General features: G+C 37.5%; 2 protein-coding genes across 3 annotated transcripts; one reads left to right on the top strand and one right to left on the bottom strand.

Moving 5' to 3' along the window:
• Positions 1 to 38106: 38106 nt before the first annotated feature.
• LOC127081625 (uncharacterized) lies at positions 38107 to 43690 on the bottom strand. Of its 2 annotated transcripts, XM_051021867.1 has the most exons (6): positions 43219 to 43690; positions 42788 to 43088; positions 39889 to 40047; positions 39464 to 39759; positions 38885 to 39014; positions 38107 to 38345 (listed from the first exon to the last, which is right to left on the bottom strand). In XM_051021867.1, the coding sequence occupies exons 1-6, from the start codon at positions 43414 to 43416 to the stop codon at positions 38341 to 38343; spliced, it is 1089 nt and encodes a 362-aa protein (XP_050877824.1). In that variant the 5' UTR covers positions 43417 to 43690; the 3' UTR covers positions 38107 to 38340. The 2 variants fall into 2 exon arrangements, with proteins under 2 accessions (XP_050877824.1, XP_050877823.1); XM_051021866.1 differs by lacking the exon at positions 38107 to 38345 and having other exon boundaries at positions 38492 to 39014.
• A 10467-nt stretch (positions 43691 to 54157) lies between these two features.
• On the top strand, positions 54158 to 57478 carry LOC127081621 (metal-nicotianamine transporter YSL3). The gene is made up of 7 exons (XM_051021862.1): positions 54158 to 54863; positions 54982 to 55154; positions 55344 to 55441; positions 55523 to 55657; positions 55766 to 55955; positions 56051 to 56168; positions 56248 to 57478. Exons 1-7 carry the CDS (start codon positions 54464 to 54466, stop codon positions 57177 to 57179), a joined length of 2046 nt encoding a protein of 681 aa, XP_050877819.1. The 5' UTR covers positions 54158 to 54463; the 3' UTR covers positions 57180 to 57478.
• The last annotated feature ends 14611 nt before the right edge of the window (positions 57479 to 72089 follow it).

The raw sequence follows: 72089 nt of genomic DNA, 5'->3' as shown, positions 1-72089 counted from the left end.
TATACATAGACATATTTTTGGAATTTTGCTTAGTAAACAAAGAAAAATAAAGTATGATACAATCAAATGTGATTGGTGATCTCTCCCAATGCAAACCCAATGAATAAGGGGTAAGGAGGACGCCAAGGTGTGATCCCAAATTCAATGCATATGATGAGATAACATAAGGGATCTTAGGGTCAAAATTGGAGTCTTACAATCCTGATAGGATATCATTCGACTGGAGGATACAAGTTGTTCGACCCAGTGAACAAGTAAGTGGTGATCAGCAGGAACGTGATCATAGATGAGCTTAAGGAATGGGATTGGACTGAGAATGTTAAGAAGGATTCAGTGAGAAACGTATATGATGAACCAACTAGTGAAGTCGAAGTAGAAGTTCGACAAGAAGTCAGAGGTGAAGTATACCCAAGCAGACCTCGAAGAACAAGACACATGCCTGCAAGGTTGCAAGAATGTGTGATTACATCAGATGATATGGTCAATGAAGAAGGTGAGCTGGCACACTATGCTTTCTCCGCAGATGTCGAACCAGTCAATGCAGCTGAGGCATTGAAAGATTCTAAGTGGATGAAAGTAATGGACGAAAAGTTGATGTCAATCGAAGTCAACAACACTTGGTCACTTGTCGTATTGCCCCAAGACAAGAAGGAAATCAATGTGAAGTGGGTATTGTTGATTCTAAGTGTTGGCAGCAATTTTGGTAAAACAAAGAGTGTTCACAAGATGTCAGTGTCGTAACATTACCTTCGACATCTTATATCTGATACCAGAATTTCAATTGGTATCAGAGCACGCATCCTGCTCTGGTTCTGGGTGAGATCTAGGGGGAACACTTTCTGGTACAATGGAGAGAGATGGAGGATCTGTTCATAGGCCACCAAATTTGGATGGTTCTAACTATGACTATTGGAAACCTCGAATGGTATCGTTTTTGAAATCCCTTGATAACAAGGCTTGGAAAGCTGTGTTAACAGGTTGGGTATATCCTATCATTACTAAAGAAGGAGAAGCCACCACTAAGAAGCCTGAAGAACAATGGTCCAAGGAGGAGGATGATCTTGCTCTTGGAAACTCTAAAGCTTTGAATGCAATATTCAATGGTGTAGATAAGTATATCTTCAGATTGGTAAACAACTGTGAAGTGGCAAAAGATGCTTGGGACATTCTCAAAACCACTCATGAAGGCACCTCTAGAGTGAAGATGTCTAGACCGCAGCTGCTCACTACCAAGTTTGAAAATTTAAGGATGAAAGAAGATGAAATTATTCATGAATTTCATATGAATATCCTTGAAATTGCTAATGCCTCAGGAGCCCCGGATGAGAAGATGTCAGATGAAAAATTAGTGAGGAAAATACTCAGGTCACTCCCTAAGAGATTTGCCATGAAAGTGACAGCCATAGAAGAGTCTCAAGACATTTCCAATATGAGAGTTGATGAGCTAATTGGATCCCTTCAAACATTTGAGATGGGAATGTGTGATGGATCTGAAAAGAAAGCCAAAAGCATAGCATTCAAGTCAAGCACTGAGGAGGAAGAGGAGGAAGGTGGTCCAGATATTGATGAAGATCTGGCAGATGATGTAGCAATGCTGGGAAGACAGTTCAACAAGCTAGTGAAAAAGATGGATGAAAGATCTAAGGCTAATGTCAAGAACATCGCATCTGACATCAGTATTGGAAGAAGAACAAGGTCAGATGAAAAACCCAAAGAAGAAAAAGGAGTTCAGTGCCATGAATGTGATGGGTATGGACACATTAGAACTGAATGTGGGACCTACCTCAAGAAACATAAGAGGAGTCTTGCTGCCACTTGGTCAGATGGAAGTGAAACAGAAGAATCTGCAAATCTTATAACTGCCTTGACTGGAAGATGGGATTCTGATGAAGACTCAAGTGATGGTGAAGTAACCTTTGAAGAGTTGGCTACTACCTACAGAAAGTTGTGTCTCAAAAGTGTAGAGTGGTGTAAACAGGTTGAAAGCCAGAAGAAGGAAATAACTCGACTTGAGAATGAGAAGGTAGAACACTTGGAAACCATCTCCAAATTAAAAACAGAAGCAGTGGTTCTGAAGGCCAAGATAGATGAAAGTCAACAAGTTGAAAGCCAAAAGATAGTACAGCTGGAGAATGAGAAGACAGACCATGCGGAAATCATCTCCAAGTTAAAAACTGAAGCTTTGTTCTTGAATTCTAAACTAGAAGAGATGACCAAGTATGTAAGAATGTTAAACAATGGATCTGACTCCCTAGACAAGATTCTCCAAACTGGAAAAATAACAGGAGACAAATCTGGCGTTGGGTATAATGAATCTAAGCCTGAGTGCAGTTACACTGGTTGCAAACCTCAAGCCAAACCTAAATGCAGCCATAGTAAAAGCAAACTTGTGATGTCACATCATATGTCACAACACCAGAGGAGAAAACAACAGAAGGGGAAACACCAAAGATGGAGATGCCATTACTGTGGGAAATATGGTCATCTGAAGCCTTTCTGCTATAAGCTGTATGGTTATCCTAGCAATGTTCATCATCAGAATCACTATCAACCCAGACCCAAATAGCACAGTCCTATCATCAAGAAGCAATGGGTTCCTAAGACTAATGTTACAAGTGTAATAGCTCATATTCCCCTCAGAATCTCAGCCAAAGAAGAATGGTATTTTGATAGTGGATGTTCCAGACACATGACTGGAAACAAAGACCTGATAACTGGACTTCATCCTCATGCCATAAGCTATGTAACCTTTGGTGATGGAGCAAAGGGTGAAATCAAGGGGATAGGCAAGCTTGACTGTTCTGGAGTGCCTAAACTTGACAAGGTCCTACTGGTTAAGGGCTTGACTGCAAATCTAATAAGCATCAGTCAACTATGTGACCAAGGTCTAAATGTTAACTTCGCTAAAACTGAATGTCTGATTACCAACAATGAAAGTGAAGTAATCATGGAAGGAGTCAGAACCAAAGACAATTGTTACATGTGGAACTCTCAAATTAGTTACTCCTCAAAATGTACCCCAGTCAAGGAGAAAGGGATGAAGATGATTATATCTGCTAGAGAAACTCCCAAATTGAAAGTCAGTGGGAAATGTCAGACAAGGATGTCACACCAGAAACTCAGACTTAACATCACTTCCAAAGGGTTGAAACTCCTCCATATGAAGTTGATGGGACCCATGCAAGTGGAAAGCCTTGGTGGAAAGAAGTTTGCAGTGGTGGATGATTTCTCCAGATACATCTGGACCAAAAACAAATATGATGTGGTTGAAATCTTCAAAGATTGTTGTCTGAAACCTCAAGGAGAAAAGCTCATGGTGGCTCAAACAAATGTGGATAATATTGGGTTTGGTAGGAGGTCAGATCAGATGGTAGAACATGTGGCTCGTCAAATGCAGTCTGAAGTTGGGAAGAGCTTTGTTGGACTTGGGCTACAAGTCAAGCAGATAGAAGAGTCTATTTTTCTATCTCAAAAGCACATTCGTATTCATAGCACTGAAGCATGTCAAAAGCACTGAAGCACATTCATATTTGTCATCACTTTATTAGAGAACTTGTGGAAGAGAAAATCATAGCACTGAAGCATGTTACTATTGAAATGCAATTAGCTGACATATTTAGAAAAGCTTTGAATACTAATCAGTTTGAATGTTTAAGAGGGAAATTGGAGATTTGTATTCATGAGAATTTATAGCAATTAAAGTGGAAATTTGTTATACAGAGGAGAGTTGCTGTAGAAAGGGAGCTAGGGAAGGAGATTGTAGAAGTGAAGGAGGTTATGGAATTAATCAAGTTTGCTGGTTTGATGAAAACAGTTAGTGCATTACCCCAATGTTTTGAAGGTTTAGTGGAGGGGTTTGTGGTGAATATCCCAGAGGATATTTCTGACAAGAATAACAAAGAATTCTGCAAGGTCTTTGTAAGAAGAAGGTGTGTGAGGTTCTCCTCAACTATAATGAATAAGGTCCTAGGGAGAGGAACAGAAGGAGCTGTTGAGTTAGAAGCCACAGACAATGAAGTCTGTAGGACAATCACTGCTGGTCAAGTCAAAGAATGGCCAAGAAAGAAGCATGACATTGCTGAGAGAGTAATTGATTTGGAGGAAGAAAGTTCAGAAGAGGAAGATGACACCTTGGTTCATCACTTGAAACCAAGTGTTACAAAGAAAATGAAAACCAGGAAAGGCAAGACTGTGGCTGAGATGTTGACAGCTAGAACTAGTAGGAAGGCTGCTGCTGTAGGTCCTTCTAAATCATGGAGTAAAGTAGAGGTTCAGAAGAGGAAAATAAGAGAAAGCTATGATTCTGAAGATGATGTCGAAGACGATGTCCCAGACATCTCACCTGCTAAAAGGCAAACTGTTAGAAAGTCTCCAGCTAAGGTTGCAGTTGTGCATCTGGACAACATTTTCTTCCATATGGAAGATGGTGAAGCCAAGGAGTCAGATGCCCATACCTCAAGTGAGAGCTCTAGTTCTCAAGATCAATCTAGTGGCAGTTCTGAATCTGAAAGTGAAGAAGATGCTACCTCCTCAGACTAAGTTGTGGTGACGGACCCCCTGTTATGATGACATGCATGCTGTTCTGGATGCTATTATGACTGTTTTGGAAGCTTGGATGTTTTGTTTCTGTTGAAATGTTTGTATTTTGTGGCAGTCCTTACTGATGCCTTGATGTAAGATTTGGGCTCTTAATGAGCTCCATGGATTTCTCATTATCTCAGATGTCTCAGCTGTGTATGATGATGGTTTGTATCTCCTAATAATTATGTTTTAACATTTTTAATGTTATAACATCTGCTGTGACATTCTCTGCTAGGCTAATTGACATTTATTTTGTCTAATTGGTCACCTTTGGTCAATTTTGACTAAAAAGGGGGAGAAGTGTTTATATGAAGAGCTGCAGTTAAATATGTGGTTGTGGAGATCTGCAGTGCTGATGTAGCTAGCTAGGCTAAACAGATGACAGTTGGTGTTCTATTCTGAGATGTTGGAGGAGATGTCTGATGTAAGACAGAATGGTGTTCTGTTCTGAGATGTTGGAGGAGATGTCAGAAGGAGGTTCTGAATGTTAACATGTTGAAGGAGATGTCAGAAGGAAATTCTGAATGTTAACATGTTGAAGCAGATGTCAGTATGACATTCTGGCTGGTACAGGTGCTGGAGTTACAGTAGCTATTATGTTTGTTGTATGCACAGATTTTGGGGGAGAAGGAGTACCATTGTGCATTTGTGTGTCTTACTAGTTGCATCCATAACTAGTAATTCTGTTGGTGTTGCACAGATTTAAGGGGAGGAGAAGTACCCTTGTGCATGTGTGTATTACTAGTAGCCATAGCTAGTAATTGTTTTGCTTCTGCTACTGATTAAACTACTGTTAAGTTGTTTAACTGCTGATAGTTTTCCTTGTGAACAAAAAGGACAGATATATGTTTTAGCCAAAATTTGCCAAAGGGGGAGTTGGTTGATTCTAAGTGTTGGCAGCAATTTTGGTAAAACAAAGAGTGTTCACAAGATGTCATTGTGATGTCTTAACATAAGATATCCTATGTACCTGCTGGAGTTAAAGAACATATGCAAGCAGGATTGTTTCAGAATGCCACATACAATGACAAGGCTTCTGATATTGGTTGTACCTGCTGGAGCTTATATGGAAGACATGTTCATGCAGGATTGTTTCAGATGACATACACAATGTCATGGTATCTGATATGGTTGTACCTGCTATAAAAGGAAATTGGATTATGCAGGATTTTTCCAGGATGTCAGACCCGATGTCATGACATCCTGTACACAGAACATTCAGTATGAATGTCTGGTGTTTTGTGATTGCACAATTAATGGCAATCATTGGATGATTGAAGATATGGCTAGCTGGCGCATTCAATCATGGATTACAACCAGAGTTACTTATTTTCCAAGGATATCTCTACAGCTGTTATAAAAAGATTAGATTGGAAAATAGATTTAGGGTTTTCAAGATGTCCAAGCCCAGTAGAATGCTTCTATAAAAAGGGACTTAGAAAACCTGTTTGTACACACAACCAAGACTGAGCGAAATATAGAGAGAGAGCTAGGGTTTGTGTTTGTTTAGTCGTAAGACTTGTAGGTCATTCAAGTCATCCATTGATGATTGAATTGGACTGATTTGTGGTTGTAATTTGTCACTCTAAAACTGTTAAGCAAGAGTGTGTGTCCACTTGATCAAAGTTGTGAAGCAAGATCAAGTGTGTGTCTTCTTGATCAAAGCTGCAAAGCAAGATCAAGAGTGTGTCTTCTTGATTGAAACTGTGAAGTAAAATCAAGAGTTTGTAATTGAAAAGTATTTTCTTTTCACAAGGGATTGTTGTTTAAAATCACGGGTGTGTGATTGTAAGGGAAGTGAGTGGGTTCTCATATCTAAGAGTGCTTAGGTAGAAGTTGCACGGGTAGAGATTAGGTGAGAAAGATTGTAACTTGTTGAAGTGTACGGATAGTCTTTGAACTAATTCTATTTTAGTGAATTTCCTTCCTGGCTTGGTATCCCCCAGACGTAGGTGAGTTGCACCGAACTGGGTTAACAATTGCTTGTGTTATTCGCTCTACCATTCTGTTTATTTTATCCATTGTGTGTTAGCAGATATCAGTGTCATAACATTACCTTCGACATCTTATATCTGATACCAGAATTTCAGGTATACAAGGTGAAGTTGAATCCCAAAGGAGAAGTGACTCGACACAAGGTGAGACTTATGGCAAAAGGATTTCTTCAAAAAGAAGGAATCGACTTCGATAAAGTTTTTGCACCTGTTGCTAGGATCAAAACAATCAGGTTGGTTGTTGGTCTAGCACACATGAACAACTGGAAGATGTGTTAGATGGATGTGAAATGTGCATTCCTGAATGGTCCCTTAGAAGAAGAAGTCTATGTTGCACAACCAGTTGGGTTTGTGAAGCAAGACGAAGAAAGAAAGGTGTACAGGCTGCATAAAGCCCTGTACGGACTTAAACAAGCTCCAACAGCTTGGAACAAGAAGATAGATAGATTTCTAAGGGATAAGGAATTTGTGAAGTGCACAATTGGATATGGAGTATATGTAAGAAGAAGTAAGAGTGAATTGCTTATACTATGCCTCTATGTCGATTACTTGTTGATAACAGGTAGCTACAAGAAGGAGATCGAAGACTTCAAAGGTGATCTCAACAAGGAATTCAAAATGTCAGATCTGAGGGACATTTCATATTTCCTTGACATCGAATTTTACAAGAGTGGTAGAGGTCTAATGATGCATCAAAGAAGGTATGCAGGTGACATACTCAAGAGATTTGAGATGCAAGATTGCAACCTAAATTTGACTCCAGCCGATCCCATATTACAACTGTCGAAAGATACAGATGAAGATGATGTCGACCGAACCCAATATAGAAGACTTATTTGGTCACTTTGATATCTTTGTCACATAAGTCCTGACTTAGCATACAGTGTAGGTATGGTGAGTGTCGCTCCCCGGATTTCCCGAATCCAAGTACAAACGCGAAAAAGAGTGGCGCGGAAGAAGAGTAGAGTCGCCAGCTATGTACTTTTATCCCAAGAGAAGGGAAACGTAGTACTGCATAACCAAGAGGGAATGGATAAAACAAAGTCTCGAACCAAAGAAAACTGAGTAAGGGGGCCAGTTACGTGAAGGGAAGGTTATCGCACCCCTTCACGTCTGTGGTACTCCACAGGATCCACGCTTGCCATTTATGTCTAAAGTGTGTGTATAAAAAGTCCTATATGCGATGCGAAAGAGAGAAAATAAAAGTAGGGAAAAGAAAGAGTTATTGCTCGCACAGGCCCTACCCTGCTGCATACGTATCTCAAGAAGGATTGAGAATCAGAGCACCGTAGCTCGGCTAACCTATTTTTGTTTGTTTTATGTTTTTTAGATGAACGACGTTACTATGCAATCTACCAGATGCTCGACCTTTGGAGACTTACTCACCTGTAGTAGAAGGAGTTAACGTGTTCTTAAGAAAATAAAATCAAAGAGTTTGTTTGTGTTTTAGGAATGCTCATGCAAAAAGGAAGTCCTAGACGAAGGAACCGTGCTACCTTAATTGACATGCAAACGAGAGACTATACGAAGCCTAGCAATCCTATGGGGAGACGATCATACCACACAAAACATATAGCATAAAATAAACACACCAACAAGGGGGGCTCAAACATACATGGGTAGGGCTTTAGTCAAGAGGGGTCATATCAACCTCGACAAGCAAGCCATGGAAAGGTAATCAAATGGGCTCTTAACCACTGACATTGAACGTCAGGGTGAGCATATCAAAAGGGTAATGAGGATAAGACCTCATAGCTCTTAGCCCTGGACAGGATGAGCTCATGACAAAGCGTGGGGGTTCAGAAAGACGAAACCCTCTCCACTGACTGACCGGACAAAGGATCTTGGGCTTTTGTTCTGGAGCATCGACACGTAGTGCGAGCATAAAGAACGACACACTGAATAACTGGGGATTGACTACTAATCCCTTTTATCCGTCAATTTCCTCTTCATGGAGGTCTTTAGCACTGGTGCCCCCTCTTGGAGGTCTTTGGGCACAAAAGTAAACACACAAAAACATTGCCTCCTATCGAGGTCTTCCAGCTAAGAAAGCGGTAAAATGCGGGAAAGATGTAAAAGGGATCGAGAGATCTACCACACGGATAAAGATCCAAGGTAACAACAACTAAAGAAACAAGAAACCCAGAGATCTCTCAAGCTAGCACCATCAAAGAAAGCAAGTCAGCAAATCAATCAGAATAAATCCCCAACTGGTATCCCATAAATAAAGTGGAATACCAAGCAAGCTATTTCTTCAAGAGTCACGTGAGCCCTCACAAAAACTCAACAAACAAGTTAGAATAACAAGATGGGGTGCAATCAAGAGTTGCACCGAACAAAAGAATCATAGCAACAACAGTGTCAGGTAAACAGTGCACGGATGCAATAGTAAACATGTCATAACAAACACAAAACAGATTAGAGAGCAAACAGAAAAACCAACTACTGTCATGATCGCTACTGCTTCGCTTAGCGAAGTGGCAGCGAATGCTCGCCACAGATTCGCCTAGCGAGGTGCTAGCGAACGCCTACGGGTTTTGGGTTCTTCCTTGATAATAGTCCAATTTCAGAAAACCCTAAATCCTATGGTACCCATTTCAAAAACTAAGTGATTAAACATTCAAGGCATTGTTCTACACATTCATGCACATCTAAACCCATATGCAAAACCTAATGATACCCACTCTCCCAAATTCAACCATAATGATTCATTCTACAGAACTTACAACATTGAAAGCATAAAAGAATGGGGGACAGAAAAAACCTGATTGAAGAGGTTGATTGATTTTGAAATGTAACGGTTAGGGTTTGCAACGCAGCCGTTAGGGTTTGTGTGAGATGGAAGTGAAAAGTGTGTGAGTCAGAGTCAGAGTCAGAGTCCGTGAGGTTCAGCCTAAAATAATTTAAAATGTTTTTTTTGGGCCCAAATGAGTGGCCCTCTGAAAATTAAATGGGTTTCTGCCACGCTCGCTACTGCCTTCGCCTAGAGAGCAGCTAGCGAATCATCTCGCTACTGTCTTCGCCTGGCGAGCAGCTAGCGAACATGACGGTATATTGTTTTTTTCAAAATAGCATGCAAAGCACAAATTCAGCAAGGTTCCATCAAACACTCCCAGACTTGGGTAAAAACATAGCTAGCACTTACTCGCTAGGCGAGCATCCAGCGAGCAGGTTAGCGAGCAATTCCAGTAGCAACATCATCAAGGTTCGCTGGAGCGAAGAAGGAAGCGTGGGCTTCGCCTAGCGAAGGATTGCTCGCCTAGCGAGCATGACAGCTCAGGAAGTTTCTTCTGGGCGCAGGTGACTCTGGTGGCTAATCTTGGGGCTCGCTAGGCGAACCATTTTGCTCGCCTAGCGAGCATGACAGCTCAGGAACATCTTTCCAAATTTGATAACTGGTGCACTGGACCTTTGTTCCTTCAAGATTAATGTTTTGAATGATGAATAGACCCCATTTGAACATGTTGGAAGTATCTCAAGTCCTTCCCTAGCCATTTGACCCTCAGTTGACCAATAGTTGACTTTTGACTTGACAGTTGAATTTTGAACTGTACTGAGCCCATTAAGCTTGATCCTTTAAAGAAAACCTCTGAAAATGAAACCCTAGCTCCCAAGAGCTCTACACAACATCCATAAGACCTTGAAACAAAGAATGCATCTCAATCCTTGAGGAACCCTACTTTGACTTTGATACCCAGATGAATACAAACTTCCTTGAGCGTTGAGAAAAACCCTAGATGATGCACAATTCCCTTGTGTTGACTGATCATTCAGATAGAACCCATAAAGTGACTTGGATGATATCCAAGATTCTTGGAAGACAAACTCTTGGAGCTAATTCTGATTGACATGTTGAAATGCAATATGAAATGTTAAATGACCTAAAAATGAATGCATGAATGAGGAGGGCAAATTTGAGGTGCTACAGCTGCCCCTATTCAATCAACTGTGAACCTGAACGGATGAAAGCAGCGGCTATCAGACTTTCAAGGTAAATAGGGATTGAATACCAAAAGAACCGGAGAATTTGCACTCTGTAGGTGACGAATCAAAGAAAGCGGGGCCATTTACCGATGGCGGCTTCAAAACAAAATTTGATATTTACCGATATCAAAGAAAGCGGGGTCATTTACCGATGGCGGCTTCAAAACAAAATTGATATTTACCGATATCAAAGAAAGCAAGGCCATTTACCGATGGCGGCTTCAAAACAAAATTGATATTTACCGATATCAAAGAAAGCGAGGCCATTTACCAATGGCGGCGTCAAAATAGATTTGATATTTACCGATATCAAGGAAAGCACTACACGACCAGACATTTGCCGATGACTGGGAAGGAACTCGATGTTTACCGACATCGAACAATGATGTTTATAAGTGAAACAAGACCATACATTTACCGATGAATGGGAAGGAACTCGATGTTTACCGACATCGAACAATGATGTTTACGGAAAGAATACATTTATGAAACAAAACCATTTACCGATGGCGAAAATGAAATACTCGTTATTTACGGATAGTGAAAACACACAGTTATTTAAACGACGAAACCATTTACCGATGGTTAACAAGCGGTTGATGTTTACCGACATCGAACAATGATGTTTACCGACACCAAGAAAGGAAAGGACACACACGGGTGTTGACAAAACGATTTTTTGTAGACACCTATGAGAGACATGCCATTTATTGATGGCCAACGATTGGAATTCGACGTTTACCGACATCGAAAGATGATGTTCGCCGACATCAAAGAAAAGCACAGACACTTACGGGGATCAACACGACACTTACCGGTATCGCAAGGATGATATTTACATATGTCAAAATAAGGCAGACACTTATTGGTGACTAAATCGGGAGAGAATCAAGCTTTCCTTTCACGGACTGATGAGAAAATAAATCTCACTGGGATTATCAATTCTGAATGTTACTAAGAGCAACTGCTGTAAATATGCTACACTGATGTTGAAAAATGATCCGTCTCTTCCGGAGATATGATCCAATCTGGTTTAATACATGTATGCATATGTTTGAGTTTTCCATGGCGTAATGCTCCATACTGAATGGAAATGCTACGCGATTTGAGAATGCGAATGCAAATGATGATTACTACATGCAAGATGCAAAGGGAGGAAAACTCCTGCTGGGAAAGCAAATGATCACTTTACTGAGCACGCAATTTCTGATTCGATCTTCCAACTCTGTGGGGACATACAACAATTATGCCGAGGATATTTACTGATCTGACATTCTCGGAATGGTAAAGAAACCAACTCAACTGGGGAGTCACTTGTTGGGGAAACACCAACCTCTCGACCATGCTGGGGAAACAAATTCTGAACTCGACTTACACGACCCAACTTCTTACACGACTGGACAGTGTTGAAACAACAGGGTCTTCCTTCGAACAAACTTTGGCTCATCTGCTTTAGCCATCAATCAAAGATAGTAACCTGCAAAACGAAAAGACATACATGCCCCAGGGGATCGCATGGACAAAATATACTCAAGTGTACTCAACATTCAAAATGATTTTCAGATGTTTTATCTTTCCGCACAGCATTGTCTAGCCTTCATGTTTTTGGATGCAATGTTTATCAAAAATTCGAACGTTTTTTGCAAACAAAACAGTAGGATAAAAAAAACAAGAGAGCAATTTGACTGAATAACGACTTTTATTGATTGAAAATGGCCTATAAAGGCAAATACATCAGGAAGCAATTCCTAGGAAGAGGTAATTGCGCCAAAAGAGAAAATAAACTATCCTATTGGCAATGTGAACACGGCATTCCACTATTTTCCAATTCTGCTATGACTCATAGATCTTCAATTTCCCCCAAATTCTTTGCTTTCTGAGAAGAGTGATTGGACCGATCATATCCTTCAAGATGGTAGACACTGAAACGCGATGAAGTACAGATAACTCAGACTGTAGTCTTCGCTTTAATCCCTCTTTTGCCTGGACCGCCTTTTCAGGTTTTCAATCCACCGGGATACCCATTTTTGCCTAAGCCGCCTTTGCAGGTTTTCGATTTACCGGGTGTACATATTATTTTTATTCTTTATCCCTAACTTTTGCCCGAACCTTTTCCTTTTTTTTTCTTGGTTCGCCGGGATGCCCTTTTTTTGCCTGGACTTTCTTTTTTGTCCAGCGAGTCAGTTTATGCGAAGTATTTTTTGACTACATCTGAATTCACAGGAGACGGAAAATCTTCACCATCCATAGTTGTAAGCATCAAGGCTCCACCAGAAAAGACCTTTTTAACAACATATGGACCTTCATAATTCGGAGTCCACTTGCCCCTGTTATCTGTACCGGGAGGAAGGATCCTCTTCAAAACTAAGTCCCCTATTTGATAGCTTCGAGGACGCACTTTCTGATCAAAGGCCTTCTTCATCCTTCTCTGATATAGTTGTCCATGACACACAGCTGCTAATCGCTTTTCCTCAATTAAATTTAACTCATCAAACCTGGCTTGAACCCACTCAGCCTCGTCAAGTTTTACATCCATCATCACCCTCAAAGAAGGGATTTCAACTTCTACTGGCAAGACTGCCTCCATGCCATACACAAGTGAAAACGGAGTTGCCCCAGTTGACGTACGCACTGAGGTACGATACCCATGCAAAGAGAAAGGCAACATCTCATGCCAATCCTTGTACGTCACAACCATCTTTTGCACAATCTTTTTGATGTTCTTGTTTGCCGCCTCTACAACACCATTCATCTTTGGTCTGTAAGGAGAAGAATTGTGGTGTTTGATCTTAAAGTCTTTGCAAAGCTCTTTCATCATCTTGTTATTGAGATTCGAACCATTATCAGTGATGATTCTCTCAGGAACCCCATAACGACAGATAATTTCTTTCTTAATGAATCGAGCAACCACTTGTCTGGTAACATTGGCATAGGAAGCTGCTTCCACCCACTTGGTAAAGTAATCAATCGCGACTAGGATGAAGCGATGTCCATTAGAAGCAGTAGGTTTAATCTTTCCAATCATATCGATGCCCCACATCGCGAATGGCCAAGGAGAATTCATAATATTCAGAGGGTTTGGTGGTATATGCACTTTATCTGCATAGATCTGACATTTGTGGCACTTCCGAGCGTATTTGAAATAATCAGATTCCATGGTTATCCAGTAATAACTGGCTCTTAACAACTTCTTGGCCATTGCATGACCACCAGCATGGGTACCAAAAGATCCCTCGTGTACTTCCTGCATTAACATGTCTGCTTCGTGTCTAACCACGCATCTGAGCAGAACCATGTCAAAGTTCCTCTTGTACAACACATCATCCTTGTTCAAGTAAAAGCTTCCAGCTAGCCTTCTCAACATCTTCTTGTCATTCTTTGACGCTCCTTCAAGATACTCTTGGCTTTTAAGGAAATTCTTAATATCATAAAACCACGACTTCTCACTAATAACAGACTCGGCTGCAAACACATACGCAGGCCTCTCGAGTCGATTCACAGTAACGTGTGACACATGATTCTGCCAATGAACCTTAATCATGGAAGATAATGTGGCTAAGGCATCAGCCATTTGATTTTCATCTCGAGGTACATGATACAACTTTACTGTCTTGAAGAAAGTCAGGATCCTTCTGGTGTAATCTCTATAAGGAATCAAATGCGGCTGATGAGTATTCCAGTCTCCATTGATTTGGTTAATCACTAGAGCGGAATCTCCATAAATGTCCATAGTCTTGATCCTTAGATCGATGGCTTCCTCAATCCCTATGATATAGGCCTCGTACTCAGCTTCGTTATTGGTTACTTCAAAAGTCAATATGGCGGCACCTTTAGGATTAATGAGTACTGTCCCAACACCATTTCCATTCACATTTACCGCCCCATCAAACATCAGTGTCCACTTGTCATCGGGATCCGGTCCTTCCTCGACAAGAGGCTCTTCACAATCTTTCATCTTTAAGTACATGATATCTTCATCGGGGAATTCAAACATCATCCGCTGATAGTCGTCGATTGGTTGCTCGGCAAGGTAATCAGACAGAATACTACCCTTGATGGCCTTTTGCGACGTGTACTGGATATCATACTCTATCAAAATCATCTGCCAACGAGCCACTCGTCCGGTAAGAGCCGGCTTTTCAAAGATATACTTTACTGGGTCCATCTTAGAAATCAACAAGGTAGTATGGTTCAACATATATTGTCTTAGTCGGCGAGCAGCCCATGCCAAAGCGCAGCAAGTTTTCTCGAGCAGCGAATATCTTGTTTCACAGTCGGTAAACTTTTTGCTAAGGTAGTATATTGCATGCTCTTTTCGACCAGACTCATCATGCTGTCCCAATACACACCCCATCGAATTCTCTGTTACATGAAAGGTACATTATCAGAGGTCTCCCAGGAACTGGAGGTATAAGAATTGGAGGTTTATGCAAATATTCTTTTATCTTATCAAAAGCTTTTTGACAATCATTGTTCCACCTGATTGCTTGATCTTTTCTTAGCAATTTAAATATCGGTTCGCACGTAGCTGTTAGGTGAGATATGAACCGTGCAATGTAGTTCAGCCTCCCTAAAAACCCACGAACCTGCTTTTCTGTTCTTGGTTCAGGCATTTCTTAAATAGCTTTTACTTTCGCCGGATCAACCTCAATCCCTTTCTCACTGACAATGAAACCTAACAGCTTTCTAGATCTCACTCCAAATGTACACTTGTTTGGATTCAGCCTCAGTTTGAACTTTCTCAATCTTTCAAACAACTTTTGCAAGTTTACCAAGTGCTCCTCTTCTGTCTGAGACTTCGCAATCATATCATCCACGTACACTTCAATTTCTTTGTGCATCATGTCATGAAAGAGAGTCGTCATAGCTCTTTGGTAGGTGGCACCGGAGTTCTTCAACCCAAATGGCATTACCTTATAACAGAACATGCCCCAAGGTGTAATGAATGTCGTCTTTTCCATGTCTTCTGGCGCCATCTTGATCTGATTATAGCCAGAAAATCCATCCATGAAATAGAAAACCGAGGACTGAGCAGTGTTATCGACCAATACATCAATGTGAGGTAATGGTAAGTCATCTTTTGGACTGGCTCTGTTTAAATCTCGGTAATCGACACACATCCTGACTTTACCATCCTTCTTCGGCACGGGTACGATGTTGGCCACCCAAGGGGGATAATTGGTAACTACTAGAAAACCTGCATCCAACTGTTTCTGAACCTCCTCTTTGATCTTGACAGTCATATCAGGACTAGTTCTGCGAAGCTTCTGCTTTACCGAAGGACAATCTTCTCTGAGAGGTAGCCTGTGCACCACAATATCTGTATCCAAACCAGGCATATCTTGATACGACCATGCGAATACATCCACATATTCTTGCAGCATTTCAATCAGCCCTCTCTTGACCTTTTCCTCTAAAGCAGCCCCTATCTTGATCTCTTTCTTTGCATCCTCAGTACCAAGGTTAATGACTTCCAACTCTTCCTGTTGAGGTTGAATGACCCTTTCCTCCTGTTTCAATAATCTGGCCAATTCTTTGGGGAGTTCACAATCTTCTTCACTCTCCTCTTCGGCTTGGTAAATGGGATTATCAAAGTCATACTGGGCCATAACATAACTGTTTTTAATGGACTCCGCAAGATCAATTCTGCATGAACGATGTTTCATGCTTTACTTTAGAAAAGGGTTCAAGGAAGTCACAAAAAAAACATTGCCATTTTTATTGTTTTGAAAATAAAAGTAATAAAAACAGAAAGACAGTGAACACAAATTTGATTGCAAAACGTCCTTTATTGATGATAATCATTGAAAATTCAAAACATGATGTGGCCCTACAATGAACCACTACACCTTGGGCAGAGCGTAGGGCTTTCGTGCAAAAATGAAAAACAAAAGAAAATTACTCTGTCTGAATAGTAACTTGGACTATTTCTTCAGCAGTCCAGTTGTTGATCTTCTCCCCTGGAGCACACAGGCGCACCCAATTATCCATATCACAGTCACTGTCACCATCTTCATTGTCTGTTGCAAAGACATCCCCGTGATTCATCAATCCAGCACTAGTGAAAGTACACGACCCTTTCTGATTCTGGACACCCTGCTCTGATGATTGAAAAGGCTGATAACCAATGCCGAACATGTCTTCTTTTACGGGTACATCAATCACCTTGCCCCAGCCTTCCGCGTTACCTGAATGAATGACCTCCAAAGCTTGTTTATAGGACACAATCGAGGTACCTGGTTTCTTTTGTTCAACAAAAGCCACCTTCTCAATACTGACAGTCTCAAAAGCTTGACATAGAGTTTCATGAATTTCGCCATCCATCTCCACATATTTGAAGGAGGATAAATGGCTCACAAAGATGTCCTCTTCGCCACACACGGTCACAACTTGACCATCCACACGTATTTTAGCTTTTGGTGGAGAGTCGAAGAAACTGCTCCGGCTCCATGTATCCAGGGACGCCCCAACAAATAACTATATGCTGGTTGAATATCCATCACATAGAAGACAATATTAAACACTTCCGGGCCGATCTTCACAGGCAACGTGACTTCACCAAAAACCGATCGCTTGGATCCATCAAAAGCACGGACAACAAGATCACTTGGTGTGAGAACAACCCCTTCGGCATAAAGCTTACTCAAAGCCTTTTTGGGCAGCACATTCAAAGAAGAACTGGTATTAACCAAAACATGCTACAAAACCGCGCCTTTGCATTCCATCGTGATACGCAGAGCTCTATTGTGATTGCGACCCTCAGGTGTCAAGTCTAGATCCGTGAATCCCAAACCATGTCTCGTGTTAACATTTGCAATAACCCCTTCAAGCTGGTTAACAGAAATCTCTTGAGGCACATAAGCCATATTCAACATTTTCAACAAGGCGTTACGATGTGCCTCGGAACACATCAACAGAGAGAGAATAGAGATTTTTGACGGTGTCTGGTTCAACTGATCGACGATCTTGTAATCACTTTTCTTGATAATTCTCATAAATTCCTCCACGTCCTTCTCAAAATAATTCTCGGGCACTTCCTTTCGCACTGGTTCTTCTTCGACTACAACTTGTTTTCCTTTTGTTCTAGCAAGAGCCTCAGCATTGTTATCCTTCGGAACCTGTGGTACAAACAAACGACCACTTCTCGTAAATCCTCCGGGTCCTCCCATATTACCCACAGCTGAACCAAATGTTATTGGATTCTTATTTGACGAACCAATCGTCACTGGAGTATGATTTACTGATCTGGTCTGATTCTCTGGTCTTCTATTTCTGCAAAAAGCATTGTCATATTGCCACGGAATTGCTCTACTATTCTAAAAAAGTATTCCACTAGAAGCAGCAATGGTGGTAAGGGTACTGATAGTTACTAGAGCATTAATAATCACAGGGATACCAACAGTCACCGGAGCAGATATGGTCACGGGCGCAGCTACGGTCATAGGAGTACCAATAGTCACAGGCGCACTAATAGTTCTTGGAGCACGTACAGGACCTTCTGACGGTGTAAAGTAAATGGTAACAGTCGATACCTCTTCACGGTATTTCACTACTCGATCAAACTGTAAACAACCGTCATTCATCAATTCCTGGATACCTTCTTTCAATTTCACACAGCCGTTTTCATGATTACCACAATCTGAACAATTCTTGTCATATCCCGGGAATACTCCCCCTCTAAGAAGATGTTCCTTCACTACAAATAACGAAGTCTGAACATCATTAATATTGACTACCAAGTTCAAATTTTCCCCATCTTCCACACTATTTACTCTGGGCCCTCCATGCTGAGGCATAGGATTATTCACCACATTCGGAGTAGGAGCAAAGTTAATCGTCTTGGCATCAATCAAATCTTGAACTTTATGGTGAAAAGCCCGACAATTCTCGATGTGGTGTCCTGGCGCACCAGAATGGAAATCACAACGGACATTAGCATCATAACCAGCGGGAATCCTTGTTAATGGAGCCATAGTGCGAAGTTCAACAAACTTTAACCTGAGCAGTTCAGGGAGTAATTCAGCATAAGTCATTGGCAGCATATCAAAATGACGATCTGGCATTCTTTGTCTTGGTTGGAATTGGCGTTGCTGTTGTTGTGGTGGTTGTCCTCTTTGTGGTTGTTGAGGTTGGGTTGCTGGAATAGTCACAGCAACAACTTGACGGTATTGTTGTCCTCTGTTTCCATTTCTATGATTATATATAGCATTTGTCTCACCCTCTCTCCTTCTGGGTGCCCCTGAAAATGGTTTCTTAGCACTTGAGGAACTTGAAGAACCAGGGTCTTGGATTTTTCCCGCTTTGATAAGACTTTCAGTTCTTTCTCCGCAAATCACAACATCCGAAAAACTACCAAATGGACAACTTCCCATACGATCCATGAATACACCTTGCAGGGTTCCAATGAACATATCAGTCAATTCTCTCTCCAACATCGGAGGTTGTACTCTCGCAGCTAGTTCACGCCACCTCTGGGCGTATTCCTTGAAACTCTCACCAGTCTTTTGAAACAAACTCTGCAACTAGGTTCTGCTCGGAGCCATGTCTATGTTATGCTTGTACTTCCTCAGAAAAGCTTCACCTAACTCTCTCCAGCTTCTGACAGATTCTTTTCTCAAGTCCATGTATCAATCCAAAGAGGCTCCAGACAAGCTGTCTTGGAAAAAGTACATCCACATTTTTTCATCATCAGTATAAGCGGATATCTTCCGGTAGTAAGCTTGCACATGAGTTCGGGGACAAGAAGTGTCATTGTACTTGTCGAAAGATGGCGCTTTGAACTTGTACGGGATCCTCAACCCATCAACTAAACCCATGTTAGCAACATCAAAGCCCAAAGAATTCTGGCACTCCATGGCGCGAATCTTTTCAACAAGGGCGTCAACCTTTCTATCTCTCTCTTCCGCCTTTCCAAATTCATCATCATTACTGAGAATAGTGAACATATCTTCTTGCTTGTCAACCAAACGAGAAGGATGGTGAACTGGAGCACGTGCTGCTCGAGCATTAGCAGCCTCTATAATGATGGGTTGTCCATCGATTCTAATACCACGCAATTCGTCACCAGTAGCATAATTGTTGACAGGGCTGGTAGCAGCAGCGGTGTCATTGACAGGGGTTCCTTCTGGCGGATTCTGACCGACAGGGGGAATCATAATTTCTTGTCTCTGGACCAAGGCTCGGAGTTCCTCTTGCCCTTGCACTACCCCTTGCATCATACTCATGAACTGGGCCATGTCGGTCCTCATCTCTGCTAGATCTGCTTGAAATTGATCCATGATCTTCTGTCGATTCTGCCTTGTTGCGTAACGGTGCGGACGATACTCAGCAATTATGCCTAAAACGGGAGCACGAATGAGAAATCCTCTTCAAGAACACCTGTAATGATGCAAGAATGATATGTGTATGATGCGTATGCTATGTTTTATCATTTCTCAGGTATTCAAGAGTCTCGTCCACCTTTGAAAAATGGCAACCTGCACCCGTAAGCGGAACATAAACAACAAAGAAGCAACATACACTGGACGGCAAGCAAAAGTGAAACATCAATAATCTCATCCATATACATAAGAAATAAAGTTCATACAACATAGTTCAAGCAAAGATTCAGTTCATCAATGTAGGACAAGGAATCCCATCCAACAATCCTGGAGGTGATTCTCAAAATAAACAACAAGACAAACTAGGGAAGTCGTCCTTCAGGAATGAGAGTCTTCAAATACTGGCACTGATTCATCAATCGGTCACACTCTGAACACTCAGGTAGAGGGGTGAGCTTCTCTTTCAGTTGCACCCTGAGTTCAACAACTTCTTCTCGGAAATGAGATGCACGGATGTCACTTTCTCTGAGCTGGCTCTCTGCTGCATGCCTCAGATCTACCTCATTCTTCAACTGAGTATCTTTGTTCTTAAGTTGTCTTTCCAAGTCTCGTATCTTCTTTTTGTAATTGGCTTCCGCTTTTTGTAATCTCAAGCGTTCATGGTGTTCTTCATCCAACATTGTTTCTATCTCATCATAGGACCTCTTTTTGTTTCTTGATCTACTAGCACTTTCACTTTGCACTCCTTTGAGTTTATGAGCCAAATTCAGCCTATCAGCTTTTGCTTTGTAAAGCTCCATTTGGATCTCTTGTTCATTTTCTTTCAACTGGCGATTCTCCATCAAGGCTTGTTTTTAATACTCAGCAGGCACCCTCTCAGAAAGGATCAAAGGCGGTTGCTCCTGTAATGGTTCCATCCGGTCATATGGTAGCAACAAAGTTTCAACTCTTTCCTTGACCCACTCAGTGTAAGCGGGCATAGCGATTGCAAACTTCCTCCCTAAAACAGATCCATCTTTTATACCAATATTCTCCCAAGCTTTTCCCACTTGCTCCAATCTTGCTGGATCGCTCCGTTTCTCAAAGTACACACTTTCAGCTATCTCGACATCTTGCGGCCTTTCATTCATGACAAAACCTAACTGACAAGGAGAAAGAACCGGGTTGTAGTTGATGCAACCCCTAGTTCCTATGAGTGGAACATTGCGAAACTCTCCACAACTCATAATGACGTTGCGCACATTAATCCTATAAGCTTGCCACTTGATATCATAAGATGTGAGCGACATGATCCTCTGAGTTCATTTGTGAGTATTCTGGGTATCCACAAACGGTCCATTGGTTGGTAGAAAAGACAAGAACCACTTGAGTAGCAACGGGAGACAACACCTGATAGCTCCAGACTTACCACGCCTGCTGTGTATCACGTAACAGGTGTCAGCTAACAAGGTAGGCACCGAGTTTCCTCCAATGAAAATAGTGATTACTGCCAGGTCCACGAAACTAGGCATACTAGGGAACAGAACAACTCCATAAATCATGACAGCCAACTGAGCGTTGAAGGCTACCCAATTTCCTTTCTTTGCTTCTTCCTTAGCCATCCTTACCAAGAACTTCAAGGATAAGCCCACAACATCACCGCTTGGTTTCCAATTATCGCTCACTTCCTTGATGCTCAAATAAAGAGCCTTAGCGACAACTTTAAAATCCACCTCCTTTGGCACATCCAAGAAAGGTACTCGATTTTTGATTCGGACATTCATAAGGATGGAATACTCTTCAAGAGTGGGAGCTAGCTGGTAGTCCTGAAAAGTAAAGCAACGAAGCTCCGGATCATAGAACTGTAAGAGAGTCTGCAGAGGTACCGGATCAACCACCATTTTCAACAATGCCAAGATATCCCCATACTGATCATCAAAAACTTTCTGATTACGGTCGGTCACGAGATTACCCAATTCTTCCAAAGATGTCAACGGCTTACGGTAAAAGTTGTAGGTGCAAGTCTTCCTCTTCAACTCTGGAATGGCAGCCATCTCTCGGTGTGAATAGACTCCTGAATAAACCTAAAAATGATATGCATATGCGGGTTAACTTTTTTTCTTTTTTATGCATTATTTTTTGAAAATAAACATGCTATGATGCAAAATGATGAAATAATGGTTGGTTGGATGTATATCACGAGGCACAGGATCAGAACTTCAGCATGAATCCGGAACCGAGAACCATAGAACACAGTCATCAACTTAGAACACAATACTTCAGAACCAACGGTCACCAACAAGAACCAAACAAAAGTCACCAACAGGACACGGTCACCAACAGAACAAGTCACCATCAAAATAGGTCACCATCAGTACCTGTAAATGATTCATTTCCGTCCCACTCACGGGTGTAATCTAGGCCAGGGTAAGGTTAAGAGAAATGCAGGATAAACAATCCTTTCAAGAATATCATCATATGCACACCAGGTGTATGCAACGATAATACCCCATCAGAATCTGAACTGCTCGTGATACCATGTTCCGCTAAGTGGCGCCATACCACCCGCTTCCCATGAATCACTCTATTCCTAGGTGTCCTAAAGTTCACTCATAGCCTGTGTATTGGGCCTTTTACCTCTTGTGACTCCCACCCAACAGCAAAGCAGATACACAGCCAGCACAGTATGCATGAAACAGTAAAGCGCACATAGGATACAATACAAGCAGATAAGTATACAAAGCAATAAATAAATAACACACAATAGACAATAAACAAACAAGCGCTAGGAAAGGCCCACTAGGGAAAATAAATCCCCAGCAGAGTCGCCAGTTGTCGCTCCCCGGATTTCCCGAATCCAAGTACAAACGCGAAAAAGAGTGGCGCGGAAGAAGAGTAGAGTCGCCAGCTATGTACTTTTATCCCAAGAGAAGGGAAAGGTAGTACTGCATAACCAAGAGGGAACGGATAAAACAAAGTCTCGAACCAAAGAAAACTGAGTAAGGGGGCCAGTTACGTGAAGGGAAGGTTATCGCACCCCTTCACGTTTGTGGTACTCCACAGGATCCACGCTTGCTATTTATGTCTAAAGTGTGTGTATAAAAAGTCCTATATGCGATGCGAAAGAGAGAAAATCAAAGTAGGGAAAAGAAAGAGTTATTGCTCGCACAGGCCATACCCTACTGCATACGTATCTCAAGAAGGATTGAGAATCAGAGCACCGTAGCTCGGCTAACCTATTTTTGTTTGTTTTGTGTTTTTTAGATGAACGACGTTACTACGCAATCTACCGGATGCTCGACCTTTGGAGACTTACTCACCTGTAGTAGAAGGAGTTAACGTGTTCTTAAGAAAAGAAAATCAAAGAGTTTGTTTGTGTTTTAGGAATGCTCATGCAAAAAGGAAGTCCTAGACGAAGGAACCGTGCTACCTTAATTGACATGCAAACGAGAGACTATACGAAGCCTAGAAATCCTATGGGGAGACGATCACACTGTAACACCTCAAAATTTGCCCTCCTCTCTTGGGACTAGCATATCATTTTGCATATCATTTTAGGTCATTAGGCATTGCATATTCCATATCATGTGGTTACATTGTGCAAGTCATCCTCACAAGTCTTGGTCAGAAGATGAGGAAGTCAAAAGGCAAGCTAAGGTTTCATTGGACTGATCATGGGCCATCTGAGGATTGGGCTGTGAATTAGGGTTTCATGATTCTCAATGGATGGTGGTCTTCATCTTGATTGCAATGATACATCATCATCACCATGGCTTGTTATCATTAGAAGAATCAAGTGTTGGAGGCAGATTCCTTGAGATTAGGGTTTTGACCACTGGTCAACCCTAATCAGTTGCATTGGGCCAATCAGGGCATGGTCAGGAGAGGGGGTTTGTGATGGTTATGGGGTTCATTCTATGATTATTTTGTGCTTATTGAGGCTAGGGTTTCACCCTTGAGCCATTTCAGTTGGAGATTGGGGCTTAATTTGATCTATGCATTGCCAGATTCATCTATCAGATGAAAAAGTCAACTGTGGTCAACTGTACATGATCTGATGGATTTGGAGGTGGAAATGAGTTAGATGCACTTCATTCATGTTGGAACAAGTGTTATTTGACATCTCAAAGCTTAAGAATGAAGAAAATCAAGTCAGGACAAAAACTGCCAAAAATAGAAAATGACTTGTAATGGAAGTTTCCAAAAATGGAAAGTTTTGACCTCAAAATAAAATGTCCAAGGAAGCTTCAAATGAAAATTTGTTCAACATGAAAGTTTTAGATCTTGTTCTCACCTTTCCAAAATGTCCAAGAACTTGAAAATCCCATGTATGGTCGGAAAATTATGGCTCAGTGAATTTCAGAAATGACCCATAATCAGGAGGCCATAACTTCCACATGGAGCATCCAAATTGGAAGTTCTTTATATGCACAAACTCCATTTGACATATACTTTCATGGTGCATAATTGGATTTCTTCAAAAATGGTCAATGCAAAAGGTCAAAATTCAACTGGACAGTTAAATGAACCAGGGGCAAAATTGTCCAACTTGTGAAATAATTGGAATTTTTGAGTGGGGATTTTTGCAACACTTCATAAATGGCATTTGAAAGTTGTGGGAATGCTCATAACATGCCAAAATCTTGTGGTTTGAAAATTGACTTTTGAAATGGAATTGGAAAAATGAACATAAGCCATCACATGTGGAATTTCCAAAATACACCTCCAATGAGCATGCAGCTGAGTATCCTAGGTGTGGATTGGATGGATTCCCCAGCGGAGTAGCATTCGTTTTCCCTAGCAGGGTTTGGATGGTTATCCCCAGCAGGTGACAGATTGATGCTTCCCCAGTTGCCAGACCTGAAGGTGGCTGTTTCCCCAACGGAGTATCTGTGAGCATTTCCCAGTGAAGTCGTCAGGTATCTGTGAGGGTTTCCTAAAGCAGAGTCGGGATTGATATCCTCAGCAAGTCAAAGATTGTTGTATCCCCACAGAGTGTTGGTGGTTCTTATCCCAGCAGTTTCCCGAGCGGATTGGGTGCAAAGGAGGTTTACCCCCAGCAAGGGTTGCCTTTTCCCAGCAGCAGTGCTATTCCCCAGCAAGGGTTGCCTTTTCCCAGCAGCAGTGCTATTCCCCAGCAGGGTGGAATCGGAGCAATGTCGAGTTCCTCAGCAGAGTGTCTCGTGCTCCTCGGAAGAGTCCCTTGAGGGGGACGCTTTTTATGCATTCATCATGTAAAGTAAGCATAGCATATTGCATAGAAAAAATAATAAATCGCGTAGCATTTCCATAATTATGGAGCATTACGCAGAAAAAGATCATGCATCATTGTTGCAAGCATAGAGCTAGTCTCAAGCCGTGGTTACCGTTTGAGAGGTGGTTGTGCCAGAAAGCGAAGATGTTACTCTGTGGAGTTTAGCATCATGACATCAGATCAGCAATGTTCCCCAGTAGTGCGATATTGGAGGAAATGTTTCCGTCGGACAGAGATGGAAATAAAATCAGAGGACGTTACGCGATCAGCGCGATTCGAGCCGTGGTTACCGTTTGGGAGGTGGTTTTATCAGACAGTGAAGGTGTTACTCCGAGGAGTCTAGCATCATGGTTTTAATCAAGGATATTCCCCAGTAGTACGATACTGGAGGGTAAGTTTCTGTCGAGCAGAGATGGGAATGTTAATCAAGAAAGTTTAGGGGTCCAAAAAGAAAAAACAAGAAAGAAGATAATCCCCAGCTAAACGCGAAGTGTTTGTCGGCCAGGGTTGAATAGAGAGCAGTCGGCTCAGGGCTTGTCACCCTCAGCATGGGTCGTTGTGGCATTCCGGCCAGTTTCCGATTTCCATATCGAAGAGGTTCTCAACCATCAGGACGAAGAACTTGTGGCACTCCGGCCAGTTTCCGATTTCCAGATCGAAGAAGTTCTCAACCATCAGGACGAAGAACTTGTGGCAATCCGGCCAGTTTCCGATTTCCAGATCGAAGAGGTTCTCAACAGTCAGGACGAAGAACTTGTGGCACTCCGGCCAATTTCCGATTTCCAGATCGAAGAGGTTCTCAACAGTCAGGACGAAGAACTTGTGGCATTCCGGCCAGTTTCCGATTTCCAGATCGAAGAGGTTCTCAACAGTCAGGACGAAGAACTTGTGGCATTCCGGCCAGTTTCCGATTTCCAGATCGAAGAGGTTCTCAACAGTCAGGACGAAGAACTTGTGGCACTCCGGCCAGTTTCCGATTTCCAGATCGAAGAGGTTCTCAACAGTCAGGACGAAGAACTTGTGGCACTCCGGCCAGTTCCGATTTCCAGATCGAAGAAGCTCACGATGATTAGATCGATGCAGCTTGCGGCAATCCGGCCAGTTTCCCGGTATCCAGACCGAAGTGGTATCCAGACCGAAGAGGTGTTCAGACCAAAGTGGTGTTCAGGCCAAGAAAATGAAAAAAAAGAAGAGAAAATTTCGGGGTTCAAGAAAATGAAAAAAGAAAGGAATAATAATCCCGAGCGGATGAGTGGTGTTCAGGCCATGGTTATCCCTGCGTTACCATTTATTTTGGTATCCAGGTCGACGTTTATGTTTTGGGGTTCAAGCTGAGTTTTTCCGTACCAGACGGATTTTCTTTGAGATTGTGTTCTTCGCCGATTCTGACGGGCATTGTTAATTATTATCCCATTAGAGTGCAAATTGTTCGTCTGTTCTTGGTATTCAATCACTCTTCATCCTGATCATCTGAAAGCCGAGGCTATTCATATCGACAGGTTCACAGTGGATTGAATAGGGGCAGCTGTAACACCTCAAAATTTGCCCTCCTCTCTTGGGACTAGCATATCATTTTGCATATCATTTTAGGTCATTAGGCATTTCATATTGCATATCATGTGGTTACATTGTGCAAGTCATCCTCACAAGTCTTGGTCAGAAGATGAGGAAGTCAAAAGGCAAGCTAAGGTTTCATTGGACTGATCATGGGCCATCTGAGGATTGGGCTGTGAATTAGGGTTTCATGATTCTCAATGGATGGTGGTCTTCATCTTGATTGCAATGATACATCATCATCACCATGGCTTGTTATCATTAGAAGAATCAAGTGTTGGAGGCAGATTCCTTGAGATTAGGGTTTTGACCACTGGTCAACCCTAGTCAGTTGCATTGGGCCAATCAGGGCATGGTCAGGAGAGGGGGTTTGTGATGGTTATGGGGTTCATTCTATGATTATTTTGTGCTTATTGAGGCTAGGGTTTCACCCTTGAGCCATTTCAGTTGGAGATTGGGGCTTAATTTGATCAATGCATTGCCAGATTCATCTATCAGATGAAAAAGTCAACTGTGGTCAACTGTACATGATCTGATGGATTTGGAGGTGGAAATGAGTTAGATGCACTTCATTCATGTTGGAACAAGTGTTATTTGACATCTCAAAGCTTAAGAATGAAGAAAATCAAGTCAGGACAAAAACTGCCAAAAATAGAAAATGACTTGTAATGGAAGTTTCCAAAAATGGAAAGTTTTGACCTCAAAATAAAATGTCCAAGGAAGCTTCAAATGAAAATTTATTCAACATGAAAGTTGTAGATCTTGTTCTCACCTTTCCAAAATGTCCAAGAACTTGAAAATCCCATGTATGGTCGGAAAATTATGGCTCAGTGAATTTCAGAAATGACCCATAATCAGGAGGCCATAACTTCCACATGGAGCATCCAAATTGGAAGTTCTTTATATGCACAAACTCCATTTGACATGTACTTTCATGGTGCATAATTGGATTTCTTCAAAAATGGTCAATGCAAAAGGTCAAAATTCAACTGGACAGTTAAATGAACCAGGGGCAAAATTGTCCAACTTGTGAAATAATTGGAATTTTTGAGTGGGGATTTTTGCAACACTTCATAAATGGCATTTGAAAGTTGTGGGAATGCTCATAACATGCCAAAATCTTGTGGTTTGAAAATTGACTTTTGAAATGGAATTGGAAAAATGAACATAAGCCATCACATGTGGAATTTCCAAAATACACCTCCAATGAGCATGCAACAAGTGGCAATAGCTCATGACAGGTGTTTAGAAGGTGTATGAGCTGTCCATGAGCTGGCAATGAGCTGGCATGGGAAGTTCCAATTTTGCCCTTACTTGAAATTAACCAATTTCACTAATCATTCCATTTGGTTAATTAAACATGGTTAAGTGGTGATTAAGCAATCATATATATTCATAATCATCATCTAATCATAACAGAAAAAACACATTTCCCAAAAATCAGATCAAAATTCATCAAATTCTCCAAGAACCTCTCAAGAACACTTCACACTCAAATTCATCAAACTTCCTCCATTCTTGCTCAATTTGCGAAACTCTTTTAGCATTGGTCTTGATTCATCATCATCTCCATCTGTTTTTGAAGTTTGGATTGAAAGGAGCTTCCATTTGCAGCTGTGCAAGATTGCATCATTCATGGCAAATCAAGATTTCGTGCGTTAGAAGTTGATTCACTCGAACCTGATCACATCATTCACCTTCTTGAGGATATTGCTACATCTGTTGGTGGAAATCGAAGCTCAAGAACACCAATTCCAGCGCTGTCATCTCCAGGTGTGTGAATTTCGAGTTTCACTAATTGCTTAATTATTATGTGCGTTTGAAAGCTCGTGCCATGTAGAAACCAGTGATATGCGTAGCTTTGATTATGATGCAACGTAGGTTAAGAAATCTGGATTGGAAGTTACGATACCAAACCCTAACTCCATCGATTTAGAAGATGCATGAACTTGTAGGTTAAATCATGTTGATATTTGAGATCCACGTGGAGAGACGATTCCAACGGATATTCGTTTGTGCATTTTGGTGTTAATTTGATGTTCATGTGTTCTTGGCGTGCCTGGATGAAGAAGACGAATTTCTGGAAAAAATAAGCTGTTTGATCCATAATTCTGTTTGAATTTTTGAAATACATGTTTGCCGCGCCTGCGTTCAAGTATTTACGACTATGCCATTAGTGAATTCATTTAATTAATATTAATTCAAAAAAATTGTTAAAAATCATAAAACACTTTAAAAAATTCATAAAAAATGTTTAAATGATCAGAAAAATGTGTGGATTTTTTTGTTGACTTCCTAATTGACTGTAGAATTTTATTGACCTATTGATTGAAGTTGTGCATGGTGAATTTTTAGTTTGACCTAGGGTTGTTTCACATGTGTGCCATTTTGATACATTGTGCCATTTTGATTGTGAAATACTCATGCTTACAAAGAAATACTTGAAAATTTTTGTGATGATTGTGGACTGGCTGATGGTTATTTACATGTAAATTTCATGAATTTTGGATTCCTGGTGTTTGAGTTATGAATTTTGGAACCTAGGTGTGACAATTTGTGTCACACCTCATTATGTCAACTTGCTGGATTTATTTGAATGACCTAGACTTATTAGAATGATGTGAAATTTTGCATGGATGTTCATTAACATGTTAAGATGCTATGTGTATTTTTCTGGATTTTTCCATTGCATTTTCAAATTGATTGGTATTTTTCATCTCTGTTGGTCAAATGTGCAAGTTCATGTGATATATGTTGGTAGATCTTGTGTGAAATGCTCATATGGTATTGAATGAACATGAAATTTGGCTTGCTGGTTATAGACACATGATAGAACATGATGCTTTTGGTCCCAGTCATTTCTTTATTGTTTTCATTGAATTATGAATTTTTGAAGTGAATGCATGTGTTGATGTTGTGATTTGGCTCATATAATTGTGTCTGTTTTTGTTGATTTTCATTGACATGGTTTCCTTTGTCCAATTAAGCTAAAATTTGACATGCTGGACCTTGATTATGTCCTGTTTAGGTGTAAATTATTTGAGGATTTTTGGAATTGTTTTGATATGGAATTGAATGCAATAGTTCTGTTTGGATGTTTGGTGTTCCATTTGAACTAGTTTGATTTGTTTTGTGCATAAAATGAACATGATGAATGATATGGACATGGGACTAATTGTGTTGGATTTTGTTTGACATTAATTTGACTTTGGTTGGATATCCCTTGCTGTTTAGGAATTTTTCTTGCCTTTGGACCCTAGGCTTGGCCTAGTGGTCTAGTTTCTAACATTTGATTGATTTTTCAGGATGAAAAGGTGCAATGTGTGTGGAGAATGATCCAAGTCAATTCAATTGATGTTGTTTGATGTTTGTACACTAACATAACTTTGTTTTGTAGGTTGTGAAGTTTGGGCTTGAGCTCATAGCTTGCCTTTGTTGTGCATTAGTTTGTATAGTCTGACTGATTAATATTTGCTGTTTATTTTTGTCTGTCTGAGTACTAACTGTGTTTGACTGTTTCCAGGTACTTTTAGTTGCTCAGTTCCTTGTGAACTTTTGCTTTGCTTTGCTTAAGCAACTTGCATTGAGGTATAACTTCCTAACTTCATGTAGTCTGGAGACCCGGTCTGTTATTTGACCGGGCAAACTGTCTGAAGTCCTCCTTAAGAGGCAATGTTTGTGATTGTTTAATATTGTGCCTAAGCAGGTAAAGTCCTTAATCAAGGCAATTGGTGGAAGGTAGGGATATGCAATCTATCCCCCACTATTCAGTTGAGTCTTCTCCTTGCTCCCATTACATGGTTGTAGCATTGAGATCACAAGCCCAAGATCTTGTGCAGTGCACATTGTGTCAGAGTCTCTGAGTATAGAAGGGTTCCCCCATTCTGGACCCATGCTCATTTGTCAGAAGCTCTCCCTGGTCAGGGATAAGAGCTGTGAGGTCTGATCCTCACTTCACCTTTCATATGCTTCACCTTAGCCTCGTAATGGCAAGGTTAAGAGCAAACACAGCCCGTACAGATGACTTGCTGAGGCAGTCAAACCTATTGTGTGAGCCCACTTGTTTGGTTATAGTGCGTGCTATGTGGATATCTGTTTGAGATGCTTGTTCTCATTTGATGTATGCTTGAATTATTTTGTATGCTTGTATGCTTGCTTCTTTCCTGGATAGGAGTAGTTTGCTTATGCAAGTAGGATAGAAAACTGAACTTAGGGCAACGATGCATGACAACACTAGGCTCGAGTCCAGCTCCCTGGTAGTGTGTCTTCCCCTGGTTTCTGGCTAGTAATTCAGTCCCTTTCGGGGGAACTACATCGCCCTGATCCTCGTGCCAGACGAGGTATATAGGCAGGAGACCGTGCGAGGTCTCTCCGGGCACCCTTTTCTTTTTTGCGTGTGTTTTGTTTGGCAGCTATCAGGCTCGAGTTCCCGACTCCCTGTTAGTCTGTGTGTGCCGTTTCTTCTGACGTCTCAGCGTCTCTTCTGGCTTGCTTGATGACTTGTAGGCTCGAGTTCCAGACTCCCTACTAGTTTGCATGTTCTTTCTTTCCCTTGAGGGGAACTACATCGCCCTGATCCTTGTTCCAGACGAGGTATGTAGGCAGGTGGTCGTGCGAGACCACTCCGGGCAACCTTTTTTCTTTTTTGCGTGTGTTTATTTGTTATCTGACTGTGTGTTTGGTTCGGATGCCGACGTAAGTCCAGTGATTGGCTGTCGGGCTCCACGTTTGTCGTTTGGTGCGTGTTTTGGTTCGGATGCCGACGTAAGTCCAGTGATTGGCGGTCGGGCTCCCCGTTTGCCGTTTTGTGTGTGTTTTGGTTCGGATGCTGACGTAATTCCATCGAGTGGTTGTCGGGCTCCAGGTTTGCCATCTGTTTGTGCGTTTTGTGTTGTTTGGCGTGTGTAAGCCGAACTACAGTGGCTCTGATTCTCGTTCCAGACGAGATATGTAGGCATAGGATGCGATGTCCTATCGAGCTCCCTTCTCTTAACCCCACATGCGTTCCCTGTGTGTGTGTGATGTTTTAGCAACCTATTCTTTATTTTAGAACGTGGATCCCGTCGAGTACGACGGACGTGAGGGGTGCTAATACCTTCCCCTTGCGTAACCGACTCCCTTACCCTTTCTCTTTGGTCGCGAGACCATTTCCTTTCCAGGTTTCTCTGAGCGTTTCCTTTCCCTATTTTGGGATAAATAACGCGCAGTGGCGGCTCTGTGTTGTATTTTTATTTGAGTCCCGCCGGTTGTTTTTTCGCGGATGCGACACACACCACACAAAACATATAGCATAAAATAAACACACTAACAAGGGGGCTCAAACATACATGGGTAGGGCTTTAGTCAAGAGGGGTCATATCAACCTCGACAAACAAGCCATGGAAAGGTAATCAAATGGGCTCTTAACCACTGACATTGAACGTCAGGGTGAGCAGATCAAAAGGGTAATGAGGATAAGACCTCATAGCTCTTAGCCCTGGACAAGATGAGTTCATGACAAAGCGTGGGGGTTCAGAAAGATGGAACCCTCTCCACTGACTGACCGGACAAAGGATCTTGGGCTTTTGTTCTGGAGCATCGACACGTAGTGCGAACATAAAGAACGACACACTGAATAACGGGGGATTGACTACTAATCCCTTTTATCCGTCAATTGCCTCTTCATGGAGGTCTTTAGCACTGGTGCCCCCTCTTGGAGGTCTTTGGGCACAAAAGTAAACACACAAAAACATTGCCTCCTATCGAGGTCTTCCAGCTAAGAAAGCGGTAAAATGCGGGAAAGATGTAAAAGGGATCGAGAGATTTACCACACGGATAAAGATCCAAAGTAACAGCAACTAAAGAAACAAGAAACCCAGAGATCTCTCAAGTTAGCACCATCAAAGAAAGCAAGTCAGCAAAGCAATCAGAATAAATCCCCAACTGATATCCCACAAATAAAGTGGAATATCAAGCAACCTATTTCTTCAAGAGTCATGTGAGTCCTCACAAAAACTCAACAAACAAGTTAGAATAACAAGATGGGGTGCAATCAAGAGTTGCACCGAACAAAAGAATCATAGCAACAACAGTGTCAGGTAAACAGTGCACGGATGTAATAGTAAACATGTCACAACAAATACAAAACAGATTAGAGAGCAAACAGAAAAACCAACTACTGTCATGATCGCTACTGCTTCGCTTAGCGAAGTGGCAGTGAATGCTCGCCACAGATTCGCCTAGCGAGGTGCTAGCGAACGCCTACGGGTTCTGGGTTCTTCCTTGATAACAGTCCAATTTCAGAAAACCCTAAATCCTATGGTACCCATTTCATAAACTAAGTAATTAAACATTCAAGGCATTGTTCTACACATTCATGCACATCTAAACCCACATGCAAAACCTAATGATACCCACTCTCCCAAATTCAACCATAATGATTCATTCTATAGAACTTACAACATTGAAAGCATAAAAGAATGGGGGACAGAATAAACCTGATTGAAGAGGTTGATTGATTTTGAAATGTAACGGTTAGGGTTTGCAACGCAGCCGTTAGGGTTTGTGTGAGATGGAAGTGAAAAGTGTGTGAGTCAGAGTCAGAGTCCATGAGGTTCAACCTAAAATAATTTAAAATGGTTTTTTTGGGCCCAAATGAGTGGCCCTCTGAAAATTAAATGGGTTTCTGCCACGCTCGCTACTGCCTTCGCCTAGCGAGCAGCTAGCGAATCATCTTGCTACTGTCTTCGCCTGGCGAGCAGCTAGTGAACATGACAGTATATTGTTTTTTTTCAAAACAGCATGCAAAGCACAAATTCAGCAAGGTTCCATCAAACACTCCCAGACTTGGGTAAAAACATAGCTAGCACTTACTCGCTAGGCGAGCATCCAGCGAGCAGGTTAGCGAGCAATTCCAGTAGCAACATCATCAAGGTTCGCTGGAGCGAAGGAGGAAGCGTGGGCTTCGCCTAGCGAAGGATTGCTCGCCTAGCGAGCATGACAGCTCAGGAAGTTTCTTCTGGGCGCAGGTGACTCTGGTGGCTAATCTTGGGGCTCGCTAGGCGAACCATTCTGCTCGCCTAGCGAGCATGACAGCTCAGGAACATCTTTCCAAATTTGGTAACCGGTGCACTGGACCTTTGTTCCTTCAAGATTAATGTTTTGAATGATGAATAGACCCCATTTGAACATGTTGGAAGTATCTCAAGTCATTCCCTAGCCATTTGACCCTCAGTTGACCAACAGTTGACTTTTGACTTCACAGTTGAATTTTGAACTGTACTGAGCCCATTAAGCTTGATCCTTTAAAGAAAACCTCTGAAAATGAAACCCTAGCTCCCAAGAGCTCTACACAACATCCATAAGACCTTCAAACCAAGAATGCATCTCAATCCTTGAGGAACCCTACTTTGACTTTGATACCCAGATGAATACAAACTTCCTTGAGCGTTGAGAAAAACCCTAGATGATGCACAATTCCCTTGTGTTGACTGATCATTCAGATAGAACCCACAAAGTGACTTGGATGATATCCAAGCTTCTTGGAAGACAAACTCTTGGAGCTAATTCTGATTGACATGTTGAAATGCAATATGAAATGTTAAATGACCTAAAAATGAATGCATGAATGAGGAGGGAAATTTTGAGGTGCTACAGTGAGTAGATTCACGCAGAAGCCAAAGGTATCACATCTAGCAGTGACGAAGAGAATACTAAGGTATCTGAAAGGAACTCTCGACTATGAAATTTTATTTCTTACAACTGATGAAGGAAAAGAATGAAAATTAATGGGATACACCGACTCAAGTTGGTGTAGTGATGTTGGGTATCAAAATTCCATAGTTGAATATATGTTTATGCTAAGTGGTGCACCAGTTGCTTGGAGTTCGAGAAAAGAGACATTAGTGGCATTATCGTCGTACGAAGCAGAATACCTAATTGCTTATCTTTGTGCATGTCAAGCAACATGGATGGTGAATCTGGTTAAAGAGACAACATTGAAGAATCATGGAGCAATTACCACGAAGATTGATAGCATGTCAGCTATCAATCTGGTGAAGAATCTGATAGCACATGGTCGAAGCAAGCACATCGAGATGAGGTTCCATTATCTTCGAGATCAGGTAGCATATGGGAAGATGAATGTGGAACACTGCAGAACTGAGAAACAGATTGTAGATATCATGACGAAGGAGTGCAGGTTGAAGTGTTCAGAAGACTAAGAACTATGATGAATGTAGATAACTTAGACACAATGAATTAGGTGGTGTGTTGAATTGTAACTCCTTGTGTCGAAGCAGGTTGTTCGACAGAAGTAAGAAAGTGTCGAATCAGCTAGTGTATCAAGTTGTATTAGTGTGTCGAAGCATATTGATTCATACAAGATTTCGACTTAAGTCTATTTTTAGTAGTGTTAACTATTTTGGGCTTTTATAGTTTTGGGTACTCTTATTATTGTAATAAAGTGAATGTTGCATTCATAACATTGTATTCACATAATTTTGCAATTGCAAAGTGAATAAAGAAGTTTTCTGCAGGTTGCGGGTAGAGAGAAACTCTGCAGAATATTGTTCTTCTCCTTCATCGTTCTTTATTTTCTTTCTCCGTTGTTCTTCTCTTTTCATTGTTATTGTGTGGGTGATAATAATCTTGTTCATCAAGATTGATAGAAATTCTCCATAGTTGTGGTGGATTTCCAACAACTCTTACTCATGATTTGCATTGGATGAGTGTTGGTCGAATTGATTTCTTGGATATGAGCAATAGGGATATCAACAATGTTTTGAGATGCAGGGTTTGTGGAGGATGTGTTATTGGAAGAGTTGGGTGAGGTTATTTGTATACTAGATGAAATAGGTGAGAATAATGGTGTGGGAGAGGCTAAAGGTATTATAGGAAGGTCATTAGGATTAATAGTGGGTATGTTGGATGTGGTAGGAGTAGTATGATTGGCGTTAACTGATTGAGGTGATACAGTTGAATGTGGTAAATAAGATGTGGCTGGTGGTATCAGTGAAGAGTTGGTTTGGTTGAGAATAAGAATGAAATTTGTAGAATGTCGGTTGATATATATCCAATAGAGATATGCTTATGAACTATTGGAGATAAGGGAGGATTATGACCAAACAACTCACTGTAAGAAAACCTAGACCCGTTAGACACGTTATCCTTAGATATATAAAGCTTTTCAGTTGGAGATAAACATTTGTATCCTTTATAGGGGTGGAATATCCCAAGAAAATAAACTTATAATAGTAAAATGACAGTTTGTGGGTTTTATAAGGTCGTAATAAAGGAAGGCATGTACAATCAAACACCTTGAGAAACTTGTAATTAGGATATTTATTGAAAAAAGAGACATAAGGAATAAAATTATCTATAGAGATGGAAGGTAATTTGTTAATGAGATACAGTGAAAAATGCATAGTCCTAATATTTTAGAGGTAAATCGGCATGACTAAGATGAGTTAAACCAAAGCCTACCATGTGTCTATGTATGTGTTTTATCTAGGGATGGCAAATTGGATGGTTTGGATGGATATGGATTGTATCGTTAATGGATGGATCAAAACAATCTATTAGTCTGTTAACAATCCACTAAAACTTTCTTTAAAATATTCAATCCAATCCATCCATTATGAATAAAATTCATCAAATTCATCCATTATCATATTTTTAGTGGATGGATGTTGTTTTCTTCAAAAAATAGATTTTTTTTTAAAAAAAATTGTTTTTTTTAATATTATTTTTTTATTTTTGAAAAAAAAAATTTTTTTACTTTTGAAAAAAATCACTTATTTTTTTTATATTTTATTAAAAAAAACAGTTTTTATATTTTATTAAAAAAAATCAGTTTTTTCGAGAAAAAACAATTTTTTTTTTAGAAAAAAACATATTTTTATATTTTCAAAAAAAAATCGTTTTTCTTTTTAAAAAGAAAATATTTTTTTTATATTTATAAAAAAAATAACCTTTTCAAAAATAAAATCGAATTTTGGTATTTTTCAAAAATGCTTTTTAAATTTTTGTGAAAAATCGGTTTTTTGTATTTTTCAAAAAAAATCGATTTTTAAAAAAAAAAATAATATTTGAAAAATTTTATTTTTTAAAAATTAGATAAATTGTGAGATTTGCTCGTGCAATAAGTAGTACAAAAAGTAGTATTATATTTATGTCTAAAATGTAGTATATATGTACATTGTTTTGACATAACTTACATAACATAGGGATTAGGGTGCTACCCTAACCTAAAATGCCAGGAAAACTGAGCCAGGAAATGCCAGGAAAATTGAGCATTATTAGGGTTAGGACTTATTACATTGGGATAACGAGTATTGGAAAGCTTAAACTACAATCAACAACTATAGACTGGCTGGCAATATAGGAGGCAAAAGAGAGATGCTTGGAATTTTTGTCTTGTGACTGAAACTTGAGAGCATGAAATTCATAGAGAACATTAATACCAACATTTCCATGTAGAAGCACTTTGTTAGAAACCTGAGATTTGACAACACAATAATTATGGTGCAACTCCAAGAAAATAGAGTTATCTCCAGCAAACTTACTAATACTTACTAGATTCTCCGTGATAAAAGGAACATATAGTAAATTATGTAAAACAATACAATTATTAGGTTCTAAAAGAGACAAAAGATGAAGAATCCGAGGAGCTTATCTAAAGACCTTAACCATTTCATATAAAGATTTGATTAGGTCATTCATAAATAACTCATTGGTGCGAGAAAATTTTGATTAAAACGATGATAAAAAATTGAAGTAATATGACTAAATTTAAAACAAACCAATTTTGATTAAAACTATGATAAAAAAATTGAAGTAATATGACTAAATTTAAAACAAACCCGACATGAACATTAAAGGGGCGTAGGTTGTCGCATAAGTGAAGGTGGAAGCGACGATTGTGATTCACCTAGGATCAAGGGTGAGGGTTAGAATGAGGCTCTAATAAATAATATTCTGCCGTAATTACATAATAGTAATGTATAATGAGATTAATTGTTATACACTGTCAGTGTAAAAAGTTTTACACTGTCAATGTATCACAATCATCCGTTTGTATTATTTTTTAAATTGTTAAAATAAAAGTCAAACATGTTAAATAAATCAATGGTTGTGATTAACTGACAGTGTAAAAAATCTTTACACTGTCAGTGTATATCAATTAAATTCATGTATAATAATGTAGAATCTGCATATTTAAGTGGCAATCAAATATGTGCCCAACAAATATGCACTAATAAATAATATTCTGCCGTAATTGAATAACAAGCTAGTGAAATACATACAGGGCATAAATTATACCCACTCAATTTAAGTTTTAATGTAGTTTTAATATTTAGATTTTATTTTAAAATAATTGATGTTTTAAAAACACTATATAATTCATTATTGTTTTCCAACCATAGTCAAAGTATAATTAAGATTTCTTTTTACCTTCATATTGAAAAACTAGAATTCATGAAATAATTCCTGAATAAAAGTATTGGTACATATATACACATCAATTATACAATTGTTTGATACAGTATGCGTGCAAAAAAACTCAAATTATCAAACATAAAGAGTGAAGGGAGTAACCATGTCACACCCACTCCAACGCCAGTTATTTCCCCCACATCTCAATCATTGATGAATGTTGGCAACTTGATAACTGCATTGTCCTGGTGAATCTTAGCTACTCTGTTAAAGTTATTGGACATTTCAGTGTTAGATCCAATTATATCACTCAAGGATTAAATCATACAATACAGCAATGGAGATGAACTTTGGGTTGTGTTCAAATTAAGTGTTCTGTGAAATGAAGCGCACCAACAGGACCAAAAGTAAGTGTTCTTTAAAACTATTTCCAGATTATAGTTCTTTTTCTCCATCACAAATCTTTAACAGAACAAAATGGAATGTCTGATTCAGCTCTATCCAGTGATACAATATTACAAGTAGGGTAACGGCAACAATATAAATGGAACCATACATAACAAAATGCAATAGCCAATCTTGGCACTATAATAAAAAGTGTGTATAATATAATAAATAATACATTTTCTAGAACTAGTATAACTATGTAAGCTACGTCTGTTGTAATTATAACTTAATAGAGCAGTAGAAGAATGCCCAAAAGAGAAATTCAAAATTTTAAGGATCCTGGGAATCTGGTTGGCGGTTAATCATACGAGAAATTATAACTTTATAGAATTCATTGATTGCAGCTTGATAATCACCTGAATCAACAGGAAATGTCCGTCTTGATGATGACTGGTGGTTTAATCCATCATATTCGCTTGCAGCAACCATCGTCCGTGAAGTGGAGAGGGCCTTTTCCAAATCTAACTGAGACAAACGTCTAGGTGCCTGAAACACGAAGAAAAAAAACTACTCAGTAATTTTCATCTCCAGGACTAATGATGATCTGAAAAAGGCGCTGAGAAGGCCAATCAGTTTAACAAGACTTAATATGTGAAATTATTTCCATAAAGTCACAGATTGATCTCTCACATTAAAGTAATTACTATCAGTGACCAGATTCGTTTATAAGATTATCATACAAATATAACTTAGTAGTTTCATTTTCAAATAAAACAGACATAACTCAAATTTACTTATTTTTCTTTCTCTTCTACATAGCAGAAATTGATATGCCTTCCAGCCAAGGTAGCTGTACAAAGCATATTATTCACTATTTTGAGAATGTAAAATTATAGCAGAGAAGAGAGTGAAAGAGAGCGACATATTATTCACTATTTTGAGAATACAAAACTATAGCATAGGAGCGAGTGAAAGAGAATAGCAGATATACTAACAGGAGATTGTTTCCCTTTCTTCTCATATTCCAGCAGTTCTCTGATAGGAAAATAAGCAGCCTTCTGACAAAGATCAAATAGATCTGAACCAGTGTAACCCTCACATAAGCTAGCTATATTATCGAGGTCTATGTTATCTTCAATCCTCTCACCCTTTAAGATAATTTTCAATATATCAGCCCTTTCTTTCTGGTCTGGAAGTCCAATTTCAAAAGCTTGAGGAAAACGCCGAAGTATTGCTTCATCAAGTTCTGAAGGACGATTAGTTGCTGCAAGTACCATAACTCGGGCATTCTCTATAGAAAAACCAAAAAAAAAAAAATTAAGTATAAGTCATTATTAACAAAATCTGCATCAAAATTGTCACATGTTTTGAAAGTTTATACATTAAACAAAAATTACATGACAACTGCTATAAAACTTACGGTTGGTAGTGAATCCATCCCATAGAGCCATGAACTCAGTTTTCATGTTTAACAGAGCCTCATGATCTGATTGACGACGCTGACCCAAAAAACTGTCAACTTCATCAATGAATATGATGGCAGGCTGAAGCTTATAAGCCAAACTAAATACAGCAGCCACTGCAGAAGAACAGCAAAACATTAATGATAAACCAAAACAAAGAACTGCATTTAAAACAACAAACATATAGCAAATTGATTACATAAAAAGTTAGATACAATTTTATATTATATAATCACTGAGCTAGAGTTTGAGAAATGAAGTATAGTTATATAAGCCAATCTGGCCTCGTTAAATATTCTAATGAAGAACTTCGCCTATGAGCGGAAGAACAACTTCAAGCCTCACAAATTTTGCTAATTCATAACAATTAGAGAACCTACAGGGGTGGCCAGCCCTCTCCAGATACACTCAACAAGGAGCACAGAAGGATGAAAAACCCTTAAACTCACTCTATAACTGGAATTAATTGTACATTTTAACCTTACTTTTCAGAAAATAGTGTATTGCTGACAGATTTCACTTCTTAGCAACTAAAAAGTTTTACAGATGGCCATAAATTAATGGAGAGAGGGAGTTTCCCTGCTAATTAAGTGATCAGATGGCTTTATCCATCAAAGAAACTGAGACAGTGGTTTAATAGCACTAAATAGTATAGATATGTTAATTTAAAAGAACATCCACACTCCACAATATAAATTGGAAGCACATCAAACAAAAAGTAGCCAGTTTTGTAGCAGAAAAAGTTAACAATAATATTGGCATGGGACATGGATACAAAAGCAAAAATACAAGAAAACAAATTCTCATAAATATGGAACAACATACCTGCAATATTGATCAAAGAATCTAAACAAGTCTATGCTGAAATATATAGATTTGTAGTATGACATTAAAAATCAAAATCGCTGTGAATCTTTAAAACATATGCATGATTTTGGGGATAACTTATAAGATTCTGCAATGCAATAGCGATATAGCAGCCACTGCATGATTTTGCGGATTGTTAAAATTCTGCAATGCAATAGCAATATAGCACCACTACAGCTATTTGACAACATTTTGTACTAAATAGCATATCGCAGAACAATAGTGGTGTATCCAAATTCCACTACGCCATTGCGGCTATTTAACAACATTGACAAACATTAATAATGTACATTGCAAATTCACTAGAGATTGAAAACTCAGAAGACTACACAAAGTGTCATCATTTTTTTAGATGTTCTTAAAACTTCATTCATAGAAGCAAGAAGTCAATAAGATTCATAATGTTGAAATTGACACAGAATATCTGTCAGATAAACACTTTAATATAGGATTTGCTACCTTATAGAAAGAAGTGGCTTGATACTAATACATTGAAACAAAAGATGGGTACAGCAAAATGACGACAAAGACGGTTTTCAACAGCCACATCAAAGAAAGTTAATACTTTTTCGGCTAATAAAACATGGCAAACTTTTTTTGGTCCAAGATCATTTATCTTCAAATTATGGGATACTAATATAATATATTATATAAGATTTTTAAAAAAAATTACTTCTTCAAAGATCTTCATTCTCTTTAGAGGCTATTTGCCCTATGTACCATCCCAATACATGATCAGAACAATCTTACATGTATGATATAAGCAGTGTTGTCGATGGCGGATGGCGGAGATCCAAAATCCCGCCATTCCAGTTGCTATGCAGCGCCGCTATAGCAGATTATGGCAGGAAAGCATGCAATATCGGCCGATATTTACCATTGCGGCTAGCCCAAAAACCGCCATGTATATCTGTCATAACAACCACGGCACCACAATTTGACAACACTGGATAAAAGTACTCATATTGGCTGATTTTCTAATATCTGTAGTTCCACCTAGACCATGTATTAAGAATGTTGGCTTATATTTTTCGTTTTGTTGCTATGTCTCGGTATATGGTGATCAAGCGTAGATGAAGCACCCCACAATGGCATATAATGCCAAGCAGTTTTCTGCTGTCTTGGGAGCTGTTATGCATGGCAGTCATGGGAATCCAATTTACACAATGTCACACGTAAGCCATTGGACCCTAGCATTTACTGGACCAGTTGCAACAGCTGCCATGGCCCATGGTTGCCTGCCTGTAACAGTAAAGCATATCTCTTAAAGGAAATAATGGATTTCAATTAAGAACAACAACAGGGGACGAGAGTGGGGTTTCTATACCATGGATCAGTTTCTTTGACCTAATGGACCAAGTCAAAATAAGTCATAGTAACAAGATTGATGAAAAAGGAGAAGATGGGAGGTCCTATCAACTAAACTTTGTTTTAGGACATAGTGGGTCGGCCCAAGCAACTGGAATAGAAGGCATATATGTGGCCATTCTCTTATTTTCTTATAGCAATAGGTTACAGGTTCCGGACAAAAGTGTTTCTTAGGTTAAAGCTTTTATATTACAATCTTGAGGCCAAGGTTAATTCTGTGAAGATATAGAATAAATAGAAGTTAGAATAATTACTAAATCCTAATTAGCATTAAATAGGTTTGTTGGTTAGTTAAAAGGAGTTAGGATGTATAATTAGGACACAAGGGGAGAGGAAATAATTCTGCTTAGTGAACATTGACTGAATAAAGCATCGGCTCTGTCGTAGTCGATAAGAATCAGAGAGAAGTCTTCTCTCCTATTCTAATTCTTCGGTAAAACGGTCTATCGTCTCAATTCTTGATATCAATTTTTCAATTCTTTTCTAGAGTTCCAAACATATGAAAAATAATTCATATGTACAGTACAGACAAAAACTCAACTCTTCATTGAATATGCTACATATCTTGTATACTATCATTAAAGAACTAAAGAACTATTCACAAAAATCCAACACACTTACCAAGCTTTGAGGCATCTCCGAACCATTTGCTCATCAGGTTGGATATCCTGACATTAATAAAAACCGCCCCGGACTCCCTGGCAATAGCTTTGGCAAGCATGGTTTTCCCAGTGCCAGGGGGTCCATACAACAGGACCCCCTTTAATGGTCCAAGGAGCCTGCCATGCGAAAACAACTCGGGCCGTTTCAAGGGTAGAATAACAAGCTCAAACAAAGTTTCTTTAATCGATTCCAGTCCCCCAATGGAGTCAAACTCTACATCAATGTGGTCAGGATTTATAACATCACCTGCTATTATATCCTGTACATAATAAAATTCTATTACCCTAACGAAAACAACAAGAAACCCTAATCCCTCATAGGCAATCATAAAGATTAACATTGATTCAAATGACGTTGCTAAATCAAGAAAAGAAGTGCGAATTTGGTACCTCATATTGATCTGTATGAATGAGGGGACGACCTAGACGTTTTGCAATGGCTTTCTTGTGTTCGAGAGCTTTCTTGGAAGAATCGCGGTTGGGGTCTAAGTAATGGAGGCCCGTGAATAATACCAAACAACTCAACGCCGCGCTTGCTGCGTATAGGAGAAATTCTTGCATGTACTTTCTTTCTGATGAACCCTTCATTCTCTTATTCGACAATTAATACAGATAAGGGTTAATCTACGGTTTCTTCGTTAGTTTATTTAATTCGAAACTCTCTTTTGATCAGACGCCGAGGAAAGGGGTTCTTGTTAGAAGAAAGAATCCCCAATGTTTGGAAATGAGGATGACGATTGAGCGAATTTCGAATGACTTGTTTTGGGGATGGGCAGGTCGGTGATAAAAAAACTTTGTGGGCTTCAATCAAATGCCTCAAGGGTTTGCTCTTTCCACCTTATGTTCTCTCCAACCATAAAATGTCACGAATGTTTATGGAGTTTACTAGATATATTTTTGGAAGCATTTTTTTAAATTATTTTTTATATTAAATTGTATAGGCATCCTTATTATGGTAAAATTTAATTCGAAAATACATCTATGTATACGTAAAAGTTATGTCCGAAAATTCAAGAGTGTGGGATGCACACATAAGAGTGAAAAGAGCATTTATCATGCCTCAATAAGAGATAGTTTTTTTTGGTGTTCTCCACTACACATCAGGTAATGATAACATACCTTGTAAAAATTTCAAAATATTTTTTATATTATTTTGGATATCGATCTTCAGATGCGTTCATTATTCAACAAAATCACTTTATGACTGAGGCACCCAAAATTGGTATGGATTCCAATCTTCGCAATGTAGGTTTGGATTTCAATCTTTGGATTTATCCTTTAACAATGTGTTGATACAACCAAGATTACACAAGGTGTGAGATTATGTTGATGGTTGAAGAACTTTTGATTGCACCATAAAGTTTCAACCTGGTTTTCGACATGTGAAATTTTTTGAAGTGGTTTAACTTCAAATGAAGTATACTCTTCATTGGATGGAGTATGATAGCTTTTTAAAACTATAATTGTCGGTTAAGAGAATGTGAAAATTCTTTGAGTGGTGTAGCTTCAAACGACTGTACTCTTTATGATGGGGTATGATTGTCGATGAAGACACTGAAAGTTGATGTATTATTTTTAATCAAGATGGAGATTGTTGATATTGGTTAAGAACATACATGTTTATACTCTTTATGGTGGAGTATAATTGTCGGTGAAGACAATGAAAGTTAATGTATTATTTTTAATCAAGGCGGAGATTGTTGGGGTTGGTTGAAAATATACATGTTGAAGAAGTATCACATCGCTTAGTTTTGTGAATGAAGATAGAGTCAAATGTTATATATGTGATACAAGTTCTTTAAAGTCCCACATCGCTTAGTTTTGTGAATAAAGAGGGAGTCCAATGCTATATATATGATTCAAGTTCTTCATTTTAAGATGCACCAGTCAAAAGTACTTTAAGCTTGTATTTAACTTTCTTTGTTCTCTTATACTCCTTTATTAAAGTGTTGTGAGATGTAGTTAAATATTTGTTTTGGAGGGTGTGTATAACTACGGGTATGGGTTAGTTAAGAGTATATTATGTGTTGCAACAATTTTCACATAGTGTTATTCTTTGATTGTCTATTGACAACAACTGTGGTTTTTTTTCTTATAGATGAAATTTAACATTTTTAATAAACTTGAATTATAAGTCATTTATAATTCAATCTCGCAATAAATCATACACATTTGTCATTCAATAATAAGATCAAAACAGAAGAACTATTATGTATATATAAATTCCAAAATTTTCAAATACAAAATATCATAATGTCATAATCGATCCAAGTACAAACCATAATACAAGAATATAAAAATATATAAAACAAAATATCATTACTGAGTATATCGGACGCCCTTGTTCCTTCTCTATCGTCGGCACTGCAACGCATGTCATGTAGAGTGGTCATTTGAAAGTTTTTTTTCACAAACTCGCCCCTAACTATGGTCTTTCTCCTAATAACCACAATGTGGTGACACACATGTAACCCATCAATGACATGGTTTTCCCTTGTATGTTCCTCCTATAAGTTCTCTTGATGAGATGGCCTCGAGTGTTGGAACAAAATTGGTTCGTCCCATATTCCTTAGGCTTTGATGATAACAATGTATTTAAAGAATAATTGGGTATACTAACATTTGTTCAAGTGTGCAGGATCATAGACTAAAATTTCATGAATAATTCAAGTATTGATTCTGACTACGAACACTTTACGAGAAGCTTAAATACCATAATCTGATGGATCAGAAGCTTAAAGACCAAAATCTAAAGAATTCAACTTCTTAAGAGGTCAACGTCTGAAGGTCAGAGTCTGAAGAAGTCAGCCTCTAAAGACCATACTTTGAAGAAGTATGCTTCTGAAGATGAGAACCTGAGCTAGTCAAAACGCAAGGACCAAGGTAACTCTGATAGGTTACTGTCAACCTCTGAGTCTACTTTGTCACGTGAATATCTAAGATTTTTTTCTTCATAGAGTCATCTGGGATGCAACTGATAATTCCTCTTGCATCAAAGGAATTTCAAACAAGCTTTCAATGACATTAACCATTTGAAAAAACATCGCAGTGTCTCTATTCAAGTTTTCCAAGGACTCTCTTGTGTTGGATCTTCAACGCCTTTTTTCCTTCTCTATTTAAGGAGATGAAGACTTAAAGAAAAATAACCAATGAACCATTGACATTCAAAGAGTAATTACTCTGTCAAAATACAAGCACGAGTTTAACTTAGAATTTCCTACCTTTGTATATTCTAGAAACCCCTAAGTCTTAAAGAGTTCTTTTGGGTTGTATTTTGTATACACCTCCGATTGTATATCAAATATATTACCCCAAATAATCTTTTATTTATTAGGTAGATTATTAGAAGTCTCTTACTTAGTGTTTGAGCATTTAAAGTCTCTTACTTGTGTACTTGAGCATAGAAGTCTCTTGCTTATGTGCTTGAGTATTGGAAGTCTCTTTCTTGTGTGCTTGAGCATAAATGTATATTACTTTGTGTTTGAGCATTAGAAGTATCTTTCTCGTGTGCTTGATCAAATTGTAATCTTGTGTAATTATAGTGAAAATCTCTTATAAGTACAAGGGGACTAAATTACTCTCGAGTTGTAAGAGGAACCATGATAACTTCGTGTGTCTCTCTTCTTTTTTGCTTTATTTATCCACTGTCTGCCTCTGATTAATTCAAATTTTATACTTTATGTTTAGAAGTTGACCAAGAGTTTTAAAATAGAAAGAAAAAGTCAACACAATTCAACCCATTTCTTGTGTGTTTTCTCACATTCATCGAGGATTTCTCTCTACATCTTGTGTCATGAAAGAATGTGACATTCTATAAAACTATCTAATGATGCCATTAGGCACTTATCTTGTGTCAGTACCAATTAATAACACCTGTATGATATTATTCTAGATATATATTATACGGGTTGTTACACTTGGAAACTTTATTATTAAGCACTTTTCCCTTTCAGGCTTCTTGCTCATAGGACTATGTACATCCCAAATTGGAGGGAACCTAATCAAGAACTTGGGCAGCTAACATAGTTAGATCACCTCGACAACCTTATTCTTTAGTACTTTACCCCTTTAGGCCTCATTCTTGGGGTATTGTGTACATCTCGGAGCTGGCGTGTAAGTACATGGTAATGACCAGAGTTTAGGTGTGAGACATATTCAATCCTTTAACAAACTCTAGGCGCCATATAGTCCGCCACAAGGTTGAGATACCCCCAAAGATGCCATATAGACGACTCTAAGGTTGATAAACCCCAAGATATGCCATATAGGCCACCCCATGCCCGAGATACCCTAAGAGATACCATATAGATGACTCTAAGGTCGAGGTACCCAAACAAATGCCATATAGGCCACCCCATGGCCGAGATACCCTAAGAGATGCCATATAAGCTGCTTAATGGTTGAGATATCCCAAGAGATGTCATATAGGTTGCCCCATGTTTGAGATGTCCCAAGAGATGCCATATAGGTTGCCCGATGGTTAGAATATCTAAGATGCACCTTTATGAATATTTATCACATGATGCCAACATGTTAAGCCATGTATCCTAAATGCCATAATCATTTAATATCTGACTATTATGATCATTGAATATCATTCAATTATTTTTGCTTTCCTTGGCTCATATGTAGATAAGTGAGTCACTATAAAAGAAATGCATTTCAAATAAAAAAGAGATAGACTAATTTGATACTAAGAAGTCATTTATTGTGACTTTTTTTGACAAATATTAGATAAGTTATTCAATTAGTGTTCTTAACTTGATCATGTTAGATAATTTCATGTTTAGGATTTTGTTATCAGGATTTTCACATTGTTCTAATTTCTATGGAAAATAGTAAAAACGTACCCGGATCCATGATGTTGATTCTTTTCCGGTTCTTGATCTTGTTTCCAATTGTTCTTTCCTCTTTTCCTTTTTCCTTATGTGTATCTTTGATGATGAAGATACTTTTGTGTATTTGTGAGAAAATTAGAAGGAATGAGAAATGTTCTGTTATTTTTCTAAAGATGCCTTTTTATCGACATTTTATTCCAACAGTCACATTTCATCCCAAGAGTCATGTCCCAACATCCATGAAGAGAGAAAAAGGATTTAAATTCTGTTTTGAAATTCAAAACAAAACCCTCATTGACTTAATTATTCGTAAACCTAAACAATCATTATATTAAGGTATATTTTATTTAAGTCAATCTTTAATTTGTACGAGTCATATTTAATGGATTAATAAATTAATCCAATAATCTCCCACTTGACTCATGTGACAACTTGATGTTTCAATCCTATACCATAGTTGTGCATCATTCATTAGAAGCACCAAGTCATTATCTTTAATGAATTGAAATGATCGGATCATGGCGGTCACAAGTTATTCATCAACTTGATTCCTTCCATATATCACAAATCAATCCAATTCAAATATTTAAGGGATACAATTATGTGTCTTTCATGTCCCTTTAAAGACACCTTTGTCATCACAGATTAACAATAAAGTATACAACATAATATGGATTACAAACTAAGTAGAAACATATCCTTAATTGAAATCACATGTGTCGTACAATGCGAACATTAAACTATACATGTATATATACCGACTATATTATAATGTTAACAATTTTTTTTTCATAATGCCCATCTTTTCTACATGGCCAACAAATGTCTTGGGCGGTAAACCTTTAGTTAACAGATCCACTATCATTAAATTTTTACCAATGTGTTTAAATGACACTTTTTGTTTATGCACTTCTTCTTTCATTAATAAGTACTTCAATTTCATGCGTTTAACACCCTTTAAATACTTATCATTCTTAGAGAAGAAGACAGTTGCTGAATTATCACAATAAATTCTTAACGGCCTAGCTATACTGTCGACAATATCAAGCCCTAAGATATAATTCTGCAGCCATAATTATTGAATTATGGCCTCAAAGCATGCCATAAATTCAACTTTTCCATAATATTTCTCCTCTAGTAAGGAGAAAACATTCTTAAATATGGATTTCCTTGAGCCCACACATCCTACAAAGTTTAAATCCTAGTAGTCAACCACTTCAAGGTGATCTGACCATCTATATGTGAGCCTGCAATTTGTGGTGCCTTGTAAGTACCTAAAAACCTTCTTTACATCTTTTCATATGATCCATTCCAAGATTACTATGATATCGACCCAACATACCAAAGATAAAACTGATATCCGGTCGAATACATGTTCGGGCATATGTAACACCCCAATAAAATAAAATAATTATTCAAATTGAATTAATAGTATATTATTAATTTAATTAAATAATTAGATTATTATTATTGGATTATTTTAATTATTTTGGAATAATAATTATTATTGGAAAATATATAAGTGTGAAATGAGGAAAGAGAATCCCATTTGGTAAAGAAGTGTTTTCACGTGAAAACAGAGAAACTGCAGAGAAGAGGAAAAGGGAAGAGGCAGAGCAAGAGGAAGAAAGTTGGAGAAGAGGAAGAGCTTGAACTCAAAGAATTGCCGGATTAACTCAGGTAAGGGGGGTTTATCGTCGATTAATGGGAATTATGGGATAATATGTAATGGGTAGTGATAAGCCGTCGATTTAACCCTAATTGGGACTGTATATGCTGAAATTGATGTTGGATAAACTGTGTTAAAAACTGTAAATTGAATCGATAGTTGTGCGAGTCGTAAATGTTAGACTATGGCACGGATCCCAACTAAAAACTTGAATCGGCACTACCAATTTATGAGACCAATTGGGTTTTTGTAGAAAGGGTTTTAGATGCGGGAGCGGCCGGAAAACCTGATATGCATTAAGCTGACGGAACTTGGAATAACTCAGAAAAATCTGAGTCTGCGCGCGAACGGTCGACCATAGAGTCGGCGTGCGCTGACCCGTGGGGCAAGCGCCGACTGTATGCGTCGACGCAAGGCATTTTTTCGCCGACCCGTGACTTAAACGTCGACCCTATGCGTCGACGCAAGGAGGTTTGCGCTGACTCCCTCCAGTTGAGCCGAGCCTTTGCGCCGACCGCGAGCTTTGAGCTGACCCCTATAGTCGACTCAAAAGCCTTCATTCTTTGTTCATGGATGTGCATAATGGTTTTGTCATCATCGAAACTGGATATCGTATGTTGCAGAGTGGAAAGATGGATATGTTAATGTTGTGTACATAATTGAGAGCTGGCCTATGTTGGCACGTGATGTAATAGGGATTGTATTCTGCTGTTGTGAGCCGTATAGGTATTAGTAGAGAGTGCTAATACGGTGTTTAATTGACTTACATGATAATGATGTGTTGATTGAGGTATGATGGCATACCGAATGATGTGAATGTATATATATTGCCTGTGTTGTGAATGGACTGTTGTATGGCTTAGAGTGTAAGCTTATGTCCGTTGTGAATTATTGTTGATGCTGCATTGCTAGGTGATTAGCGTGTATAGCATAGCCTTCGGGGCTGTAGCTAATTCCCATTGTGAGGAATTAGTGAGTGAATTGTTGTGGTAATTGTTGTTGATGTTTGCATGCTAGATGATTAGCTTGCATAGTCTAGCCTTCGGGGCTGTAGCTAATTCCCATTGTGAGGAATTAGTGAGTGAGTCATTAGATCTCAATGAGTGGGACTAGTGAGCTTAGTAGCCGTATCCGGAGGGATCGGTGAGCTTGAACTGTATGTTCAAGAAGAGTCGGTACCGCATTTCATGGAGTCTCATTACATAGTGAATGCATGGCATAGCCTGTGGGGCTGTAGCTAATTCCCATTGTGAGGAATTAGTGAGTAAATCGTTGTGTTGTGTTGTGATGTTGAATATGGTTTGAAAATTATACATATGATATATATTATTGTTGAGTATGATGTTGGAGTTAACACTGCCGTTATTGAGGGTGTAGTCTGGTTAGGGTGAATTGTTGCGTTATTTACTTAACATTACATAATGTTGTATAATGCCTATTACATTGATTGAGGAACTCACCCTTACAACTATTTTTCAGGTAACGAGCAGTGAGTTGAGTAGAAGCTATTCTTCGGAGTCTAATGTCGTCCTTAGTGGGTCATGCTCTGATAGATGTAACATCGGGAGGGGATGTTTTAATTAATTGATATTGGTTGTTGAATGATTTACATGTATCGTGTTACATGCTTTACCTTGATGCTAGATTTTATTCCGCTGCGAATTATGCAAAAGAACCTTATTTTGATTTAATAAATGAGCATGACAGGACATTTTGATAATTGTGGTGAAATGATTGTGTGACACCCTTCGGGGCATAATTACTCTGATTTGATATGTTATATATTTTAATTAAATATTTTGGGGTATTTAGAAGGGTGTTACAGCATACATCAAGCTCCTAACCTCTGATGCATAGGGAATGAACTCTATTTATTTTCGTTCTAATTCATTTTCGGGACATTGCATTTGGCTAATCTTGTCCCCTTTCTGAATATGAAACATCTCAGCAGAGCATTTATCCATTATGAATCTCTCTAATATTTTATTTATATAGCCTTTTTTAGACAATCCCAACAGTCCTTGTGATTTATTACAAAATATTTATATTCCTATCACATATGATGCATCACCCATATCTTTCATTTCAAATTTATTGGAGAGGAACTTCTATACATCATGTAACAAAGCAAAATCATTGGTAACAAGTAAAATATCATCAATATATAAGACCAAAATTATGAATTTGCTCCCACCGGCCTTCATATAGATACACCGATATATGGTGTTCTCTACAAAACCATATGACAAAACAGTATTGTTAAATTTAAGATACCATTGTCTGGAAGCTTGCTTTGGTCCATATATTGACTTCTTTAATTGACACACTAAACTTTCTTTTCTAGTAGTAGCAAACCCTTCAGGTTAAGCCATATACATTTCTTCCTCTAAGCCACAATTTAGAAAGGCGGTCTTCACATCCATTTGGCGAAGCTCTAAGTCATAACGAGCCACCAAATCCAAAATAATTCTCAAAGAGTCATTCTTTGAAACAAGAGAAAATATTTCTTTGTAGTCAACACCATCCTTTTGGGTGAAACCTTTGGCGACAAGTCTAACTTTATATCTTTCAATATTGCCTTTCGAGTCTCGTTTGGTCTTAAAGACCCATTTATAACCAACCCGTTTTGAACATTTAGACAACTCAACTAGATCCCATACATTATTGTCATCCATTGATTTTAACTATTCTTTCATAACATTGATCCAATTTTCAGAATTGTCATGTTCCATGGCTTGAGTCAATGAGACTGAATCTTCATTAATGCTCAAGTCACATTCATGTTCAAGTGAATAAATAACATAATCTTTCGGAATATCCGGTCTTTTCTGCCTTTTAGACCTTCTTATTGATATTTCTTGTGTTTCTTCGTTCACTTGTTCTTGCTCATTTGTGACTTGTACATTGTCAACCGATTCATCAACTATATGTTCATTTTGTGGGTTTTGAATATTAATTTTGATGTCTATATGTGTTGTATGACGACACCACAACCAGAGGGACAAGAACCTGAGAATACTCTTTAGGCGAAGAAGATTCTTCACGAGTCTCCATAATATCTACTTTATGTGATTTCCCACTCCCATTGAACTGTCCATTCTCAATAAATCGAGCATTACCAAACTTAATTATTTCCGTACTATGATTATGACAACAAAATCTATACCCTTTTGATTTTTTAGGATACCTAATAAAAAAACCACTAGTAGTTCTTGCATCAAGCTTCTTTTCATGTGGATTATACGCACTTACTTCAGCCTGACATCCCTAAATATGAAGATGTCTTAAACTAGGTTTCCTTCCCGTCCATAGCTCACAAAGAGTCATAGGAACTGCCTTGTTAGGAATTTTATTAAACAAATACGCAACGGTCCTTAATGCATAAGTCCACAATAATAATGATATATTACTATAATTTTACATTGACCTAACCATATTCATGAGAGGACGATTCCGCCTCTTAGTCACACCATTTTATTGTGGTCTGTCAGAAATAGTATATTGTGCACATATACCACGACTTTCGAGATATTTTGCAAATGGACCTGAACATTGTTCTTTCTCATTATATTTTTCATGATATTCACCACCTCTATCAGACCTCACTATCTTTATCTTCCTATCCAATTGCCTTTCCACCTCATCAATGAATACTTTTAATATCGGAAAAAACACAATATCAATAATGATATCAGTAATAGTAACATGTTCATATTGATTTATTTTTTATACACATTTCAATTAATTTAAAGTACTTTTACATAAGTTAATTATTACCGAAAAATCATAATATCGATAATCTCGCCCTGATATCAATTGTTAGATAATTTTATGTTTAGAATCTTGATATCATGATTTCCACACTATTCTAATTTTTATAAAAAATAGTAAAAACGTAATCGGATCCATGACGCCGTTTTTTTTCCTGTTCTCGGTATTGTTTTCAATTGTTCTCTCACCTCTTCCTTATGTGTGTCTTTGATGATAAAAATACTTTTGTGTATTTGTGAGAAAATCAAAAGAAATGAGAAAAGTTTAGGTGTTTTTTTTAAAAATATATCTTTATAACCATTTTATTACAATATCCATGAAGAAAAAGAACAGAAATTTAAATTTTATTTTAAAATTCAAAATAAAATCACCATTAATTTAATTATCCATCAACCTAAATAATAATAATAATAATAATAATAATAATAATAATAATAATAATAATAATAATAATATATCTCTTATTTAATTTAAGTGAATCTTTAATTGATAATATGTCATATCTAATATTTAATGGACTAATAATTAATCCTAACAGATCAAACATATTCTACTATATTAGATTAGCCTAACACAGGAGTAACGAGTACTAGACGCGACGCTGGACAAGAAAGCAGCGAGGAAATATCGGGCACCGTTAAAAGCGACAACGACAACAAAGACATTAACAAACTGGGAAAGGGAATTAGATTCGATCTCATAATATAAAAAAAATACACAAATGATCCATCCATATTTTCCTTTGCAAATTTGAATGGTCCAAACAAACCAGGAGAGAGCTCCTCTTCGTTTGTTTTGGTTTACTCTCTTGTTGCTCCACTGTTACGTACGTCAATCTTGTCCCGTTTGGGTAAGAAACGAGTGCACCAAAAACAAACGGTGGTCGGGCCCACATCATCCATAACGCACCTGGTCCCGCATCCTATTATTCTTCGGTTCCGGAGTAGAGTGGTTGACCTTTCATCTTCCCAGTTCCAGTAGCGTGTGCCTCTCACGCACGCCAATCAATTTAATCCCACACGCCTCTCCCCAATTTACCCATCTACGTCAAGAGCCCATTGTTTTTCTCTTCTATTTTTCCAACCACTATAAATATCGCTGTATCTCAGTCAACTTATACTTACCCCGAAACTACCTTGCAATTTGCAATACATTCTACTAGTACAACACATTTCAACAAAACTTTGTACTACTACTAATATCTTGTACTCTCATTTCTGGTTACTTTTCCCATCACAGATATAAATTCATTTATTTATTGCAATGATTTTTAAATACAGGTTCAGAGAGTTTTTATCTTAGTTCAACCTATCATTGAATATTACTTCTTTTTCCCTTTCTGTTTTAAAAAATTGTGATGATTGGTTCAGTTACTAGATTGGAAGAATCTGTGAATCCAATGGATACTAGAAATAATGAAGAAAGTGAGATAAGAGAAAACCTTGAAGAGGGTCCTGTGGCTATGATGGATGAGGAAGTGAATAGAATAGCACCTTGGAGGAAACAGATAACAGTTCGAGGATTAATAGCTAGTTTTGTAATTGGAGTCATTTATAGTGTGATTGTCATGAAACTCAATCTCACTACTGGATTAGTCCCTAATCTTAATGTCTCTGCGGCTTTACTTGGCTTTGTGTTTATTCGAATTTGGACTAAGATTCTTGCAAAGGCTAAGATTGTTTCGATTCCGTTTACTAGACAGGAGAATACCATCATTCAAACTTGTGCTGTTGCTTGCTATAGCATCGCCGTAGGAGGTTAGTTTACCCTTTCCGTAAGCTCAAATAATCTAATCCAAACAGTTCCTTACTATATGACATGAATTTTATGTGTGTGTTTGTGATTTGTTGAAGTGAACTTGTATGATAATTGTAGGTGGTTTTGGGTCTTACCTATTGGGGTTGAATAGAAGGACTTATGAGCAAGCAGGGATTGATACACCGGGGAATACTCCTGGTAGTACTAAGGAGCCTGCAATCGGTTGGATGACAGCATTTCTATTTGTGACCAGTTTTGTTGGACTTTTAGCTTTGGTTCCTATTAGAAAGGTTTCTATTTTAATATTGAATTGAATGGTTTCATGATTTTGTTCATTCAAATGTTGTTAAAAGATTCTGTCCGTGAAGTGTTAGTTTTGTGTTAAGAGTTTTAATTTCACAAGGGACGGAATGTTGCTAAAGAATTTGGTTCTGTTTGACCTGAATGGCGCTGATGATGAAGTTTGTGTTGTTTAACAGATCATGATAATAGACTACAAATTAACTTATCCAAGTGGAACTGCTACTGCGGTTCTTATTAATGGATTCCATACACCTAAAGGAGATGTCATGGCCAAGTATGAACCTGTTTTGTCTTTTGTTTTGTTTTTAGTTTTAATGTTTTGGAGTTTCTCAAATTTGTTTAACTTCTTTTGCAGGAAGCAGGTTCATGGATTCGTGAAATTCTTCGCATCGAGCTTTGTTTGGGCATTCTTTCAGTGGTTCTTTACTGGTGGAGATACTTGTGGATTTGTTCAATTTCCTACTTTTGGATTGCAAGCATGGAAAAACTCGTGAGTTTTCCTTTGGTTTTTGTTCGACTACTAGTAGTACTAAAAGTTCTCAACTACATATGAAATGATTATGTAATTGTTGCTGATTAAAGCGCTATAATTTCGCAGATTTTACTTCGATTTCAGTATGACTTATGTTGGAGCAGGAATGATCTGTTCTCATCTTGTTAATTTATCATTACTTCTTGGTGCTGTGGTTTCATGGGGCATCATGTGGCCATTAATCAGAGGATTAAAAGGAGAATGGTTCCCTGCAAATATAAAAGAAAGTAGCATGAAGAGTCTCAATGGTTATAAGGTTTAAGTTTAGCTAGAATTAATTAAAGGACCTTAATAAAAAGATATAAAATTATTTGTTTTTACACCTTATCTGATTTTTATCCCTTGCTTCAGGTTTTCATTTCCATTGCCTTGATTCTTGGTGATGGGTTTTACAATTTTGTCAAAGTTCTCTATTTCACTGCCACAAATATCCACGCCAACATGAAAAAGAAGAATCTTAATAATACATGTAAGTAAGTGATAGCTTATAATTTTTCCAGTCCTTGAGGATTTCATTCACACTCTCAACATACTCTTGTCATTTGCAGTTTCCGGTAACCAGAAACAGTTGCCTCTTGATGATCTAAGACGCAACGAAATGTTTGCGAGAGAAAATATTCCAATATGGTTGGCATGTACAGGGTACATATTTTTCTCCGTCATCTCTATAGTTGTAATCCCGTTGATGTTCCCTCAGGTGAAGTGGTATTTTGTCCTGTTTGCATATATTTTTGCGCCTTCTCTTGGCTTCTGCAATGCTTACGGTGCTGGATTAACCGATATGAACATGGCCTATAACTATGGAAAAGTAGCTCTCTTTGTACTTGCAGCTTTGGCTGGAAAAAGCGATGGTGTAGTTGCTGGACTTGTAGGGTGTGGTTTGATTAAATCAATTGTTTCAATTTCATCTGATTTAATGCATGATTTGAAGACAGGCCATCTCACATTGACTTCGCCGCGTTCGATGCTTGTAAGCCAAGCAATTGGTACAGCAATAGGTTGTGTTGTTGCTCCTATCACATTCTTCCTTTTTTACAAAGCTTTTGATGTTGGGAATCCAGATGGTGTTTACAAGGCTCCATATGCTATTATATATAGAAACATGGCAATTTTGGGCGTGGAAGGTTTTTCCGCACTTCCACGTCACTGCTTGCAATTGTGTTGTGGATTTTTTGTGTTTGCAATAGTGGCTAATTTGTTGAGAGATCTTGGCCCGAAAAAAGTTGGTAGATGGATTCCACTTCCAATGGCTATGGCTGTGCCTTTTCTTGTTGGTGGTTACTTTGCCATTGACATGTGTGTAGGAAGTTTGATTGTGTTTGCATGGCATATCCTGAACAAAAGTGAAGCAGGTTTGATGGTTCCTGCAGTTGCTTCTGGTTTGATTTGTGGAGATGGATTATGGATTCTTCCTTCATCCATTCTTGCTTTGTTAAAGATTCGTCCCCCGATTTGCATGAGCTTCTTCCCATCTAGGTAGAATGTTCGGATTTGGACATGTTGCACGCGTCACACAAAATTATCGTTGTCAGCCATCCAATTTCAAATCCACTGTCATAATCATTTTTAAACTGATTATGATATTGTGAAATCTGAATTGTTCCATCTCAGATTATAGGCAAAAATCTTGGTCCAAAGTTCACACAGTAATATTCACTTATAGAGATTAGAGGAATTAGATGTAGTAAAATTATTCTACCTAAGGTAATTATGGTCATAATGTTATAGGAGGCTTGCTTCATAGTTATTATATATATAAATATGCAAGCTTTGGAATTCCTTGTTTTTTTGGTGAAGAACTTTGGAATCCAGATTGATATCTAAATCCAGCTCATATTTGCACAAGAAGAATAAATTGTGACATATTTGAATAGGGTGACCGATTTGAGCACAAGACATGTCTCTCTTAGGAGAATTTAATTTTAGATCATAGATTAGAGAGAAGCTTTGATTTATTTCTGAAAATAAAACACAATTATCAATAACTACCTATATTTCTTTATTATTATTTTAAAAATGTTCCTCAGAATATAAAATATGTACCAAACACATTTGTGAAAACATTTATTTTTTCCTTTTCTGACAGGGTTAAATATGTTGTTAGTTCTTATAAATAGACCATTATTTAATTTTGATTCTCATAAAAAATTTCTTCGTTCTCCATCCTTATAAATAGACCATTATTTAATATTGATTCTTATAATTTTTCCTTGGTTCTCTAAAAAATTTTTGTTCATAAATTTAATTCTTTCATATTAGTTTCTATGAACGGAGACTAACGTGGCATCACACGTGACATAAGTTTTGTAGCTTGGTAGAACTTGATTGGTCAACATAGAATTAAAAATAGCTAAATTTTAATTAATTTAGTAAACCAAATGTCATAAATTTCATTTAATTAACCTTATACTATTTGAGACTTCACCATTTGAAACACCGCTTGAAATCATACAAAGTCAAAAATGGTCTTCTAATTCTTCTGAGTGTTGTTGTGTGTTCTCCGTTTGAAACACCATTCAAAACGTTGTTTGGTTTCTTCTCTGTTTCAAGTTGTTTACGAAGAAAAGGAAAACAATCGTTGGTTTGTTGTTGCGGCGGTCCCATTCAGTTTACCGAGAGCTTGTGGTGGTTCCATTGAGACATTTCGAAAGCGAATCTTGTGGTCTTTCACTCAATAGTTCAGGTTTGTTCACTTTTTATACTAAATTTGTTATTATTATGTTGAGCATTAGTTTAGGGTTTAGGGATCCATCACTTTTATGTAGTAATTGATATTTTGATTGTTTAATGTGAGATGCTTTTTTAGTGTAATTTATCCATGCATAATGTTGAGTGTACTGTGATTGTGTGTGTATACCGTATTTGATTTAAGTTGTACAAATTTGACCTTAAGTGTAATGTACAAGACATGAGGTTATTTAAGGTTGTGTTATACATTATTGGTTCTTTTGTAAAAGATCCAAATTTAAAATATGAGGGTGAAAATGTTTATACATATAGTGGTCAAGATCCAGATTATTGGTCTTATTTTGAAGCATGTGACTTAATCAAGAGGATTGATTCTGAGTTTGATGTTACATCTGAAACCAAATGAAAAAGATCAAATACTAGCCATACATGCAAGAAATGCTTGGAATATGGCCACGATAGTAGAACTTGCAAGAAAAACAAACAAATTGTTATTGTCACATCTGAAACATGCTTGCATACACAACAAAAGAACCCCCTACATAGACCAGCAAGAATAACAAAGTCAAAAAGCCACCAAAGAAAAGGGTTAGGTTCTGAGTTTCTATTGTGATTATGTGTACATCATAATATTTATGATAATAATTTCATAAACCATGTATATCAAGATTCAAATTGTATTATTGATTTTGGAGCCTCATATCATGTTTCTTCTAGGTGTGATTCTTTCTCATCTTATATTGCTAGTTAATTTGGCATGATAAAAATGGGAAACAAATGAGTTTTTGGATTTGTTGGTATGAGAGATGTTTGGTATGCAAGCTTCAACTAAAGAATGTTAGACATGTTTCCGATATTCGCCTCAACTTGATTTTTGTTAAAGTCTTGGATATCAAAGGTTATCACACTTAATTACTCTGGTAATGGTGACATATGTGTTGGATGTAAATAGGGAAGTAAAAAAACGATCTAGAGGGGCGTGAATAGACCCTTATTAAAAAATTCAACCATTTTTTTTTCTTTAAAAAAGAGTACCATAACTTTTCAAAAGATGCGAGTGGAAGGTTTGAAGCAAAAATATGAAAATTATACGTTTATTGAAATTTGATCACATTAACACTAAATCGATTCACTAACACCACAAATGGTTTTATGATGATACACAAATGTATTCAACTGCTTTAGTTGTATATTCCACAAGGTGTGTTTATACAACAGACTAAATATCAATGAATTCTAACCTCAATTGTTTCTCAGAATTTAATCACAATTCAGCTCGACTATGTATAAATTCTAACAAAACCTAATCTTACGTAATAAATCACTATCAATTGAATAAATGATAAACTACGTTAGAAGTGAAATACCTAAGCATGCAAATCCTACAAAAATTAAAGGAGAGAGATGACACCAGGATTTATAGTGTTTCGTCGTTTGTCATCGCTTTGCATACGTGCAATCTTCAATGGTTTCCCATTGGAACCTGCATTGTTTCTTTTTATTTGACAAATATTTGCAAGATTTCATACAATCACCAATCCACAATAATGCTGAAAAATATAAAATCTTCTATCAGGATCTTGACTTGTATACAACGTAATCCCAAACTCTTATGAGTAATCTTTATTCGATTAACGCTTATTGAGTCTTCCAATATCACCAATCTGCTTCAAGCCTTCGTGTGTAGAAACCAACCCCTTGATCCTACCGATTCCTTGAGCGATGAATTATTTGAAGATTTGAGAAGAGCTCCGCCTTATTCGTAGCCTTCCACACAGACACTACCAAGGCAATATGGAGAGAATAAGCTCTCTTTTTTCCCTAGAATTTTTCAGCACCAATGACAACAACCTCAATCTTACAAGCTACCTAAAAATCTTAACCAAATCTTCAAGAATGATTAGTTTCATGACAACGTCTCCCTCAATCAATTACACATCTCTCATTATCAATATCTGAAATCAAACTAAGGTTGAAGATGAAAGAACTTCGTTGCAAGAGTTTATGAACTTTGAAAAATAAAAGGTGTTGGTTTCATAGAAAATCATAATGTTAATTCTGAGTTTCACACAAAAATTGTTATGAATTTTTTGATTCGTTACTTGAAAAATGATGACAAAAAGATTTTATATGTGCTTGAGACTAAGCACAAAATATGGTTGAAAAAGTTAGCTAGATTCAAATCAAGAATATTTCATGATTTCAATCAACTGAACAAGTGAAGTGGAATAAAAAGAAAATAAAGTTTTGACCCATTTCTCATCTAATTCGAATCAAGAACAAAGTCTGATTTGAATTAAAGACCTTGTGATTCAAATTAAGTGTTAATTTTAATTTGAATCAATCAAGTTGAGCCAACAGAAAAATGTGAAAAATTTATCTTATTCGAATAAGGTCTAAAGTATGATTCTAATCAATTCTAGCAGAGGTGACCTAAAATTGGATGATTAGAATCATGTTTAAATTATGATTCAAATCAAAGTATTTGAATATCTCTGGTTTGTATCTGTCCAAAGTGATTTGAATCGGGATATGTGCTTGATTCGAATCGAACACACAAAATCAAGACTTTGCGATTTTTCTTTCCAACTAACTCGAATCAATAACATATATGACTCTTATTCCACTAACTCATGCAATTGAATAAAAACATAATGATCAAACCTAACCAATGGGTTATGTATGCTAAAAAATAATAATTTCAAAACATGATCTAGAGAGGTGAAATCATGAAGGAGACTCAATAATCAAAAGTAAATCAAAATGAAAGGATAAGACAAGCAACAAAGTAATTGTATTGGGGTGCTCCCCCTAAATGTATTAGGGACATTTAACTATAATATTTAAGATCACCAAAAGGTCACTAGTGGTACCAGAGAATCAAAGTCCCACAACTCTTCACATGGTTCTTGTAAAGCTATGCAAGGAAGAAGTGAATGCAACTGAAGACGCATTTAGTGATTTATGGCATACATACTTTGGTCACTTAAATGACAAAGGACTAAACATTATGGCAAAGAAAAAACTATTTCGATGAAAGGTACATCTCCAAAAACATGTATTCATTGTTTTATTGGTAAACATTATAAACTTTCCTTTCATAGTACTGATCCTCATAGGAGACAAAATATTATTGATTTAGTTGACATTGGTGTTTTCATGATGGGTTGTAAATATTTAGGCGGTGTATCATATTTTATAACTTTTATTAATGAACACTCTAGGAAAGTGTTTTTTTTAAATCTAAAGATCAGGTACACGGTGTTTTCTATCACTTTCATGCAAGTGTTGAAAGAGAAAAAGGAAGCAAGACAAAATGTGTCTGAGCTGATAATGGTGATGAATACATATGTCTATTTTAAGAGTATTACAAAGAGAATGAAATCAAGGCAGATAAATTATTCCAAACACACCTTATTATAATGGCGTTGCAGAGAGAATTAATCATACAACTAATGATAGAATCACATGTATGCTCTCTCATGCAAAGTTGTAAAAAGCCTTTTGAGGTGAAACATTGACAACTAAATTGGATTTAATCAATACTTCATCTTTTGTTCCACTTGATGTATTGGGAAATATGTCTCATATGGTTACTTGAGAATGGTTGCATGACTTTTGTTCGCATTCCAAGAGATAGGAGCCCCAAACTTGATAAGAGATCGAAATAGTGTGTGTTTGTGGGTTATGGTCGTTAAAAATTTGGCTATAGATTGTGGGACGTGATGTGATATTTCTTAAAGACCAAAATATTGAATATTTTCATAAAGTTGAGAAGCCAAAATATGATGCTAGAAGTTACATTAATGTTATGTCTAAATCTCCTAGTGATTTTTTTGATGGGCAAGATACATAGGTAGACAATGAAAATTTAAGTACTAAACAAGAACCTTACCACAATGATTCAATTTAAGAGGCTCCACCCGAGCTATTGGTTGATCATGAGTTGAGAAGATCTACTAGAGAATGTCATGTTTCTCATAGATCTCCTCCACATAAGTATATGATGATCAAATATAGTGGAGAAATAATATTGATAAATAAAAGTGGTTGGAGGCCATGCAAGAAGAGATAAATTCCTTGCATGAGAACCACATATTTAAGCTGGTGAAATTGCATAAGGGCTGAGAAGCACTCAAGAACAAATGATTATACAAGATAAAGTGTTAAAAGAATAAATCTCAACTACGATACAAATCATGATTGATTGTGAAAGATTTCAATCAGAGCAAGGGTATTTAATTTGAAGAAAATTTATCGCTCGTGGTGAAGGTGAATTTTATTTGAGTTGTGCTTGGATTAGTTGCTAGCTTGAGTCTATAGGCTGAATAGCTTGATGTGAAGACAAATTTCCTTCTCAGTTATTTAGAGGAAGAAATTTCTATAGAGCATCCTTAGGTCTTCGAAGTCAAAGGTAATAAGAGCTTGTTTGTATATTAAAGAAAAGTTTGTATTGTTTAAAGCAAGCCCCACAACGATGCTACAAATTTTTTTCTTCATGGAAATGAATGGTTATGGTAAAACCATTATTGATCATTGTGAAGAAATTTCGTGATGGTGATTTTATTATTATCTTGTTATATGTTGATGACATGTTTATTTTTTGTCATGACACTAAGAATATTCAAAGTATAAATAAATAGTTAATCAAGTTCTTTGCGATGAATGACTTGGGTACAAAAACAACAACAACAACAACCAAGCCTTAACCCACTAAATGGGACCGACTACATGGATCAACTTCCGCCATAATATTCTATCAAAGCCATGCTTTTATCTAAATTGTTAATCTCGAGATCATTCTTAATGACTGATCTTATAGTTTTTCTAGGTATTCCTCTACCTCTATCTATTTGACTTCTCTTCATCTGATATACTCTCCTTACCACAAAATCTATAGGTCTTCTCTCCATATGCCTAACCACCGAAGTTTATTTTCCACTATCTTTTCTACTATAGGCGTTACCCCAACACCCTTTCTAATATTGTCATTTCTATTCTTATTTATCTAGTCTTATCAAACATCCAACACAACATCCTTATCTATTCTACACTTTTTTTATATTTGTGTTGATTCTTAAGCGTCCAACATTTTTTCCTATACAACATCGTAGGTCTTACCGCAGTCCAATAAAATTTCCCCTTCAACGAGCGACACCTTTCTATCACATAAAATCCATGAAACCCTTCTCCATTTCAACCATCCAACTTGAATTTGATGGTTTACTTCTCCATCTATTTCTCCATCATTTTGTATTACGGACCCAAGATATTTACACTGTGTGACTTGTGGGATGATATGATCTTCAACTTTCACTTCTAGGTTAGAAACAATTCCCCTTTTGCTGAACTTATATTCCATATATCCCGTCTTACTTCTACTTCGGCGAAAGCCATGCGTTTCTATGGCTGGTCTCCAAGTCTCCAAACACTCATTTAAATCCTTCCAGACTCTCTAAGATCATCTCTAAAAGCATGCATCTTGGTGATAGCTCTTGGATGTCCTCCTTAAGTACATCCAAAATTAAAGTAAAAAGGCTGGGGCTTAGGGTTGAACCTTGGTGCAAACCTATTTGGAAATTTCCCAAATCAACTAGTTAGGCCCCCAAAATATTTATTTGGTTATTTTAGTTTAAACTTGATAGGATTCTCAATGTTTTAAGTATGTGTGTGTGTTATTTATCCATGATACTTCCAAATATACATTTATGTCTTACAAGACACTGATAACTCAAACAGACACAACCAGACGAGCTTTGACACTTCCTCTCTTTCATACTTATAAGCTTTAAGTCTTGATCTCATTATCATTGATGTTAGCATTACGTAAGATCCCTGAGTCTTCTTGACGAGGCTTGAGATATTTCCTTAATAGTTACCATCATCTGAGATGTTCAAAGTTTAAACCGACACTGATAATAAACCCCAAGTCTTCATTTAAGAATCGTTGGACTATTGTGTTAACTTTAAAATAAATGTCTTTAGTTTGATTCATAAGGATGTCTTGATTAAAACACCTTTTCATCTTTGACCGCTTGATCAAACTTTAGCAGTTACTTGACTTTAAGTGTTGTCATCATTAAAACCAAGTAGTCGTCATGCATCATCAAAACCATGTATTTTCTATTTGAATTATATCTTGCTATCCATAAGCTTTACTATCTTGGATAACTTATTGATTATACATGAAAGCACATAAATCTACACAATCAATGGTTAATAGGAACCAAGTAAATGTATCCTTAGGATTCCTCAAAGTGACGAATTACCAAGTACAAACCGTAAGCTTAGGAATGAGACTAAGTATTGGTTAGTGGAGTGGATAATGTTGTGTGAGTCATAAAGATACTTAGTTTAATCGAGAATCAAGATACCTATATGATTAGAATATATTTTAATTGTTTATATTAGATATGAGCTTAGCCTTAGCTTAGGGTTTATGAATAGCATCCTAAGGTATGCAATACCCTAGTTGGCTAGTATCGCAAGTAGTCTTGTAATTAATAGAATTATGGTTATGTGATGTTATAAATATCGCATGGACAAACCTGGGCTAATTATGTCTAATGTAGGAGAATCCTGGATGTTTGGCACTATTATGGATGTTTCGATCCATAATGAGTGTTGGTGACTGGTAGACTCATGGGTGTCGACTCATGAAAATCTTATAGGGAATTCACTGGTATACATATAAAAAATGGGTGTGCGACATCATATAACTCTAGTTATATACTTTAATAAGTAGGAGTGAAGTCTCATTGAGCTATAGTGGGATGTTGATGATCTGATAAACTATGCTCGACTGCGGGAGGGACCATTGCAGTAATGACCTTTGAGTTATATATGAGTTATGTGGTTTTCATAACATATCTATATGGCATAGGATTTGTGATTATCCGGTTGACCAATTATGAGATATGTGTTTATCTCGATATTCTTGTTTTAGCATATAAGTTTGGTTATACACCTAGACTTGCTCAAGACTAGAGTCTCATGAATTTATAGTAGGATAGTCAAAGATATGTATGTCACTCTAGATAGTTGAGTATTAACCTGTATAGTTATAGCCACCTACGAGTATATGGGATTATTGTACTCCCGATACTATACACAATTTTAGGGATTTATACATGGTTTATATCATGTGAGTGGAAATAGGGTAAACTAGAACCAAATGTTATGTTAATCAGCGGTACCTAAGGGAACATGATCTATGTGAGTTACACAAGAGTTGAATGGTTGATGATGCCTTATTAGGCTTGGGGTTTGTAAGTATCTTGATTGTTGGTTTGGTAAACTTTGATTAAATAAGTATTATTTAGGTAAATAAATCATAAATTTAAGACTAAGTAAGTGACCTCAGTGATATGGTCGTGAGGTATTTAGTCAGTAGTTAGATTACGTCAAGTGGATAAGTTACCCTGATGGATTATTAAAGTATGTCTCGACCCGAGTAGATAGGAAGTGGGAGATTTAATGATTTAAATTGGAAATCCATTGACATTATTTTCTCATCCCAAGTTTGTATATTATTTTAAAGGTAATAAGTGATTTAGATTGGGTTCGTAAGTGAGGACTTCACATTGAGGATTTGATTGAGGATTTAATGTAGCTTATTCCATTGTGTTTAAGATTTTTTCTGATAGATGATGTATCAATTTGTTTTATATTAGTGTGAAAAAATTTATATGTTAGTGTAAAGTTGGTATCAAAGAAGGTTTGTTCATGGCCTAGCCATGGGTCATTAGTGTAAAGTTTAAAGAGAGATTCATGGAAATTGACTATGTGTTCCTACTACCATTTCATAAATGTTAAGTCTGACTAGCTTAAGGTTTATGCATGGAAAGGAGGATAGTGTCTAGAATGGAATAGTGGGGTTAAAGAAGCCACTTAAGTTCATGAGCTTTTAGAGATGGAAATCTTAAGCTGGATAAGAGCGTCATTCGCCAAGTAACCTAATGATGATTCAACTCTCAAAGGAATAAATGAAAAGGCTCTATAACAGGATAGAATGATGGAATGCTTACCAGCGCACGAACCTTAGGGAGCAATGCAGTCAAAGAGATGTTCTGCGAGTTAAGGAGAACTGGTTGGTGGTATAGTACGGAAGCAAAGACGAGGAGAGATTACAACTCAATAATTTATATTCCATGAGTATAAATAGAGCATCATACACCGTATAACATTCTAAAAAAAACACATGAGATTTTTAGAGTGGGTGCGGGAAAATATCGTCAGAGATTTCACAGTTGGTCTATCTCGTATGCATAAAGAGTAAAGGGTTCCAATCCAATTATGATAAATAGAATGATTGAGCAACATATATATCACAGTTGAAACCAACTATAATACATTTCAGACAGTAGTTACTGAAGAGATAATGGAGTTGTGTAGGAATCCAAGAATCAATGTGTTAGGCAAGGACTCGAAGTTTACCTCGAGCTTTTTTTTGGAACATTACATAGAGTATGTAGAACACCTACAACTAGAGAAAATTGCAGGCTAGAACTCGGCTAAAAATTGCTAATGGTGATGCAAATTCCATTGTTAGAGTGTTGGTTATATCATAACTTAACTTGCATATATATGATATAGATAAGGAAATAACATCCTTGAGATGGGTAATAACATGGTTAGTGATGGGATAAGATATACAAGATGCGCATCCTAAATACATGATCCTAACTATATGCTTAGATGCTTAACCGACACCTCGGAATAATAATAGGATATTGATGATATAGATATTATGCTCGAATATGGGAGACACGACTTGGTCATGATCTGTGAATCATGTAGAGACATGTGATCAACATGACATTCATATATATATATATATATATATATATATATATATATATATATATATATATATATATATATATCCCATAGGATATGTTGAAATATCCAGGTAGCCTAGTGGGATATGTAGAGTATCTCATGAGTTTACCCCTAGTATATGGCAAGGAAGTCCAAGCAATCGTGGTTAGGGGTGAACGTGAAGATGACATCTACCAAATTCAAGGAATGGAATGTTGTGTTTCGAAAGGAACCCAATATAATTTTATGTCTCCGGGCAAGTATTACAAAAAACTAAAATTTTGAGTAGAGGATCCATTAAGGAATAATTTAGAACGAGAATAGGATAGACTCAAGGAGTACCTTAAATAAATTTAGGTATGCCACAGTTGGGATGGTGAAACAGTGACATGGAATATGAAACCAGTAAGGTTATGTGGAGAAGTTACCTAGATCTTAACTAGAGATTTGTTACTATGATCTCTAGGTAAGGATGTAATGCGGTGACCCACGAGATGCAAGCAAGATGCATTTGAATTGTTGAAACAAGTTTGATTTTACACTTATCCTTAAGTTTTGATGATAACAAAGTGTAGAGAATAATTTTGTACTTCAATATTTTTGTTGAAGGAGAATTGCCATCCAAGGCGCAACGGAATTTAAAATTTCTCCATTTAGTGATCCTTACGAATGGGAATGATCAGTGATAGAATCGTTACCTCTTATGGCGATCACAAACGTTGAACGATGACAACGTCTCACCTCAGTCCACACGAACGGATTCCTTCAATCACAGTGCTACCTGTTATGAATGAAGGCTTTGAGTGAGAAAAAGAGAGAGACGAAATTCCAACTCTTCAGTTGTGTTGTATTCCCATACAATGCTTCTGCACAAGAGTTCTATTTATAGAACCACTTGTGTGGGCTTCAAGCCAAAAAGCCCACTTAAATGTATTTTGGCCCATATCTCATAATATGCCAAAATCACTTAAGTATTTGGTACCTTACCATACTTCGTATTCTACTTAAGTACACCGTACCTTACGATGTTCCTTAGTTACTCTATCTCTCATCAACCCGTCCTTTGTGTGTGACCCTGTAGGTTTTCGCGACGTTGGCAATTATATTAAATCACGCATTTAACATAATAAACAGTGAGCGGTATCTAGCAACACATCACTGCTACCCAAGACACGAAAATGTCATGTGATCTGGCAAAACCTCCTGTGATAATAATTATGTGTATAATTACCCCTTTGCCCTTATGTCTATATTGAACACAAGGTATAGACCGTGTCATCCTTGTCCAGTTCAATATTGGGCCCATAGACATTTATCCTGTTACGTAGGATGGGCAAATTCCATCTAGGACACTCATGTCTCTCAGCATGCTTCGTGGAGTACCCATCAACTGTCTTTATGGTTATCTAGTTACGGACAATGTTAGATCAACAACAAAGCACTCGACTCTACATCTAGGGTCCATAGTGGTTTCAGGTCGAAGAGTGGCATACACCATTATCACCATGAGAATAACTTATGACACTTTGCATAACTTTCTATATAGTATTCTCATAGCGGGTCAATCCGGTATAAATATTACTCTTAATATTCATACCTATGTTTAAGACTTGATAACTCTTTATCCATGATCCATGAGATGTGATCATCAGTCTACAAACATAATAGTCTTAATGCTTTAACGTTATCCCACTTCACAATAAAGCTCGACTACGGATACTTTAAGAATAGTGTCCTTATGTTTAATGTGGTCTCATGATCAAGTCACACTTGATGCATTAAACGGACTAGCTATTCTAGGGACTTTATTAAACAACCGTAATAAAGAAAAAGTCTTTTATTATTAATAAATAATTCGATACAAGTACCAAAAGTATTGGCCTCTAGGGCTTACACCAACATTTTATACTTGAATATTTTTGTTAAATGTGCAGATTAAAGAAAATAGATTCAGACTCTGAAGAACTCAAATATAAAAGCATGCAAAGTCTGAAGAAAATTGATAGTAGATTCTAAAGTGAAGACACACTCTGAAAAAAAGGAAGAATACAAAAGTGTGATTAGAGCAAAGACGAGGTTCAGGTTCATCAAAGTCTACACTCCTGCAAGGAATTATTCAGAATATTTCTGAAAAAAGACAATGATATATCAAGTCTCTGAACTCTACTTAAGTTTAAATAACTCTTATATGAAACCTCTTACCAGTAGTCAGTAAGCAAAGTAACAACTTCTCTGAACAATATAAGCATCTAAACAAACTAGTAAATGCTTAAGCATTTCTTGTTCTGAATTACTCTAGACTATGATACTTTCAAGACTCACTTTAAATAGACTTTGTAGTCTACATCATCTAGGCTCTAGACTTTAATCATGCTTCACTTCATCTCTTAAATTAAGCCTATGATTATGACGAGAAATATATTCAAGGAAAGTAAAATTAAAAAGGGAGATTTCCTAAAAGGACAGATATGACATATCTTCAAGGATTGTACTCTGTACTAAATGATATTCTCATGTCCCATCATCACCAACTCTGTGCTGCTAGCGCCACCCTACTATTGCATATGAAGTGACCTTCTTAAACAAACCTTTTAAGGGAAATTCCTATTCTGCCCTCTAATGGATCTATTTTACTTATATATTTAGAGGAAGAAGAATATAGAAAGATGTGTGTGTGTGTGTGTGTGTGTGTGTGTGTGTGTGTGTGTGTGTGAGAGAGAGAGAGAGAGAGAGAGAGAGAGAGAGAGAGAGAGAGAGAGAGAGAGAGAGAGAGAGAGAGAGAGAGAGAGAGAGAGTCTGTCCACACCGAAGCTACAACACCACAACACAAATAGAGAAGCAACAAAGCACAAGAACAAAGAAAAATCATCTGTGTAGAAAATAAAAGAGAAGAAAGAAACACTTAGAACTTTCATTATATATCATTTTAAGTGTATTCATTTGAACTTTATTGTGTGTTATCTACTTCTTTGAGAAGCAACCTTTGTAAACACAAAATGATTCTTAACCTTGGTTAAGTCCTTGAGTGACTAGTGTTATTCTGAATACTCAAGAAGACATTGGCGGTTAGTATTTATGGTTGTAATCATGTGGATTACTGGATTAAGTCCTTTTCTAAGGCAAAATAACTCAGGTGGGTGGTGTAACACCCTAAAACCCCAAAATTTAATTTTAAATAAAAATCCACACGTAGGATGTTACTTAACCAAACACTCATACATAAACATGCAACTTTAATAATTCGGAGCAGAAATTAAAAGAAAACATAATATAGTCTCAGTTAAAACATCATTGAAAAACTCCATGAATATGAGTTACAACTCAATACATTAAAACATAAGCATCTCGTTCCCCAATGTTACAGAACCAGAGCATTATTCGAACTAAAATAAAAATAGTAAATGCTAAGAGGGAACTAAAGTCATCCCACAGTTATCACAAGCTATTACTCCTGCTAATTACCTATACAAACATTGTACATAGCCACCCAACAAACAAAGAAGGGGTGAGAATACGCTTACAAATAATAACGGTGAAATTTAGGAGCAGGATAATAATACAAACATATCATTAATGTTAAAACACAAACACAATTATAAATACAAGCAAATATATCATTCTCAATATATGCAATGCTAGTATGCACAAACTCCTTCACCTATATGCATATGGTGTCAAATTTGTGGATATCAGAGGTATTTTACTGATTTTATTCCACTAGTCCCCTGGTCCTTCCCAGACCAATGATCCCCACTAATGGATCTGAGACTCGCCCCTGGTCTTTTCCACCAAGACCTACAATCCCCACCAACGGATCTGAGGCCACCAAAATGGACCGAAGTCCCACCTAAACTCTGAAATATATGAATGCATAATAATATGAATCACGAATATGCATTTCATGGACAAACATCATAATTCACCAAAATTATGTATAATAATACTCATAAACACCAAAATTATCTCAAAGGATATCACTAAAATATGTTCCATTCACGAACCACAAATTATGCAATAAGAGTCACCCAAATTCAAATCACCTAAAATTCTGTTTATTAAACAATATATTCACGAACCACAAAAGCGACAAAATTACAAAAATTCTCAAAACATCTCAAAACCTTATTATGTCACTTTATAACTCCATAATTACTCTAAAGTACTCAAAGTGCTCTAAAGTATTCAAAGGGGCTCTAAGAGCAACCTTCACGAGTGATAACTCTACTATAACTATAGGGGTTTGTGGTTTAACTCAATAATAATAATATTAATTTTAAAATAATTATTTTATCTTAATAATTATTAACTCAATATTAATAATAATTTTTAACTCAATATTAATAATGTTAATTATTTTAAATGACTATTATAAAAATTTATTATAAAATAATTAATTATTATATATAAGAATTATTACAAAATAATTATTATAATTATTAATAATAATATTAATTTCTATTTTTTTTAATAAAAAGTTTCAGTTTTCTAATTTTCTATTTTTTTAAAGGAAATATAGCTCTTCTGACAATTTTAAGGAAATATAACTTTTACGATACTATAGGATCACATGTCGATCATAATATGATCGACCAACAACCATCACCAATCAACATGCATATTGCATCAATTTAAAACTTGTGAGCTATTATCATAAAATATAAAATATACGACCAAAGGGGTTGGGTCTAATCCCATTTGGTCTTAACATAAAATAATTGATATATGAGTATATTTATATAGGTAAGGAAATAAATACCAATGGCGTTGATGAGAGGCTAAGGGAACCCTCACCATCATGCTGCCTAAAAAAAATCACCTAAGTAATTCTCCACCCTTACCTGATAAAATTTTGACAATTTCTTCACGTTCCTATGTCACTCCC

Source organism: Lathyrus oleraceus, chromosome 5 (assembly GCF_024323335.1).
Source record: "Lathyrus oleraceus cultivar Zhongwan6 chromosome 5, CAAS_Psat_ZW6_1.0, whole genome shotgun sequence".
NCBI classification, from domain to species: domain Eukaryota; kingdom Viridiplantae; phylum Streptophyta; class Magnoliopsida; order Fabales; family Fabaceae; genus Lathyrus; species Lathyrus oleraceus.
Note: the sequence above shows the minus strand (reverse complement) of the source record. Positions and strands in the feature narration are given on the sequence as shown.

Excerpts from the sequence above, each read along its gene's own strand:
- LOC127081621 (XM_051021862.1), top strand. The coding sequence starts at position 54,464 with ATGATTGGTTCAGTTACTAGATTGGAAGAATCTGTGAATCCAATGGAT. Across the intron at positions 55,442-55,522 it reads AAAGGAGATGTCATGGCCAA|GAAGCAGGTTCATGGATTCG; the intron begins GTATGAACCTGT and ends CTTCTTTTGCAG. Across the intron at positions 55,956-56,050 it reads AGAGTCTCAATGGTTATAAG|GTTTTCATTTCCATTGCCTT; the intron begins GTTTAAGTTTAG and ends CCCTTGCTTCAG.
- LOC127081625 (XM_051021866.1), bottom strand. The coding sequence starts at position 43,416 with ATGAAGGGTTCATCAGAAAGAAAGTACATGCAAGAATTTCTCCTATAC. Across the intron at positions 40,048-42,787 it reads CGGAGATGCCTCAAAGCTTG|TGGCTGCTGTATTTAGTTTG; the intron begins GTAAGTGTGTTG and ends GTTCTTCTGCAG. Across the intron at positions 39,015-39,463 it reads AGAAAGGGAAACAATCTCCT|GCACCTAGACGTTTGTCTCA; the intron begins GTTAGTATATCT and ends TTCGTGTTTCAG.